This window comes from Castanea sativa, chromosome 3, assembly GCF_040712315.1.
Source record: "Castanea sativa cultivar Marrone di Chiusa Pesio chromosome 3, ASM4071231v1".
Classification (NCBI taxonomy): Eukaryota; Viridiplantae; Streptophyta; class Magnoliopsida; order Fagales; family Fagaceae; genus Castanea; species Castanea sativa.
The window spans coordinates 30507486-30579574 of record NC_134015.1 but is presented as its reverse complement, the minus strand read 5'-3'; the positions used below and the strand labels follow the sequence as shown (position 1 = coordinate 30579574).

The following is a 72089-nucleotide window of genomic DNA, read 5'->3' as shown; positions in this document are numbered from 1 at the left end:
CTGTTCTTACTCCACAGGTATCCATAGGAGTGATTTGGAGCCTACAACTCATTGACGATTTCAGCACATCATCAATTTCTATATTACGTCATTGGATGACAATATCATGATGCAATCACAAAACTCACACAATTTTTTATTTTTTATTTTTTTTATAAATAAAACCTCACACACAGTTGACACAACCATTTTATATGATTTTCATCTATATTCTACTTCAAGACACTAGCTAGTCATAACATTTATAATAATTAGTAACTAAGGAAAATGATTTTCTGCATTTAAAATAGAAAGCATTCTATTCTAGTATGTACTATGTACTAAATGCGTCTCAAATTAGAGTTCTAATTTTGCGTTATGTGTCCTCAATTATTTATTCTTAAAGAGTTTTATTTCTTAATTTTAGAATCAAATGTAGGACCACATCATAAATATTCATCTAAATGAGTTATTAAGTACAAAAACCAAAGAGTCTAGAATAATTGAATCATAAAAAAAAAAGTGCTTTACAATAATAAATAAATAAACCAACATGGACAATTTACATTTTTATTTTTAATAATGTCCTTACAAATTTTTTTAAAGAGTTAACAAAATATAAAAATGACTATCAATAGTATGAAAATTATATATATATATATATATATATATATATATATAGGAATTAATTATGCATCTTATTGTATATTTTTAAGTGTATCCATGCATATGCATTGGGCTACAAGCTAGTTTTTATAATAAAAAAGTATAATAGTAATTTTTATAAACTAATTGAATCAATATCATTCTGGAAGAACCAAAACATTGTTGGAAATATAGTATGGAGTGAATGAGAAATTGATGTTTCTATGTTCACTTGAAAATGCTATTAAGAGTGGTAAAAAATCCTGAGTCCCACATAGGATAGGAAAGAGATAATATATGAGTTTATATGCTCATGAGTTGGACATTGGGTTGGGCTTTTGGTATATGTGGACTAGGCCTACTTGTCCAAATAATAATATTTTATTATTTTAATTTTTGAGTCAGTTAGTCTGTGCACAACAGTTATTACTGAAACAGAGTGCCTGTTCAGTAACGTATAATTTTTATATAGTCCCTCATTCATAAAAACCTACTTTTTAAGAAAAAACTCTTGAGTGAGAAAATTTTTGTGCATTCATTCTGTGTCAAAGAGAAAGTAAGAGACATTGAGTAGTTCGCAGTGCTTCGTTTTCGTGCTGTAGATCATTTTATCCTGGGAGGTAGACGTCCGTGAGTCTCAAAGCACCACAATGATTGTGTGGAAGGCGAAATCTGCTTTAAGGAGATTGTGTCAAACACAAGACTTGATCTGATTTGTTCATCCTTCTCGCATTTGGTCTGTGAGTTTTTAATTATTTACAGATTTCTCTTGATATATATTTAGTATTTGTTTATTACTGTTGTCTTGTACATCTATTTGTGTTATTGCTTTTTCTTAGATCTGTGTGATGGGGGATAAACTCCAATAATCGTCCATGGAGGTCGTCCAGGACAAGACCAAGCAATCGAAGGCTGTAAGAACCTCGTCCATGAAGCTCATCCATGCAGGAAGATGTTTGGATGAGGCTTTGCGTGGTCAAGCTTCATAAGAACCCCACCATGTCATCCAGGGTCATCATGAACCTCGTCCATGGAAAGGGTCGTCCATAAAGGAGGGACCTCCCTTAGATGCGAGGTACGCTCGGTTGGAAGTCCTCAGGACGAGGACCCCTGGATGAACCTTAGACACTTAGGAAAATTCCTGAGCGTGTAGTACAACTCCTTATTACATGCATAACTTCCAATAACAGTTCGGTGAGCAATATGTAACTCCCAAGCAGTTGTGGAAGTTATCTCTGAACACTCACACCTCCTGAAATCCAGGGGAGGTTACAAGTTTGATAACTGTTCTTAGGACACTATATAAACATTCATTTAGACAAAAACAAGGGTACATTTTACATTTTCCAAAAAAGTTGGAACTCCAAAATTATAGAGAGAAAACTAACTTTGCCATCGGAGGATTCTTGGCCTGCAACCCCAGTCACCTTTGATTGTTCTTTCTTTTTCAGATCATCAAGACAGCAAGTAGTCCTTTCAAGTCCGAAGCGTTCAGCCTACTGATTTTCTTCACATCATCAATTGGCGCCGTCTATGGAAGAAGTTTTCTTTTCGTTCGATTATCTGTTCTGTTTTCAACGATTAGCCTCTCCCAGACAAAAGGCTGAATGGTTCGAACAAGATCAAGGGCTACTAGCCCAGGCCACTAGAAGAGTAGGGATGCTTCTAGTAATCCCTTCTGCGATCGTCAATCAGCGTCTGTCATGCAACTGCCTTCTGTTCAACATATATAGTCCATGGTTGCTGCTATGGCAGAATTAACTCGTCAGAATCAGGAGTTGAATAAGGAGATCAATCTAAGGAGGCAGCGCCATGATGGGCACACGAAAGGACGAGCCCAGAGTCAGGAAGGTGGAGGAGAAAATGTTGAGTTCGAAAATCAGACCAGGGGTACCGCTTTAAGAAGGGTGCCACACTTGGAGAGGGAGATGGACCAGATGAGAAAAGGCATGGATGAGATGAAGGAGAACATGAGGCGGGCGAACCCCGTGGATGATTTAGTTCACCGAACGAACTCCCCTTTCACGGCTTCCATCAACAGTCACCCCCTACCTACAAAACTCAAAATGCCTTCCTTGGATTCGTATGATGGAAATCATAACCCGTGTGATCACATTGCTACTTTCAAGATGACCATGCACGTTCAAGTGGTCCCGGACGAGATTATGTGCAGAGCTTTCCCTACCACACTTAAGGGACCAGCACGGGTGTGGTTCAGTAAAATACCCCCAAACTCTGTGGGCTCATTCGAGGAGTTGAGTAAGTTGTTCGTCAATAATTTTATTGGAGGGCAACGCCACAAGCGTTCCTCTTCTAGTTTGCTGACTATAGAGTAAGGGGAAAATGAAAGTTTGCGGTCTTTCATTACCCGATTCAATAGAGAAGCCTTGATAGTGGATGAAATGGACTACAAGTTGTTATTGACAGCCTTTCACAATGGGGTCAAGTCTGACTTATTCATCCATAAGCTCTACGAGCAGGAACCACAAACTATGGCCGAACTCGTCCATTCGGCCTAGAATTTCATGAATGCTGAGGACGCTATCATAGCCAAGAAGAGAAAGAGAGCAGAGTGCTCGGAAGCAGGTCACCAGCGTTACTCAGATCAAGGTCCTCGTCCAAAGAAGACTAGGGTAGATGAGAAAAAAGACAAGGATGCTAAGAAGGCAAGTTCCTTAGCAAGAAATCAGCAATACACACCCCTGAATATGCCACTAGAGTAGGTGCTTATGCAGATCAAGGATGATCCGTCCTTGAAGTGGCCAGATAAAATGAAAGGAGATCCTAACAAGCGCAATAGGAACAAGTATTGCCACTTTCACAAAGACCACGAGCATGACACAAATTAGTTCTTTGACTTGAAATAGCAGATAGACAATCTTATTAGACAAGAAAAGTTGAGGAATTTCCTTGGATGAGATCAGAGAGACAAGAAACTGAAGGCTAAGGTGGAGGAATCATCACGACCCCCACTTGGAGAAATAAGAGTAATTATCAGAGGAACCTCAACAGCACAGTCGTCTAAGTTAAGGAAAACATACCTGAAGGTGGTGCAAAACGTCCAGCTGTCTGGACGACCTACCAGGACGAGGGAAACAGATGAGTAAGCCATTACGTTCACAGACAAGGACGCTGGACGAGTTCACCACCCACAAGATGACACGATAGTCATCACCCTACTCATTGTTGATTACATGACTATGAGGGTGTTAGTAGACAATGGCAGTTCGATGGACATTTTGTATTACCCTACCTTCTAGCAAAAAAGGCTAGGACGAAGTCAATTTCGACCAGTGAATTCTCCATTGGTGGGATTTGGAGGAATGAAGGTGCAGCCTGTGGACACCATTGCATTGCTTGTGGTGGTTGGAGCGTATCCCCAGCAGATAACCAAAGAGGTAAACTTCCTTGTTGTTGATTGTGCATCATCATATAATGCTATTATTGGAAGGTCAACTTTGAATAGTTGGAAGGCGATAACCTCTATCATTTGTCTGTTAAATTCCCGACCGAGCACGGGGTGGGCCAAGTACAAAGAGACCAGCTAGCTGCCAAAGAATGCTACCTAGTCATGCTGGCGATGAACGAGCATGTACAGACAATGAGCATAGACGAGAGAAGGATTGCAGTGGAACCTACTGAGGCGTTAGAAGATGTCCCCTTGGACGAGAGCAAACTCGAGAAGTTCACTAGAATTGGGGCGAGCATGGAAGAAGAGGCAAAGCATACTCTAGTCCAGTTTTTGAAGAAAAGCCTTGATGTCTTTGCATGGAGTCATGAGGACATGCCGGGTATTAATCCAAGTGTCATTACTCATCGATTGAATGTATGCCCATACTCCAAACCAATGCGTCAGAAGAAAATAGTTTTTTCTCTTGAGCGAGACAATGCCATCAAAGAAGAAGTCCAGAAGTTGATTACCGCGGAGTTCATCTGAGAAGTTTATTATCCGGACTGGTTGGCGAATGTAGTCATGGTAAAGAAGGCCAACGGCAAGTGGTGAATGTGCGTGGATTTTACTGACTTAAACAAGGCTTGCCCCAAGGACAGTTATCCATTGCCATGCATTAACCAGCTGGTAGACTCGACGGCAAGTCACAGGTTGTTGAACTTCATGGACGCTTTCTCAGGCTACAACCAGATACAGATGGATGAGGCAGATCAAGAAAAGACCTCATTCATTACTAGCCAAGGGTTATTTTGCTACAAGGTAATGCCCTTCGGTCTGAAGAACACAGGGGCGACTTACCAAAGACTGGTTAATCACATGTTCCATCCCCAAATCGGGCGAAATGTTGAGGTTTATGTGGATGATATGCTGGTAAAGAGCCTAGACGAGGGAAAGCATCTAGACGACCATCAAGAGACCTTCGATACACTTCGGCGGTATAATATGAAATTAAATCCAAGCAAGTGTGCTTTCAGAGTTTCGTTGGGGAAATTCTTAGGATTCATGGTTTCGCACAGGGGAATTGAGGCAAATCTGGACAAAATCCAGGCGACACTGAATATGGAGCCACCGAAGAACATCAAAGAAGTTCAGTCTCTTACCGGACGAGTTGCCGCCCTTAATAGGTTTGTTTCAAAAGCTACTGACAAGTGTTTGCCATTCTTTAAAGTCCTCAGGAAGGCATTTGAGTGGACGGACGAGTGTTAGAGGGCCTTCCAAAACCTAAAGACTTACATCATGACAGCACCATTGCAAAGTCCATCTGTACTTGGAGAGGAACTATATTTGTATTTGGCGGTGTCCCCACACGCAGTAAGCTCAGCGTTGGTTAGAGAAGAAGAGAGAATCCAGAAACCAGTTTATTACACAAGCCGCGCGTTGAAAGGAGCGGAAGGACGATACCCGATGATGGAGAAGCTAGCTTTTGCCTTGATTACGGCCTCCAGGAAGCTGAGGCATTATTTCCAAGCTCATATTATCAACGTCCTAACGGATCACCCCGTAAAGAAGGCAATGAACAAGTTGGAAGTTGCTGGACGATTAATACAGTGGGCTGTGAAACTTAGCGAGTTTGACTTCAGATACCTTCCAAGGAGCGCGATAAAGGCGCATGCATTAACAGATTTCATTGCAGAGTTCACCCCTAGCCAGGACGAGCTGGACAACGACGAGGGTGTTGAAAGGTGGGTTATCAATGTAGACAGATCGTCCACACTATATGCAGGAGGGATTGGAGTCAAACTCAAGTCCCCAGAGGGTGATAAGCTGGAGTACGCGGCCCGTCTATAGTACCAAACCACCAACAACGACGCTGAGTACGAAGCTCTACTCAAAGGACTAGAATTGGCTAAGTCCCTAGGGGCGGAGTTGATAATAGTTAAAGGAGATTCTCAGCTAGTCATCAACCAAGTAAATGGAATGTGTGATGCTAAGGAAGATCGGATGAAGAAATACCTCAGCAAAGTGAAACGGCTTGCACGAAAGTTTTCAGAAGTAAGTTTTGTTTAACTCCCTAGGGAGGAAAGCATGGAAGCAGATGCCTTGGTGAAAGCAACTTCGGCAGGAGGAATAACGGACGAGTATGACAAAGTCCAATATATGCCAAGCATAGACCTTCCAGGCATACAGCGAATAGGAGAGAGAGAAAGTTGGATGAGTCCAATAGTAATCTATCTTATAGATGGAAGGCTTCCAGAAGACAAGGACGAAGCTAGGAAGTTGACGATCAGGGCAGCCTAGTACGTCCTCATAAACGAAGTGCTGTACAAGCGAGGCTTTTCCCAACCTTACCTAAGGTGCTTGGCTTCGGACGAGTCAAACTATGTTTTGAGGGAAGTTCATTCAGGAGCATGTGGGAATCATTCAGGAGCAAGATCGCTTGTCCATAAGGTCGTCCGTGCAGGCTACTACTGGCCTACAATTCAGGCAGATGCTAAGGCCTATGTCAGGGTGTGTGACCAGTGTCAGCGCTATAGCAACCTCCCTAGACAACCATCGGAGTACTAGACCCTGATGATGGCCCCATGACCCTTTGCGCAATGGGGACTGGATATCCTGGGTCCTTTCCCCATAGGAACCAAACAAATGAAGTTTTTGGTAGTAGGGATTGATTACTTTACCAAGTGGGTAGAGGCCAAACCTCTTGCAAAAATCACTCAGCAAAACGTCAAGAATTTTGTTTGGAAGAATATTCTATGTAGGTTCGGAGTGCCCAGGGTACTAGTATCAGATAACGGACGTCAGTTTGACAACGCACCTTTCAGGAACTTTTGCAAACAGTTTGGAATTAAGAATCACTATTCCTCACCCTCCCACCCACAGGCGAATGGATAAGCAGAAGTAGCGAACCGATCTCTGCTGAAAATCATCAAGACTCGGCTCTAGGGGGCAAAGGGGATATGACCAGATGAGTTACCAGGTGTTCTTTGGGCCTACAGGACGACTGTGAGAACCCCGACAGGAGAAACCCCCTTCAAGCTAGCCTATAGAAGTGAAGTCGTCATACCGGCAAAAGTTCATATGGCTAACCATCGAGTGATGAAGTTTCAGGAGAGAGAAAATGAGGAACAACTTCGTCTTGACCTCGATCTCATTGATGAGGTAAGGATGGATGCGGAGCAAAGGACAACAAGATACAAGAATCTTATGGCTAGACAGCATGATGCCATGGTAAAACCCAAGCGTTTCAACGTCGGGGACCTCGTTCTTAAAAGGGTTTCCTTGGCAACCAGGAACCTAGCTCATGAAAAATTGGGACCCAATTGGGAAGGACCCTATAGGGTAATCAACTGCAAAAGGCAGGGGTCTTACTACCTGGAAGCTCTGGACGGACGGAAGTTAGAGCATCCTTGGAACGTGGAGCACCTGAGGAGGTCCTATTAGTAATGAGCGGAGACGAGGGAAAGTAAAGACGAGGTTACGGCTATGGATGAAGTTACAGCTATGATCTACGTGTTTACTTATATTTACTGTTGTGTTTTTATTACTACTATGGTGTGTATTAAGAATAAAAAGTGCACTAGTTCTTAAACTTTTGCACCGTTTACAGACCAGTTTATGAAAGACGAGATTATGTATTTTCTTAAGTATTTTAATAAGGCGCTAGCTTATAAGTATGTGTCATATTTGTAGACAATGTTCATATAATAATATGGTTTGGATTTCTAATGTATTTAATGCAAAATCTAATTTCCATAATAATACCCACAAGGGGGGCAAAAGCCTAAGATGAATGAAAATCTCTAGACGCAGGGATGTAACGTTCATAAGCTTTCCTCGAGACGAGGATAAAGCAAAGGAAAATAAGCTAAGGCATGCTCGTCTGAAAGTCAACGGACGAGAAAAGGGCATACAGTGAAACTTGTCCATGGACGAGCATATGGCCAAGACGCCCAAGTGCTCTAGGATGGGGTGAACACCACAAACGTCTGGACGAAAAACGAATGCCAAATGTCTAGCCATGGACGAGGAAAAGGACGCATGATCATCGTTGCCATTTCTGAGACGAGTCATACTTCGAAAAATTAAAATGACTAACAAAGACGTCCATGCATAGGTAGGTCGTCCATAAGAAAAATTCATGGACGACCATACAACACTTAGAATGCTCATTTTTTAAAAGCAAATAACATCTAATGGTGAAAACAGAGAATAAACTCATCCAAATAATAAAATTCAATACCGGATAAAAGTATGCATTCATCAAAGTTTAAAACAAGGGTAGACGACCGTCGTCCAAAAACCCCTACAAAGTAAGCCATAAAAGGCAATTGTTAATAAACTCGTCCAGAAAACTCTGGACGAGAGAATTGTATTCAAATACATCTTAAAAAAGGTCCTAAAAACAGTGGACCAAAATAAAGAAACAAAATAAACACTTTAAATAATTAATCAAAAATCTCGTCTTCAAGTAGGAGGAGCATCAGCATTGGGGTCGTCCTGAGCTGGCTTTGTAGAGGCATCGTCCTCAATATTCACATCCTCTGAACTCGTCTGGAGGAGGGAACTTGAAGCAGCTCCACCAAGGTTAAGCTTAACAAGGCTGAAGTCAATTTCAGGGAACTTCTCCATGGCTTCCATCCTGAAATCTTCGAACCCAGCTACATAGTTGGTGTCCAGTTGATTGGTGAATTCTTTGGACGACTTAAACTCTGCAACCGCGTCTCCCCTAACCTTTTCAAGAAGGGCGCTTAGCTCGTCATTCTTTTTCTGGAGGAGTTCAAGACGAGCGTCCTTTTCTTTAACGTCTATCTTCAACTCCTCGACATTGCTTTTTAGCTTCTTTGCGTCCTCCTTAGCCTTGGCAGCTACTTCAGCCCACCTTGTAGACTCGTCCTTTCCCTTTTTGATCGCCCTCTCCAGTAGAATCCTCGTCTTATCCAATTCAGTTGCCTGCCTAGATGCGGCGATAAACTTAGACATTGCCTGCATAAATTAAAATTTTCATTATAATGGGCATATATACGAAACTGGCAAGATGAGGCATACATGTATATATAAAAAAAAAAAAAGAGGAAAGGGGCATACCTTAAAAAGGTCATGAACGCCAGAACGTTCAAAATCCTTTAAAGACATGTCGTAGCACACCATCACATCCTCGTCCGTCACAACCTTCTCAAACCTTTCCCAAGCCAAGCCTTCGCTGGAAAGAAGGTTCTGAGGTGCTTGTTCAGAAGGCTGAGACCAGGAAGGAGGGGCAGCTTTGGACGAGATTTGCACGGACGGGGAATCCTTCGGTTCAGAATCAACATCCAGAATTTGGATGGGACCCTGGGGGATGAGGAAAGGGTTGGGTCGATCGTCTTGGGCTTGAGTGTTTTTAGCCTTGGACGACCTATGCTTGACCCTCTTTTCCTTACGTCTGCTAGGGAGATTCCCCAAATCAACTCCAAGGGACAAACTCTTTCTTTTATCCCCAAAGGAAGGACGAGGCTGTTGAGACTCCTCAAGGACAGGACGAGGCTGAGGTTGAACCTCTGACCCCATAGCCTCGTCCATTATCTCCTTCCCTTTGTTCTCCTTCATGGTAGCCATTCCTGCAGAGAAATTCATTAGAATCACTTCTAGAAATGACAAGAGATCACTCGAAGTAAAAACTTATGTCTACGGACTGTACGCTCGGGGGCTGTGGCTTCAGGAGAAGGCTCAGGACCAAGTCCCCAAGTAGCGAGGCGTTGGAAGGTGACCAAGGACCAAGGAGTGGAAGTCCCTTTCAGGGTGTAGACGAGCTTTCTGAACTCGTCCAAGGTGAAACTTTCTCAAACGAGGTCGTCTAGTACCTACAAAAAAGAGGAGGGTGATTAGACGACTACAATACGAGGTGTAACAAGAGGTGAAGGGACAGTCAGACATACCTTCAGGACGAAGGTTCCCTAATTCTCCTGTGTAGGGAGGGAATGAATCCTTGTCAACCTCAATAGGGTGCCCAGCCCAAAAGCCAGAGACGAAGAAGAACTCTGTCTTCAATTTCCTATCTGAAGTGACCAAGGATTTTATCAGCCTTTAATCTCTCCCTTTGGCTGTAAACTGGTAAAAGCCAAGGGATTGTTTAATCTCGGAGGGCTTATAACAGAAGAGGAACTCGTCCACAGTAAGAGGATGATCCCCCTCAAACACCTCCCTCCATAAAACTTGTATATCGACTATTAGCCTCCATGCATTAGGGTTGAACTGGAAAATACCTAAGCCTAACCTAGAAAGCAACTTCCTAGCAAAGGCATTGAGGGGCAACCTCAAACCCCCTAAGAGGTAAGCCTCATAAATGCCAACGCCAAAACGGGGCTGACAACACCACTCATCACGCACAGGTACTCTAGGATTTAAACTTTCAGGGATTTGGTACCAAGACTTAAGGAGGCCTAACTTTCTCTCGTCTGTCTTGGACGCAACCCCAACAGCACAACTATAGACCACTTCTTCCTTGTCTTGAGCAGAAGATGAGGGGGCACTTGTGCCAGCCCTAGACCAAGACTCAGTCCTCGTCCTAAGGCTTTCTTGAAATTCCTCTAAGGGAATCCCAGGAACACCTGACATATACTCGTTCGTGGTGTTTCCCTCACTATTGCTATTGCTATCATCACTACTACTATCACTAGACCCACTAAAACTACTAGGGTCATGATACTCGTCTATAGCTTTGTCAACACTATTGCTAGACGAAGAAAGCTCTACAGACATTTTGAGAAAGTTTAAAACCCGAGGACGAGGATGTAGAAAATACTTGAGTCTAGACGAAGGGGAACTACGGACGCAAGAAACTTCTAGACGAGGCGCTAAGACGAGGATGTCAAATAAGAAAATTTGAAAAAGTGCAGAGGGTATGAGAGGAAATCCACTATTTATAGGCGTTGAAAAATGGTGTCTCGAATTACGTGACCAATCAAGACACGCTACCTGGCGTTTCCCTCGAGAAATTAAATCGACATGACAAATTGCCAATGAAGCTACGGCACGTGGCACGCATACAGCTAACATAAAAACACGCGTCCAAAAAATGACATCGTTTTATATGCTTCCTAGACGACCCATAGACAAGGGGGCAACTGATGGGGGATAAACTCCAATAATCGTCCATGGAGGTCGTCCAGGACAAGACCAAGCAATCGAAGGCTGTAAGAACCTCGTCCATGCAGGAAGATGTTTGGATGAGGCTTTGCGTGGTTAAGCTTCATAAGAACCCCGCCATGTCGTCCAGGGTCATCATGAACCTCGTCCATGGAAAGGGTCGTCCATAAAGGAGGGACCTCCCTTAGATGCGACGTACGCTCGGCTGGAAGTCCTCAGGACGAGGACCCTTGGACGAACCCTAGACACTTAGGAAAATTTCTAAGCGTGTAGTACAACTCCTTATTACACGCATAACTTCCAATAACAGTTCGGTGAGAAATATGTAACTCCCAAGCAGTTGTGGAAGTTATCTCTGAACCCTCACACCTCTTGAAATCTAGGGGAGGTTACAAGTTTGATAACTGTTCTTAGGACATTATATAAACATTTATTCAGACAAAAACAAGGGTACGTTTTACACATTCCAAAAAAGTTGGAACTCCAAATTATAGAGAGAAAACTAACTTTGCTATCGGAGGATTCTTGGCCGGCAACCCCAGTCACCTTTGATTGTTTTTTCTTTTTCAGATCATCAAGACAACAAGTAGTCCTTTCAAGTCCGAGGCGTTCAGCCTATTGATTTTCTTCGCATCATCACTGTGTATTGTTCCTTTTGCTTTATAACAAAAATAAATTGTTGAAATATACCCAACAAACATCTTTTAGTATGATTTTTATTTTTGAGAAAAAAAAAATTTCATATCTAAAGACGTTTTGGTTTTGTTAGGAGAACGATATATTTTAGTATCGGTTAATATCTGTATACCATTTTAAGCTCTATATATATATATATATGAAATTATATTAATAATAGTTTTTTTTGCCATATTAAACTAATAATTTTAATAATATATATTATAATTTTTTAAAAATTTTACAAGCCTAAAAGTCTTCCCTTCTAGTAATAATGGATCAATTAATATAATTGCTTCTATCTTTTTTGTGCACACTGTACCTAATATATTAGTCAAGTCAATTCTTTTCCTATTTCTTTTTCTTCTTCCCCACCCTTCTCACATTTTTTTTTAATTTTATGATTGTACTATTTATTATCGGAACAAGATACTAATCGATATTTTGGTGTGAGCAAAATTATACCCCAAATCTCGCACTTTTCTAGAGCTTATAGCTTATAATAATGTGGCGTTTTCTTAATGCTAACGCAATACAAAAGAAAACAAAGTAGATATCCCAAAGCTGGCACTTCTTTTTTTCATAAAAAAAAAATGTTGCACTTTTTTAAAAGTTTATAGCATATAATGCAGTGACGTTTTTTAAACGCTAATATGGTACAAAAGAAAACAAAGGACATTGCTTTTGTGCCCAAGTAGCCTTAAAATAATTTTGTAACCTCTCTCTTTACTTTTCCTTTCCCCCAAGGTATCTGAATCCTGGTACTCGTTCGATGCTTTAATCCATTCTCTTTTAAGGTTAAAAAGCAAAGCCAAAGACGTGGTGCCTTTCTTTTGATAAAAAAAATAATGCCCGTACTGTTTATCAAAAAAAGAAGAAGGTAATGTCCGCACTAAAGATTCCCAGGAAACCTTTTTCTCTTACTTGTTTCCTTCCTAGATAAGAAAGCTCCTTCCTTTACTCTGTGTCTATAAAAGAGTCACAGAGAAATGGCCAAATGGGTTTTTGATGACATAATATATTAATGCATGCAGAGAGATGATATAAGAAGAAATGATGATGAAGGGAGAGAGTTCAAAGAAGATGAGAGCAGTTCCTAATGATCATGGCTTCACTGACATTGTGCTCTCTTGGTCCCTTGATCAAATTGAAGATAAAGACCTTTTCAAGGACCAGGTTTGCCTTCTTCTTTTCTTTCGGTTTACTTCATTATTACTGTACAATATATCAGTCTCTGATGGTTTTATTTTTATAGCAGCTTTTTAAATAATATATTGCTTTTATTTTTAATTCTCCATGAGGAAGCATTAAATGAAGAAATTGACGCTTACAAAAGAAGATATATGTGTTATTTTTGTTATTTCATTACTTTATTATTTTTGTCTTGGTGGGCTTTATTATTTTAGGCCCAAGCCGATTTCACCAGTTTCCTCTTACGACTACAAAAGGCTTCTTTTGGCATTTCTTTTCTTTTTTGGAAAAACCTACCAGAATTTTGAATTATATTATTTTCTTTACTAATGTTTTTTTTAGAAGAATTTTCTTTACTAATGTAGTTTGTCTTTGTAAACCTTTTTTTTTTTTTTTTTTTTTTTTTTTAACTAGTTCAATAATTACAACAATGAGAGATGAGTGATTTGAACTTGATTCTCTTTCATAGAGGATTAAAAGAGTACATTCTCTTTCATAAAGGACTAGAGGAGTACATTTGACTCTTGGGTAAACTTCTTTTGTTTTTAAACTTCTCCATGTGTTAGTAGTGATATTTTTGTTTGTCAATGGTTAAAGTTTTCATTTGTTGGCCCACATTAAATTTTCCCCACCTTTTTTTAGTTATTAAAAATGAAGAACAAAAAAAGTTCATTTTCCAAAATGAGATGGAAATTTTTTGGAAAACTATCTTATTTTTTAGTGTTTTTGGTGAAAATGTTTTGTGATGAGATAGGGATGTATTTTGAGAAATTTTGGAAAAATTATCTTTTAAAAATAAGTCATATTTTTAATAGGGTTGTCCATTAACTATAGATAGTTATTCTTTAACTGATTTTTCCCAATGCTACCAACCATAGGAAAACACAAAAAATTATCTAACATTTGAGAAATGCTTTTACCCCTAGATCGAGGGTGTAAAATGGAGTCATCACTTATTTTATTAAAAAAAAAAAAAAGAAAAACATAAATGAATTGAACATCTAGATTTGCATTGAGAGTAAAATTACATTTTGATAAAAATATTACAAAGCTTTGATCCTAGTTACAATCTGAAGAAAAAATATATTGCTTTATTTTCTAGTTACAATCTACCAAAATGAAAAATTACATTGGACAAAATACTGATCTAGAACCCAAAATCTAGGCTAGAGGATTAAGTTACAAAGTGGTAAGGTATTAAACGCCCACCTTATTCAGGAAAAACCGAACTTTATATCCACAAGGCATAAATTGTAAAAAACACACGGTCATGTTGACTTTGAATTTAAATATTGCATGCATTTAAAATTCATGTAATTCAGTTGCTAGGCTTTTTAGATCTAAGATTAATCTTTTAACTGAAAAGTATTCCATAGATCTATTTTGAAAATAGCTTAATTTACAAAAAGGATTTTGAGATTTGAAAACATGCAGAAAATTAATTGAAGAAAATGGATCTGAATTGTAGAAAATCAAATCTAGAATTTTTATTGAAAGAAAATCTATTTGAATGAAGAAAAATCATATCTGTATTTTAATGTCGAAAACTTATTAGAATTGTAGAAAAATTAGATCTGGAATTTAATGATTGAAAATACAATTTTAATATAGAAAAAATCAGATCTGAAATTTAAACGTAAAGAAAACATGTTTTGTGATGTAAAACACTGGATCTGGAATTTAATGCAAAGAAAATTATATTTGAATGTAGGGAAAATCAAATCTGAAATTTTATGCAAAGGAAAACATATTTGAATGTAGCGAAAATCAAATCTGGAATTTAATGATTGAAAAACATATTTGAATGTACGGAAAGTCAAATCTGGAATTTTATTGCAAAGTAACAATTTTTATGATGTAAAATGGTAGATCTATGAATTAATTTAGAGAAAAGATAATCCTAGATCTAGAAATTACATTGAGCTATTTTAGATCTAAATATATAGACAATATAAACAAAACGGGTTATGAACAAGAAAGAAAATATGCTTGCATAAAATTAAGGATGAATTGCAAATTACACCCCTAAAGTTTGGAGTTGTTTTAAATTTTACACCCCGAAATTTTAGAGTTTGAAATTTATCCCCTGACGTTCAGAGTGTTTAGATTTTACACTTATCATTTTAAAATTTGGATTTTATCCCTAAAAGTTTGGAGGTGTTTGGTTTTTACACCCCTAAATTCTGAAACTTTAGGGTGTAAAATTTTAACATTCTCAAACTTTAGGGAGTAAAATACTCCTAAAATTTAGAGTGTAAAATTCAAACACCCCAAATTTTAGGGGGTAAAATTCAGATTCTGAAATTTCAAGATGTAAAATCCAAACATCCCTAAACTTTAGGGATGTAATTTGCAATTTACCCTAAAATTAAGATGCAAATGGGGATTTCTCTTAGAAAAGCAAGAAAGTTTGGAAAATAAAATCAATCACTAAACTAGCGAGAGATTGTAATCTCACGAATGCTTAAGAGAGAAACCTAAACTAGTGAAGATCAATATTTTTGTAGATCTTCTAGAAAATAAGGAGAAGTGATGTCGTGGAAGCCTTAAAAAAGCACACGTGATGCTCTCTTTGATGAAATAGAAACTAAACTATTAATTTCTAGTAGTGAATCTCAAATCCATGAGGGGTTTTCTTGAATCTACAAGGAGATAAACTAGAATCCACCATAGAAGAAAACTTGACAAAAGTCTGTGTTTATTGATAATATTCTAATTTTCCTTTGACGACTACAAAACATATAAGTACGGAGGAAAACGTCTGAAACCCTAATTCACACTAATTACGCGATTAGGTGACAAAATACCAAAATTTACCAAAAATAACAAAATTGAGTTGAATGCAAAATTATAAACTACTAACCTTAAGGGTTGTCCCAAAACAAGTAGGACCTTATTCTGACTTTTGAGCAAAAAGTTATTAAGGAAACAAAATTACTATAAATAGCAAAATTGTAGTTTTCGGGGCCTTTTCAGAGGATATCTAATGGCAAGGCAATGGCTATTGCTTAGAAGGCCGTTTCACTTCAACTTGCCAAATTTCATGCGATTTCGATTCCGAGACTTATGATTTCTACTAGTGCCTTTTTAGGTGTGTGGGAGAGTCTAGAAAGGCCATGGCAATTTGTTCTACATCAAGAAGGGGTGCTTTGAGAGTTTTCACATCAGTTTGTGTATAATAGAAAACTCTGTAAAATTTACATAGTTTTGCTAAAAAATGACCCACATCATTCTGTATATTATTGTGTAAATTTACAAGTTTGCTACAGTATCTGTGTAAATTTGCATCGACACTATTAATTTTGCATTTAGTTGTTTATTCTTTCTTTATGTATCTTGAGGATGAAGGAAGAGAGTGAATGGTAGTTGTTGTGTATAAAGAAAGAGAAACAATTAATAAAGTCAAGAAAAATTGATATTTTAATAAAATGTAGTGTAAAATAGATAATTTAATGTGGAATGTTTGAAAAGTGAGTATGAAAAATAGAAAAAGTAGGTTCTTATACTAAAATATATCATAATTTTTACATGAATTGATGCGAATACTCTGACTGAACGAGCTCCCCTCTATTTATAAAGGAGTGAGTAGCATTAGTTTTAAGCTGAGTGCTTAGAAAGTCAGCACCCACGAAGTGGGTGAGAGACTTATCTCGAAAATAACGAGATTTGGTTAAGGATATGGAGCCAAAAATGTACAATTATATTTTAACATACTTTTAGCAAAAAACTAAATAAGTTGTTCCTAAACGCACGTAATCAGGGCAAATTTGCTGAAGTGCAAATCAGCACATTTTCTTTTTTTATAAGAACCAAAACTATATAGGGAAAATCAGCACTTCTAAAGTGCCACTTGGCACATCAATGATGGTTTCCTAGTTTAACTGTTTCACTTGCTTTGCATGTTTTATAGTGTTTTTTTGAGTTGAAAAATGCATTTGGACGAATTTTTGAGATATTTCATGATAAGGAATCTTTCAAAATGATAATTATGATTTTTAAAACAATTTTCATTGGGATAATTACTCAAAAATCACATTATTTGATAGTGGTTTGTTTTTATTAGCATATAAATTTTATTCATTGCACTAAGCCACATATTATAATATGAACTCAGCTAATCACAAATTTCCATCTAATTAATTTTAATTAGTCGTTTTTAGTATCCAATCAAAATTAATGATCATTAATCCTATATAATTAGTCTCATGCAAAATATATTGACCGTTAAAACTTGATCTTGTGATATCTTCCAATCTAATTATTTGATTGAGGCATTGGTTGCGTGGTTGTGATCGTTGAAACCTAAAGATCATCCCCATGAAGTGTGATTGATTAATTAGTGGTTAAATTACCTTTGTACCTTGGATATGTGAAATGACCATCTTGCCCTTTCCAAAATTGTATTATGAGTGCGAAATGGGGTGTCTACAACATAAGGTTTTCCAACAAAACATACGGAGTCATAGTTTGTATATAATGGGACAAAATATACTATATGATATATAATGTATATAACATGGAATATTTAAGTGTTTCATTTGTGTTAATGTTTTAAAAGTTTAGCATAAAAACTTAAAAGGAAAAAAATAAAGGTTAAATTGAATTACATACAAGTATATTATAGATTTGAATGAATAATTGATGGCTTTATATTATATTATTTCTTTTACTATATTCCAAATGAATAGCATAGTTGTTATTTTAAAATAAATTTGTAAAATATTATTGAAGAACATTTAATCTAGGACACTATCAGGTAATGTCATTGTATCCAATTTATAGGCTTTGTATTTCTTTGTGAGAGTGGGGATCGGAATTTTCATCGAATCCCACTTAGGACCCATGGATTTGTTTTCAAAAACAAAGAGGGATGTTTCACTTTTCCTTTTATTTTTTTTCCCAAACTATAGTCAAGTATATATTCAATTGAGAATCTAATACAAAGTTTCCTCTAAGAGATTCTATCCTCCAAACTTGGTGGTCTCTTTTAACCTAATAAAGTGTAGAATTTTACATGCCTATTTGTTGCACACTCTGCTGGTAGAGTAAAAGCCTAAGCTGTTACTTGATTCTTCTATCAGACGATGTTTTCTAAATTAAAAGAAATTACAGAGTAGGAAGACAAAGCTATATACTTGTTCTTATCATTTTCCTGGGGGAAGAAGTATTGTATGTACTACAAGAAAGTCAGTATCTTGTAAAATTGCTATTAATAGTAAACTGTCCTTTATTTTGAATGCTTATTATAAATTGAATCTAGCATTCTCATTAGATATCTTATTGAGAATATAAGTGAGCTTAGCATCTTATATATTTAAGCGTATAAACCTCCATTGAATTTCTTTGGTACTCTATTTTGAATTAACATCTTGTTTCATTCTTTATAGGTAAAAAAGATTCCGCGGTCCTTCGAATCAGTTCGCCAGTATTTTGGTTCATATGTTTACCCATTATTGGAAGAAACTCATGCACAAGTCTATTCAAGTATGGAGATTATATCAACAGCACCTTTTGCTCAAGTAATTAAATTTGATGAATTTGAGCCACACGGAGAAAATTTGTATGGTGTTCAGGTTGATTATTGGAGTAAACGATGCAGTGATCGTAGCAAGGAGCCTTACAAAACGTTGCTTGGAGATATTTTAATTTTAGCAGATGCTAGACCCGAGAAGATTTCTGATTTACAAAGAATAGGAAGGTCTTGGGCTTTTGTAATGGTCACCAAAATCCCAGAGGATGATATTGATGATAATGATGATATTCAAGAGGATAATGATACATCTACTAGCTTTAAAGTCAAGGCATTGAAAGATATTGATGTTGATGTTGGGAAGAAATCATCGTTTGTGGTTTTCTTGACAAATACAACCCCTAGCAAGAGAATGTGGAATGCATTGCACATGCATGGAAATCTGAATATCTTTAGAAAAATCTTGTGCACTAGTTCTTTGGTAAGCAATTTGGGTATGAATGTTGAAAATTTAATACTACTAAGCATTAGATTCAATTGCAAAATGGAATTGTCCCATTTGGATTGACATACTATTCATGCAGATACAACAAAATAGATAGCATGGATTATAGTATACTGATATTGTTTTAATTATTATTTGACAAAACATTTTACTTGAGAAGAATTAAGAGGAAGATAAATTTTTTGTGCAGTACTCTAAAGATGTTTTCTTAGTTGATCCTAAAGCAGCAGTGCTTATTTACTTGTCATACCAATGGAAGTTCCAACTTTTCTCTTTTAGAAGCTGGTATTAGTATTCCTCCCCCATTTACAACAGTCGTGCCTTTAAACTGTTGTGATTATGATAATATGGTTTGAGTTTATTAGCCTTCTCTGTCCCTCCCGCTCCAAATTTTGCTAATGAAATATCATGCACATGCATTTCGTTAATTTATCTGTAAGTCAATTGCAATAAGGGAAACTTGTTTTGGTTTTTCTAAATTTATACTTGTTTTACCATCATTTGTTGCTAAGACTTTCTTTAATTATTTTCATTTTCTAATGTTGAACAACAGAATGAGGAAGACTGTGAGCTCTGTTCTGCACAGAGTGATGGCAGTTGGGATGAGAAATTGGCAATGAGTATTACTTCAAAACTGAATGAATCCCAAAACAACGCTGTTCTTGCTTGTCTACGTAAGATGCATTGCAACCACAAGTTGTCTGTGGAACTTATATGGGGTCCGCCTGGTACTGGCAAAACAAAAACCACTGGCACCCTGATTTTCACCCTTCTAAGAATGGGATATAGGACTCTTACTTGTGCCCCAACAAATGTTGCAATTAAAGAAGTGGCCTCTCATGTCCTAAAGTTGGTGAAAGAATCCGTCAAAACCAACATTGGAACGGATGCTTTGTTTTGCTTACCTGGAGATATTCTCTTATTTGGGAATAAGAAGCGTCTCAAGGTTGATTCGGACATGGAAATTATACAATTGGATTATCGGGTCAAAAAGCTTACACAGTGCTTGGGGCCTCTGACTGGTTGGAGGCATTGTTTTACTTCAATGATTGATCTTCTTGAAGATTGTGTTTCTCAATTTCACGTCTTCTTGGACAATGAACTGATCAAAGAGAGAGAACAAAACAGTGAAGAAGAAATTAAAGAGATAGAAAGTGAGGATGAAACTGATGGTGGCGAGGAGAAGTGCGAGTCATTTCTTGATTTTCTGAGAGAAAGATTTGTTGCTACTTCATCACCACTTAAAAATTGTCTTCTAGTCTTTCGTACTCATTTACCCAAGAAATACATTCTCGAGCACAATTTCCAAAACATTTTTTCTCTTATTGACCAACTTAAGTCTTTTGAAACCTTGTTGTTTAAAGATGATGTGGAATCTGAAGCACTGGAGGAGCTTTTTTCACATTCAGAAGTAGGTCAAGATATACCATCCCCGCTGTATTTAAGGAGAAAAGAATGCCTTTCTCTTTTAAAAGAACTTCAGGGTTCATTTAATGAACTTGATCTTCCGAGCTCTATGAACAAATGGTCAATAATGGATTTTTGTTTCAAATCAGCTTCCTTAATTTTTTGCACTACTTCAAGTTCTTATATGCTGCACTCGGTGGAAATGAACCCACTGAACATTTTGATTATTGATGAAGCTGCACAATTAAAGGAGTGTGAGTCGACCATTCCCCTGCAACTTCCGGGATTAAGGCATGCTATTCTTGTTGGTGATGAGCGCCAATTACCAGCAATGATTACAAGCAATGTATGTAAATGCTATTTGGTTTTTTTGACACATTCATACCTTTGTTTACATGTGAATTGGTTTTCTTTGGTTTTTTTTTAAAATGTTCTTTCAGAATCTTTTAATTTTCTTTGGTAGATTTCTGAGGAAGTTGGTTTTGGGAGAAGTTTATTTGAGAGGTTGAGCTCATTGGGTTGCACAAAGCATCTTCTCAGTATACAGTACCGAATGCATCCATCTATAAGTTTTTTCCCAAATGCAAATTTTTATGACTACCAGATTTTAGATGCTCCAAATGTGAAAGGAAAAAGCTATGAAAAACAGTATCTTCCAGGGCCGATGTTTGGTCCCTATTCTTTCATTAGTGTAATAGATGGTAGGGAAGAGAAGGATGATTCTGAGCGTAGTTGGAGAAACATGGTTGAGGTTTCTATTGTGATGAAAATACTGCAGAATTTATACAAAGGTAACTCCTCTTTAAGTCTCATATTCTATGCCAACCTTGAGATTGTCTTTAATTTGAAGAATAAGTTCAATCAGACTTTATGTTGCTAATGGGTTTATTTTCACAATCGCTGTTGTCATTGCTGATGGGCTATTTGTTCAATTGCACTTCATTCTTTCTACTCTATGATCTTATTCTTGACTTTTTGCCACATTTAAGCCATTCGTTTGATGCCAGTATAAACTGATTTGATTGATCTCTAATTCCCTAGAAAATACAAACAGGAGGAAGTTGATGAGTTTTTTCAAATGGACTTTGTTATTCTGTAAGAAATGATACAATTGCAAAGGTAGGAAACTCTATTAAGACTTATAATATATGTGTCTTATTGCTTGTCAAGCAAGATAAATTTTGATCCTTGTAGACCATGTACATTTTTACCCAAGAATAAGTTAATTCAGCATATGTTAGGACTGGAACATAATGGAGTCTCAAGGATTTCGAAAGTCAGCATATTAAATCTTTTAAAATACTGTAAAGTACACATTTTTTTTCATTTAGAATAGTCATATGTCTGTATCCGTTACTTGTATGTCTTTACCTCAAGCTGTCATGATGGAATCACCTCTGTTAGAGAAACAAGTTCTTAAACTTTGTTATATTTATTTTTATATTGATTTATTCTTTCCCTCTTTTGGCTTTTGCTTTTAATTCAGCATGGATTGGCAATGGTTCCAAACAGAATTACCACATTGGTATAATATCTCCTTATGCTGCTCAAGTAGTAGCAATTCAAGAAAGACTTGGACGGAAGTTTGACGCTCTTGATGGATTTACAGTAAAGGTCAAGGCAGTAGATGGGTTCCAGGGTGGGGAAGAGGACCTAATTATAATATCGACAGTAAGGTCTAATACTCATGCATCGATTGGGTTCACATCGAATCTGCAGAGAACTAATGTTGCTCTTACAAGGGCTAGGTAATATTTTATGTAAGTTCTTTCGAGAAGTTTGTCTTTGCTTCCATTTTAACAAGTATTGTAAATAACAATCGGCCTTGTAATGCCTTTCAGGCACTGTCTGTGGATATTGGGAAATGATAGAACACTAGTGAATAGTGGATCTGTTTGGGAAACCTTGGTCCTTGATGCTAAGAATCGTCAATGTTTCTTTTACGCTGATCAAGACAAGGATTTGGCTAAAGCAATTTTAGACGTGAAGAAAGAATTTGAACAGTTTGATAATTTGCTTAATCGTGATAGCATACTTTTTAAAAGTGCTAAGTGGAAGGTATTTAGCACCCTCATATCAATACTTTTGATTATATAGTCTTAATACTCTTTCTTAATATGCTTATGTTCTTATTATAGTTTCCTTTATTTCCTTCTTGCATTCTCCACAGGTTCTTTTTAGTGATAACTTTCTAAAATCATTTCAAAAACTGAAGTCTGTTCGGAGAAAGAAGTCAATTATAAACCTTCTACTTAAAATTTCCAGTGGCTGGAGACCCAAAAGGTTGAGCATAGTTTGTGAAAGTTCTTCACAGATCTTAAAGCAATTTAAGGTTGAAGGTCTTTATATTGTTTGTGCAAATGACATAGTAAAGGAATGGAGTGACATTGAAACGGAATTGCAGTACTCTCAAGTTTTGAAGATCTGGGATATAGTACCTATAAAGGATATTCCAAAATTAGTGAAACGTCTTGATAGTATGTTCGGAAAATATACAGATGACTTTATTAATTGCTGCCAAGAGAAATGTCTTAAGGGGTATGTGTATTTTCTTGCATTCTTGTTGATCCATAATAATGTTTCCAATTTTGAAACTTGGATGATGCCTTATATTGATATTTTAAATTTACTGGGATTTCTTTTTTATATTTTGAAACTTTTTCCCTTTGCATGGTGTCTAGGGGTTTGGAAATTCCAAAGAGTTGGTCAATCCCTTTTGATATTGTCCGGATTAAGAAACTTGATAACCATGAAAATGGGATTGATCTAAGTGGTTGTGCTGCTGATGGCAGAGGTTATGTTGAGAATGCTAGAGTGAATGAGAGTCTTATGCTGATGAAATTCTACTCCTTATCATCAGGCGTAGTGACCCACTTGCTTTCTAACCATGATGGTGGTGAATTGGATCTACCATTTGAAGTATCTGACCAAGAGCTAGAGATAATCCTTTTTCCTAGAAGTTCATTTGTACTGGGGCGGTCAGGTACTGGGAAAACTACTGTTTTGACTATGAAGTTATTTCAGAAAGAAAAACTGCACCATATGGCAAGGGAGTTATTGTATGAGGAAAAGGAGGTTGAGAAGACCATTGCTGGGATGAAGGAAAATGTATTGCACCAACTTTTTGTGACAGTTAGTCCTAAACTGTGTTATGCTGTAAAACAACAAGTTTCTCATTTCAAAAGGTGTGTAGATTATCTAATAAAATGATTTTCGTGAATTTACTTTGCGTCTTTATGAATTAGTTTGCTTGATTTTGGACTAGAAACATGAACTCAATATATACTTTAATTTCTTCAGGTTTTTGAGAAATTGGAAACATAACATATGTTTGATATTTCTTTTTTTCCTTGACGTGGATTGATTGTTTCATTTCGTAAATGTGATATGCACTTTTCTTTCTAGGCAATAATGTTGGTTAATATAAAACGAAAAGCCTATTGTAACAATTTTTTTTTCCACATGCAGCTTTTCCTGTGGTGGTAATTCTTCAAAAGGAAGTAGTTTAATTGATATGGATGATTTTGATGATGCCTTTCAATTCAAGGATATTCCAGATTCGTTTGTCAATGTTCCTTCCCTGTCATATCCTCTTGTCATAACATTTCACAAACTTCTGATAATGCTTGATGGAACTGTAGGTAATTCATACTTTGAAAGATTTCATGAGGCAAGGAAACTTTCTAAGGGTCCAATAAGTGGTAGTTCAGTTTCCTTACAGAGCTTTATAAGGATGAAAGAAGTTAATTATGAAAGGTTTAGTACAGCATACTGGCCCCGTTTCAATACCCAGCTAACTAAGAAGCTCGACCCTTCTAGAGTTTTCACAGAGATTATTTCCCATATAAAAGGTGGCTTGCAAGCTGTGGAGGCAGGTGATGGTAAACTCAGTCGTGAGAACTATGTTCTACTCTCAAAGGGCCGGGTTTCCAATCTATGTAGACAGAAGAGAGAGAGAATATATGAGATCTTTCAAAATTATGAAAAAATGAAGAAAGAAAATGGTGAGTTTGATTTTTCTGATCTTGTAATTGATCTTCATCGTCGATTAAGAGTTGAAAGATACAAGGGCGATGAAATGCATTTTGTATATGTGGATGAGGTGCAGGATCTTACATTAAGCCAAATGGCTTTATTCAAATATATTTGTAAAAATGTTGAAGAGGGTTTTGTTTTCTCTGGTGATACTGCCCAAACGATTACGAAGGGAATTGACTTTAGATTCCAAGATATAAGATCTCTGTTCTACAATAAGTTTGTGCTGGAATCAAAAAGCAGTGCACAAGATGGAAGAAAAGAGAAAGGAATAATCTCAGAGATCTTCCATTTGAGCCAGAACTTTCGTACTCATGATGGAGTTCTTAAGCTATCACAGAGTGTGATTGAACTTATTCATCATTTCTTTCCTCTATCTACTGATTTTTTGCCACCTGAGACTAGTCTTATATATGGTGAAGCTCCTATTCTGCTTGAATCAGGGAACAAAGAAAATGCTATCATAACTATTTTTGGCAAAAGTGGAAATGGTAGAGGAAGTATTGTTGGCTTTGGTGCAGAGCAAGTAATATTGGTACGAGATGATTTTGCTCGGAAGGAAATTACCAATCACGTTGGGAACCAAGCTCTTGTTCTAACAATTGTGGAGTGCAAGGGCCTTGAATTTCAGGTGCATAAAATGCATGTTTAGTCATTTGTTTTATTACTTTACAATTTATTTATATGTTTTAATATTATCACTTCTTTTATCCAAATCGAAATTCATTAACATTATCAGTAATTTATTGGGTCATATTTTTCAGCCCATTTATGACTCATAATTTCCTTGTGTAGGATGTATTGCTGTACAACTTTTTTGGCTCATCATCTCTGAAAAATGAATGGAGGGTGATATATAAATATATGGAAGAGCAAGATTTGCTCGACCCAACTTTACCCATCTCCTTCCCAAGTTTCAATGAGGCTAAACACAATGTGTTGTGCTCCGAACTGAAGCAACTTTATGTGGCTATCACTCGTACCAGGCAGAGGTTGTGGATTTCTGAGAATTCAGAGGACCTCTGCAAACCAATGTTTGACTATTGGAAGAAAAAGTGTCTTGTCCAAGTCAGACAACTGGATGATTCACTTGCTCAAGAAATGCAGGTTTCTAGCAGTGCAGAGGAGTGGAACTCCCGGGGCATTAAGGTTACTATTGATTGTGACCCTATCTGAAGGATCTAGTGTTGTCTTATCTCTCTCTCTCTCTCTCTCTCTCTCTCTCTCTCTCTCTTCTTTGGCAAAACCATTACTATAGATGTCCAACTCTTGTATTTGTTTTTTTGCAGTTGTATTTAGAGCATAAGTTTGAATTTGCAATCACGTGCTTTGAAAGAGCTGGTGATATTTATTGGCAAAGAAGGTCCAAGGCTGAGGGTCTTAGAGAAAATGCTGACCATATGCGCAGTTCAAATCTTGAAAAGGCAAATGTTATGCTTAGGCAAGCTGCTGAAATATTTGAAACTATAGGCAAAGTTGATTCTGCTGCACAATGTTTTTCTGATTTGGGGGAGTATGAAAGAGCAGGTATGCATTGGATTCTCTGACTTTGGTCTAATATAACCTAGCATTTTTTATGTACATTTTGTTATTGTTCTAGTGTCGCAACTACATCATTTTTTTTGGCAAATAACATCATCTAGAAATTTAATGTTTGAAAATTAAAAGTTAAAATTTTGAGTTTTAATGTAATAAAAGTTGGAGAAGATAATTCTACATTAGAGAATGGTGTTTTCCATGGTTTTTTAATTATTTTTATTTTTTATTGTTTAGAGGGAGAGGGTTTATTTTCTAGTGCAATGTCTAAGTCTCATCTTGCAAAGTGCAAGTGCAAGTGCAAGTGCATAGTCAAGGTTTGAGAGCAGACACATTATACAAATATTTATAGGTAGGACACTGTTGAAATTATCCTTATCTAAACCTCACTTAAATTGGACCAACATTGGAGTGACCCCTTCTTGAATAAGTTGAGGAAAATATTTAAGAGGGGGAAGGTACTCCACATTGACGTAATCAGGGAGAAGTTTTTGTAAGAGAATACTTAAAGACCAAAACTATTTGAAGCTTTTTTTGAAACCAAAACTGTTGAGTCCACATGATGAGGTAGGCAAAACATGATCAAATGTAATCAATTTTTAAGAGTCTTAATGAGTATTTTGTGTGTTTGAAGTCCATTTCAAATCCGAGACAAGACCAAGATTGTAGAAGTTCACAAGTTTATGGAATCTTGATATATGCTCGATCAAGAATCACTAATCTCAATCTATTGAGATTCGTGTGGAATAGATTCCAAGTATGTTTCAATCAGCCCTCATGAAGCTAGGGCATGGTTTTCAATCCAAGGTAAAAAATAATAATAATAATAATAATAAAAGAAATTCAAGGGCTCGCTTTTCAAGAATTTTGGAGAGCCATGTGGTGTAAACAAACTATAGGAGATTTCCAAGTTTCCTCAAAGCATCAACTAAGGATCATTGTTCATGTTTACAAGGATTTGGTGATTAAGGTGAAGTTGCTAAATCTGGTTAATATAGAGTAATTGGAGTGAATCTTCAAGTGGGTACTTAAAGTTATGAGCGGGTGTTCACATTTAATAGAGTTTGCTTGTATTAGATTCTGTGGATTTGAAGCTGTGTATAGTCACGTTAGTAAGTACAGTGGAGATAGCAACATGGAATAGGGTAGGGGTGTCCACCCACCCACTAGACCCGACCCATCTGCCAAAACCGACTAGAACCGACCCACCTACGATCGACCCAAGAGCTCCAGTGGTCGGCAGTAGGTTCCAAACCCCAAAAACCGACTCTAACGGTTCTCTCCTCTAAAACCCGCATCAACCAACCCGACCATGAAACTTATCAAAATTCGACAATCCAAGCTTTTTCTGGCAAGTTTTTGGCCAAAACTTCAGATCCTACTAGATTTATGCCAAATTTGGGGAGATCTCAGGCAGACTTGTGGTAATCTCACCAGATCTAGTGAGATCTCACCAGATCCAACGAGATCTTCGTCGAATTTGGCTAGATTTTGCCTGAATTGCACTGTTTTGGCCTGCTTTCTCCACTGTTGACAGTTTCAACCGAATGGACTGCTATCCAACGTGAATCTAACTGCTCCGATCTAACTCCCTCGCCGATTGACGGTGGGTCTAAACTTCCTCCACTCGATTTGGTTGGGTCGGGTTGGTCGTGGGTTGGGCACAAACCCAACCTAGATCGATTCGTGGACATTCCTAAAATAGGGTTATTCTATTTGTAAAAACTTCAATTCTACACAATGGATCTATTTTGCAACTAGCTTTGGAGGTTTAAGCCCTTACAATGGTTTTTACTTTGGGCCAGTGTACAACTACTCCTATCCTGCATCAAATTCAAATCCTAATCTTTGTTGGAAAAAGATTATTAGTAGTCTATATATATACTTTTACATAATTTGTTAAAGTTAGCATAGGCATTGGGTTTAATTAAATCTTTCTAGCTTTGTTAAAGTATTTGGTTGTAATTGTCTGTTCCTTCGAAGTTGTGATTGCTTAGGAAATCTTAGTGTGGTTTCCTAGGGTTTCCCTTTTTCTCCTTCAATACATTAATTTAAAACTAGACAATCACCTCAGGGACTACCACTTAACACAAAGGGTGATGTGTGTTGTCAACCTATTTGGCCGAATTTCAAGAAGTTTATTAGAAAGTTTTCTTTCTTTATGTTATTTTTAGTTTTTCTAGAAAAAGACATAACTATCGAACTCATTTGACCTCCTGATTAGACCTTTTGTACTAAATCTTTCCAATTTTCTCGTTCTCTCAATGGTGTGGTCTCTAAAACATTGTTAGCTTAAATAGTCCTATGTATATATATTTATCAATAATTTATAATAAATACTATATGACCGAAAGATTTGACTTTTTCTTGACCTTCTTGCATTATGCCACTTAAGCTTTGAAAGCCTCACGATTTTACATATCATCTAATTTTTGTTATTTTTTTTAATGCTTAATTTCTTATTGTTTTTTTTTCCTTTTACTGAATAATTCTTATTTTCAACTAATATTCCCGATACTTTTTCTTCCTCTCTTATTCGACTCTCAAATCTCATTGTCTTTGTTCAAAGCCAAAAGTCCTCCTCGTATGTCACTTTCTATCCAACTTCTCTTATATAATCTCTCCTCTTTTTCTCAACCCTGATCTATTGGAAGAAGTATGGGCTGTCTCTCCTATCTCGGTCTCTTCTCTTCTTTTTCTTTGTGTTTTCTCTGCTTTGCATTGCTTCTTTTTCTTCATTTTCTCTGTGTGCTCCTCCGTCTTCTATTTCTTCGTTTCTTCTCTAGCTTTGACTTGTTTCTCTCTTTGTGACTGCTTCTCTCTATTTCTTTGTTTTTTCAATTTTGGTTGCACTGGCTCTACAACATTAGACATTGTGATACAGAGTCCCAGAAATTTGAGGGATATGGAGATTGAGGAATTTCTTATACATCCGATTGTGCATGAATGGGCTCCAACAAAAATTCCTCAGATAGCTAAATAAAAAATGATATTTGTTTATATTATTTATTATGATATTGCCATTTACCAATCACAATTATTATCATATCAATTTACAAAATGTTATGTTATAAAAATTGTAGAATTTTTAGCATTTTACAAAAAAATTAGTTTAGTGTATATATATAATGGTAATTCCGAAATGGTACATCACTATTAATTAGTACTAAAATATATTGTTCCCTTAGCCAAACTGAAATGGACTCTTTGCCCCCATGTACACCATGTATTTGACAAAATGTCTCACTTATGCATTAGTTTAATTCAACTTCATGGTTTGTGCCTCTTGTTTAGTTTCCACTGTTTATCTTCTTCTTCTTCTTCTTCTTTTGTTTGTTTTTTTTTGTTTTTTGGTTCCATGTGCATTGAGGCATACTAGACCATCAATAATTAATTGGTATTTTTAGTACATTAGAACTGTCATCATAACAACCCAAATTGCAACATTAGAATAGTAGTCTCTCTACAATGGAATGTTTTATGAATTATGCTTTTGTATTAATATACATTTTCAAAGATAAATGGAGAAAATTATAAATTTGATAACATTTAAACATTAAGGGATAAAACCATTACTAAGTGAGAGATAGAGGGGAAAATTTCTTTGGAAAATATTAGTACTATTTTTTAAAAATATCTTTGAGTAGTTTTTCCATGTTATGCATGGGTTAGCAACTAGTAATATATAGTAGCAGAAGACATTTGGCTATTGGTCAACCTTTTAATATTTTGCCTCATAAGCTTTAATAGTCCCACAATTTTACACCATTTTTTATTAATTTATTTATTATGTCAAAATGAGAGTTTTAAACCGACCACTACTTAACAAATTGAAGAGTTTTAAACCAACTGCTATTTAGCAACATGGAGAGTTTTAAACCAAACTGTTATTATATCAAAAAGAGAGTTTTAAACCAAACTGAAGACGTTTGACTATTAGTTGACCTTCTAACATTTTTCCACATAAGTTTTGGTAGTCCTACAATTTTACGCATCATTTTTTTATTAATTTATTTATTATGTCAAAAGAAGAGTTTTAAACCAACTGCTAATTAATAAATTGAAGAGTTTTAAACCAACTACTACTTAACAACACGGAAAAATTTAAACCAAACCGACCTATTACTATATATATATATACAATACCACTCCAAAACCCTCTATTCAATTTACCCTCTCTCTGCCATTTTTGCTCTTTTGATTTTTTACAAACTCTTTGTCCTCGAGCCTCAAGGTATCTTTAAATATTCTGTATCTGTGTATCTTTTTTCATATTTTTACTTCTATTTCCCGTGTATTTTTGTAATATTTTATTAAGAACCAAACTTCTAGACACCATGTTTGATTCTAGAGTTTTTATAGATGGAGTAAATGCTAAAAGAAAGCTAGAGGTAATGGATGCCACCAAAATATCTTGATTTTTTTATTCTCATGTTTAACATCTTAGTTTTGTTGGATGAATACTTTGTGCCATAGAATGTTATCTTTGTATCACTCTATTTGCTTTTTCCCCCCCTAAAAGAGCCTCAGTGGAACTTGAACAAAATTTCTCTCCAAAATAGTTTGGACTTTGGAGAGAAACCTTCAAACTTCTCATATATCTTTGTATTGAGTGTAAATTTTGAAAATCTAGCCGTTGGATTGAATGTTCTTATTATATCCTTTAAGCTTGTAAATTTTCAAGAAGATCAAATAACAATTGCTATGTTATCAAACAAATGTTAAAATTTCACGTTTTTGTAATCTAAAATTGCGTATAAAAAATAAGTTTATTGATCGAATAGTAAATAACATCTAATTTGAACGAAATTTGATATGTGTGTTAAATAAATAAGGAACATGAAATTCAACAATTAGATTTTCAAAATTCACACCCAAAATTTTCAACCATTGGAGAGAAATTTTGTTTGTAGAACTTAGAAAATTTTCTTTTGTCATCAAGTTATTGTATTTGTTGTTCCATGTTTTATACAAGTTTAAATATAGTAGAAACATAAGTAGTGTGTCTTTATTTCATCATATAAAAAAGACACCGTATGGTTATTTTTTCAATATATATATATATATATATATATATCTTTGTTTCAGTATTATAAATATTGAATAGTGAAGATATTTAACAATCGTTAACTATCTGGTACATTGCACGGGTTAGCAACTAGTTTTTTTTAAAGTTTGATCCAAATTTCAGTTTTGTACCACAAATGTAAATAGTTGCAATGTCATCCCTGAAAATTTATTAGGTACAAAGTATGTCCCATATATTAACCGTTAATTTTAACTTCTTCTTATTGTAGGAAGGCTTTATTTAGAAAAGTGCGGGGAGTCTGAACTTCGAAGAGCAGGGGAATGCTTTTGTCTAGCAGGATGCTATGAACTGGCAGCTGATGTGTATGCTAAAGGCAACTTTTTCTCAGAATGTTTGAAAGTTTGCACCAAGGGAAAATTATTCAAAATGGGTTTCAAGTACATTCAGTATTGGAAAAATAATGCAACTAAGGATTTTGGTGTGGCTAGAAGAGGAAAAGAAATAGACAAGATTGAACATGAGTTTCTAGAGAGTGCTGCTCGTCATCATCATAAGCTTAAAGATAGCAGATCCATGATGCAGTTTGTCAAAGCTTTTCAATCCATAGATTTGATGCGCACATTTTTGAAATCTTTGGATTGCCTTGGTGAGCTTCTATTGTTGGAAGAAGAATCAGGAAACTTCTTAGAGGCTGCCAGCATTGCAAAGCTGAGAGGGGAGATTCTACATGAAGCTGATCTTCTAGGGAAGGCAGGGAATGTCAAAGAAGCGTCCATGCTATTGCTCTTCTATGTGCTGTACAATTCACTTTGGAAACCTGGAAGCAAGGGCTGGCCACTAAAGCAGTTTACACAGAAGCTGGAGCTTTTGGCAAAAGCCAAGTCATTTGCTAAGAATGACTCAAACTTTTATTCTTTTGTTTGTACAGAGGCTGACATTTTATCAAATGAGCAGAGTAACTTGTCCATAACAAAAAAGTATTTGAATGCTTCTCAGAGACATAATAGTGTTGGTGGTGAAATAATTTCTGCTCGAAAAATTCTAGATGCTCATCTTCAGTCAAACTGTGCAAAGTATGTGTGGCATGATTATTTTGTTTTTGATCTGACAAAGCATTCGGAACAGGTGATATCTAGAAATCAGATTTCTGTAGAAACACTGTTTTACTTTTGGAATTTTTGGAAAGATAAGATTCTGAGCATTTTCAAGTATCTCAGATGTCTTGACACTCAAGATGTTAATGAATATAGAAGTTATGGAGATTTCTGTTTGAATTACTTGGGGGTGCGGAGGCAGTTTCATAATCTTAATGCAATCTATGTATTGCTCAACTCTGATGCGGATTGGGTCAGAGAGGACAGTAGATTCATTCATCGAAATGGAAATTTGGTTTATATTGATGTGAGACATTTTGTTGCAACTGCTCAAAGTTACTGGTGTTCAGAATTACTTTGTGCTGGTATGAAGGTTTTGGCCAATCTTGAAGCCCTTTACAATTTCTCAATGAAGAATTCCCTCTCCCTGTTCTGCCAAAGCAGATCTCTTACGTATATCTATGAGGTTGCAAAGTTTCTTTTGGAATCTGAATATCGAAACCATAGTTACTGCAACAATAAGACATTGCAGAGATTTGTTGAACTTTCTACCAAGTCTTTTTTTGGCTATATATTCCCCCTAGATTGGCGGAAATCATTGGCAGAGAACATGTTTTCTCAGAGAGAATCTGAGTTTTCAAGGAATTTACTAGAACAGGTCATAATTGAAAACATCAGCTTGAAGGGTAAGTTGACATACGGGCAAATTGGAAGAGTTGTAGTGATAACTCTTGGATTGGGTAAGATAAACAATGGTTTATATAAGGAGATTTTGAAAAGGTTTGATGGGACTTATGGAAATCCACCATGGAAGAAATTCATTCAGGTTCTCCGTGGGAATATGGGACCAGAATTTCCTCAAGGTACTTTAACTGACAATAACTGTGAATCTCCAAGAGAATTGTGCGTTTTGCTGAAGCTACAAGAAGCTTTGATGGATACTTACAATGCAAATTGGAGAGAAGTCGACTATATCTCACCTGGTTGTTTCTTGTATCTTATTGAGCGCCTCCTAATCTTGGCATCTTGCTTCCAGGGATACTTTATCACTTCGAAGTCTTCTTTTGCTGAATGGTTTATCTATCAAGATGCAGATACCAACCCAAATTCCACTTTAGTGGCTCAAATGAGACCATTCCATGTTATCTTTGAGTTTATTGTCAATGTTGTTCAGCAGCTTCTTTATGATAAGAATAATACAATGGCTTGGATTAGAAGGTCTAATATAAATGTGAAGGACTACTATCCACTGCTGGTACTGAGATTGGTTTCTATAATATGTTTAGTTCATCTGAATTCTGGGGAATTTTTGGAATTTCTTTTGGAATTGCTTGGTAGGAGCTATATTACTGAGCAACTTCCGTGGGAATTTTATGATTTCATTCGGAGAAAACGGAAACATATAAATGTGAATGTGCTAGCTGAAGCATTTAAAAAGATTCACAATCCTCTTGTAATTGTGAGTTTGGCAGGAAATTGTTCAAGGTTTCTATGTCCAGATGCCATTTTTGTGGACATGACGGTAAAACAGTGCAGGGAGGACATGTTAAAAGTCTTGTTTCCGGAGACAGTGAAACCATCACAAGGTCAAACTGAGACATTTGAAGTGGAAGCAACTAACTCTGGCAATGAAGTGCTTTCTTCAGGCACTTATGATCAAGACAGTCGTAATTGTAAGTCTGCACCTTCAAACTTTGCTTTGGTGCCAGATCAGGGGGACTTGAACAACATAAATGGAAGCAAGCTTAAGAAACAGTGCAGGGAGGACATGTTAAAAGTCTTGTTTCCAGAGACAGTGAAACCATCGCAAGGTCAAATTGAGACATTTGAAGTGGAAGCAACTAACGCTGGCAATGAAGTGCTTTCTTCAGGCACTTATGATCAAGACAGTCGTAATTGTAAGTCTGCACCTTCAAACTTTGCTTTGGTGGCAGATCAGGGGGACTTGAACAACATAAATGGAAGCAAGCTTAAGAAACAGTGCAGGGAGGACATGTTAAAAGTCTTGTTTCCAGAGACAGTGAAACCATCGCAAGGTCAAACTGAGACATTTGAAGTGGAAGCAACAAACTCTGGCAATGAAGTGCTTTCTTCAGGCACTTATGATCAAGAAAGTCGTAATTGTAAGTCCGCACCTTCAAACTTTGCTTTGGTGGCAGATCAGGGGGACTTGAACAACATAAATGGAAGCAGGCTGCGAGTGAATTACTTTTGGGAAATATTTGAAGCTTTGAAGTCGTTGGAGCATGGTAAAGATCCAAGGAGCTTTTTTTTAAATGTCCAAATGATGAAGGTAATGCAAAATTTTCATAAAATATTTTACTTCAGCAAAAAGCATTCGCAAATGAGCAACATACTGTATTTAAAAAAAATAAAAATCTTTTTCTATGTAAGCTAATGCCAAATTTTCATATAATATTTGACTTCAGTGAAAAGCATTCACAAATGAGCATCATACTAAATTTTTATTCTATTCCTATGTACATAGCAGGTGAATGTGGAGAAATGTATTCACCTTGTTAGTACTGTTATGCACGAATGCCTTCAGAATGCTATCAACGAGGAAGTAGACAGCATGGTTGATGAACTGAAGCAACTTTCTGCTGCACTGGATGTGAGGTCAGTATGTACATTGACTATGATATGCCTAGCCTTCTTTTGCTTTGTCCAAAAGGGGTCCTTGATCAAACTTACACATTATTGATGGATTATATGGACCAATTTTTACTTTTTTTTATAACTCGTGTACGTGGTAGCGATGGAATATCAAAACCTTCCCTTTTTTTACTGATCTTTTTCTTCCCTCTCTCTTTTGCGTCATGTTCTTAGTGAACTGGAACTTGGAAACAATATGTCAACAATTCAAGAACTTTGCAAGAGATTACTGTCAAGAAGGCCAAATCTGGAACCTATCTTAAGTAAGCAATTCTTGCAACTGGGCACAAACCTTGTGGTTGAGACTTCTGGCAGTATATCAAATGAGCAGCAGTGTGATGTAAAGGACAGTGATAGCAAAGCTAAGGAAAATAGCAGTGCTGATGTTGCATCGGTCTCTAACAGTGAAAACACCTGCGCTTTCAGCAATACAGGTGCTTTATTGGCTTTGTTTGTCTCCACCATTGCAATCGTAGGGGGAGCAAGAAAATGGTTGTGAAGAAGCTATTAGTCACAGATTCCACTCAATCTTGACAGCTGCATAAATGACTAGAATTTGTTTTTCAGTTGGAAGTGGTGCATATTGTGGTTGTTTCACTACTTCTGTAAGCCTTGCACCTCTATTGAGTAATGCCTGAGTCGCAGCATCAAGGTCTGACCCAAATTGAGCAAAGGCAGCGACTTCTCGATTTTGTGCCAATTCCAGTTTTGAACTACCGCAAACTTCTTTCATAGCTTTCAACTGAGCGGCAGACCTGACGCGACTGACAGATAAGCCGACGTTAATAGCAGGTCTAATTCTGCGATAAAGGAGTTCTGTTTCCAAACAGATTTGTCCATCAGTAATGGAGATCACATTGGTGGGAATAAGGTGAAGGGTAACAAGTCCAGGAAAAATAAGAGGGGGTAAAAAAGGAGGCAGTAAGAGATAAATAGATGTACATGAGTTGAAAGTTATTGTGTATTGTACATTTCAGAAATTGTCTTCTCTATGCACTTGAAAGAGATGAACGGTCTAGCATTTCAGAAAAGATCTTTGGATCTCAATATTTAGCACTTATTGTTGTATAACGCAGTGCTATAGAAGTTACAATTCAAGGGAAATGTGATTATCAAAGGAGGTTGTCTTGTCCCATCTTTTTGAGCAGTATGGGGTTACAGGAAAAAACAGATAAACTTTGGCACCTAAGGTTGTTTGAAGTTCACACCCAGTGGAAAAAAAAGAAAATAAAGTTTAGGAATCAATAATTAGGATTGCATGTTGTTGTCAATATTTAGGGTTCTTTGAAGTCAATACCAAGCCATTGGAAGAGAATTCCTAAAATAATAATAGTATTAAAGAAAAATGTATCAATATTGAATTTTGGAGCTTTAAATACGATTCTCAAGTTATATGAGAAAAAAAGGAACTACCTAGTAAACAAATTTTAAATACCCCTTTTATCAAAATTCATTCTTTTAGCTTCAGAAGTGAAATTATCTCAATAGGTTGGTCTCATGGGAAATCCCATGAAGTTTGGTTTGAGTCTTGGAATTAACATATGCACGGTTCTTGTGGACGGGATGGGTACACACTACACGCAGTGGCCTTGCCTTGAAGAAGTTCTATATGTAAGGTTGAAATTTATCAACCATTGTGTTGGCTTTATTCCGTGCCAATTTGCGTGTAATTCAGCACTTAGAAACCCTGTATTTAGGTGGGATTCATGTAAGGATAGTGTGTGAGAGAGTGTGAAGAAATGCTCAAGAATGTGCAGTGAAGCAGAGACTCGCGGTTGGATTTCGCGAGTGGCTCGTGGCTTGCAAGTCACTAGATGATGCACACGAGTGAAGCGTGCCGAGAAGCTGAATAGTCACGCCAGCTGGAGCACTACAGGACAAAAAGTCCAGTCTGGCCATTCTGTTTGCTTGCGGCTTGAACTCGCAAGTCAGTCAAGTCTCGAGGCCAAGCCGCCAGCGAGCCCTGTTTGGAAAAATCTGACTCTTCGCATTCCTTTCTCACCCCAGTGTAAATACCCTTTATACCCACGAAATGTAGAGAGCTTCCAGAGAGAATTTTGAGAGAGAAACTCTAGAGAAAAACAAGATTGACTCATTCACAATCTTCACATAGAGACTCTTCAAATTCCTCTACTCTCTTCCTCTCCATTGTTACATCCTTGAGAGGTTCATTACCAAAACCTTTTCTCACCATACCCATATCTGTGAGAAGGCTGTTTGGTGCTTTGGGAAGCAGTTAAGATGGGACCAATTTCATATTGGTTGATGCTATGAGCTATAGCGGAATCCGGTAAGCTAAAAAAGAAATAGGTTCGGCGCAATCTCGTTGGAGTAGGAGCTTGGAGGGCTTAGGTACACTAGGTAGATTAGGCTTGGAGGGTCTTCTATTGTTCATGTATCCCAACTACATTCTTTAGTGGGTTATTGACCGCTTGGAGGGCGGCGGAGAGGTTTTATGCCGAGGGCTTCGGTTTACTCTTCGGTAACACATCGTTGTATTGTCCTTGTGTTTGCATCTCTCTTCCCTTAATCTTTACCATTTAATTTCTGCTGTGGATGTGGTTTTATTTGGTTTAGATTACTTTATCAATTCTGTGTTAGCTTATTTACATTTTCCGCACGTACATTGTTTGTCTATAAGTTTGAATTGGTAATTTGTTATTTGGGGGTCTAAATGTTCAAAGGTGTTTTACACGCTTTTTGAACTTTCGCTCTATATTTTTTATTTTTATTTAAAAAAAAAAGGCTTTAGAAGTGATATATAGTTCTCCCTAGCAAGCATATACATATCCATATTTTCCTTCTTTCTTTCTATCTTTTTAAAATTACTGGTACGAATGTTCAGAGAGTGCCAATTTAACCATATAATGAGAGGTTAGAAAATTTAAAGTGTTCTGTCGAAAAAAGAAAAATAAAATTTGAAGTGTCTCGTAGATGTAATTACTGACACCCTTGTATGAGCAAGTATTGTCTTAGATAATGAAGAATAAGAGCAGAAAAAAAGAAGAAGAAAACCCTTGCTAGAATTAAGAAACACTGTTGAAAATGCATCATGTAATGTGAGTGTCACAATTCTCATTAATTTGTACTCGATGCACGTGTATGTGTGATGTGTGTATAACATAACAACTTCCTAAAGATATTAGGGGAGCATATCAAAATTTGAAACTTTAGAGGATAAAATCAAAAGACCCTCAAACTTTAAGGGTGTGTTTTGCACTTTAACTTATAGAAGATGTTAGGTTTTGAGATTTTAGATTGGCAAACCATGAACATAACTGCCTTAGTGTAGTGCGTTTAAAATTTCAAAGTGCTATTAAGTTCACTACCCAGGTGCTAGAAGTCACTATGCAAAACTATGTTGTTTGTTGTGAAATTTTAAAATACTTGCAAGTGTACGAACCGTACTGAAGTATAGTTTGACAAGAACGAGGTCGGACCCACAGGGACTTGAATGAACGTAGGAAAATTAATTAAATCTTAATCAAATTAATCCTAATCTAGTTTAATAAAAATTGGTTGTTTTAAAATTAAATAAACTAAGCAAATAATCAAATTAAGAAAATAGTTAAACTAAGCAAATATATAAAGCAATAAAAAGATGTAAACAATCAAGGGAAAAGAATTAAGGTTTTGGAATCCGCCTTGTAAGTCATATAAGCATATATTTATGATCATTAATTTTTCCCAACTACTACATGATAATCTAGAAATCAATCTTGCTATCATGGAGAATATTCTCATTAAAATCTTTATTTTAAAAATCAAAAGCATGTTCTTCTTCGCTTCTTAAGTATAAAATCAAATCATCAATTGTATCTATAGCCAAACAAATCACAAGATATATCCAATTCTAAAAATCAAATCATAAATTGTATCCATTGATAGATAAATCACAAGCGATATCCAATTTTATAATCAAGAATTAATAAACCAAGCATTCAATTAATTAAGACAAATCCTAAATCATGAGAAAAACATGATTGAACTCATATCTAGAATCTCATCTTAGTCAATTGATATGAAGCAAGAACAATTTAAATAATTAAAGAACAACAATTGTGGGAAAAATCAAATCACATAAATATTACTAATAATCCTTAACAAGGTTTCATCCTCAACCCTAATTATAAATTAAGCTACTCATAATAATTAAAATAAAACACAAGAATAAAATACTAAACATTAAACTAGACAAATAAAATAAAACTAACTGTCATGGAAGAAAACCAAAGAAGTAGCCACACTCTCTATGTTCAGCCCTCAGCCCTAGCACTCGCCCCCCTGAATTTTGCCCTAAAGAGCCTTTAAATAGGTCAAAGAATTCTATTACAAGTTGAATTCCCGTTTGGGAAAAATTCCAGATTTTTAGACTTCACTTCACCGACAATTTTAGCCTATTTAACGTCAGAATTAGGACTTTTGGTAAACTACAAAGTTGTAGCCCTTTAAGTTAAATTTCTAGCCCAACTTGAATCATCTCGATTGGACATCTGACCCAAAAGTTATGCCAAAAATACTAACTGATGTGCAGGCTGGAATCCTAATCCGAATTGAACTTGGATTTGATGCAAATTTCCTTTGATTCCCTGCTCCAATTGGGCTTAAATTTAATTGGGTTGGTCTTCTTTAACTTCATCATGGTCCTTGTAAAAGCAAAGTCCATTAGCTTTCTTCATTGCACAAATCCACTTATTTAATTCCATTCTCCTACAAAAGATAAATTCACGCAATAAGATTCAATTAAGCACAAAATTGATTATTCACCATTATTCCAAAACCAAATATAAAATGCATGAATTACCTCAAAATAAGTATAATAATGCTTCTAACAATGATATAAATATGCAAAATTAAGCTATTATCAATGCACATCATTGTTCAACCGATCAAGAAGCCCTGATTTCAACAAATCAAGCTACATCTCAACAAATCAAATCTCAAGATTATTGAAATATAAAATTCAACCCAAAAGTTCACTAAGTGATTAGGGTTTTGTGTGATCAAGCCAAAGGTATATAAACAAACCCAAGTGTTTTTAAGTTTGTTGCCTAGGTGCTAGAAGTCACTGTGCAAAACTGTGCTACTCAACCGATCAAGAAGCCCTAATTTTGACAGATCAAGCTGCATCTTGATAGATTGAATATCAAGATTATTGAAACGTAAAATTCAACCCATTAGCCTATTAATTATTAGGGTTTCTTCAAATCAAGAAAAAGGTATTTATACATACCCTAACTCACATCCAAGAGAATTTTGGAACTACTTTGTTATAGATTTAAAGATTCTATGCCTCTTGCTCACAAAAGTCGCTACCAAAGATCATTCTACACACAATATGAACCGGTGGTTATTGAAGTTGCTGCATACTAGTCATCTCATGTACTAGATCTAAACCTTCAAGTGGAATCTTGAAGTCATGTACTAGAGGTTCGTGTTGGAACAACTATATATTAAAGAAGTTTGTGGATCAAAGACCTGAGTTGATAGATTTAGCTACATTTACGAAGAATATGGTTATCTAGTTTGTAAACTTCTATTTGATAGTAGATTTGTTTACCTCAGGATTGATTAGGTCAAGTCCCTCTAGGGTTTTTAATTTAGAATTTATATTCCATTGGCTCTCCCTTAGTCATTGTATATGTGTCTTCTATTTATTTTTTGTTGTGTTTGATATTGGTAATTGTTGCATTAATCAAAGACAATTCATAATTAATCTAATTAACAACTTGACCTTAAAACAATTAATTATTGTTCTTACAAGGGTCTAAAAACCAACATAAAGAATTTGAATTTTTTGTCAAGTGTCCTTTCAATTGTGTCCGAATTTTGTATCAAGTGTCCTTATAATTTTACTATAATTTGATATCAATTGTTTTCAAACTTTAAATGCGCCATAATTTAATGCCAAGTGACCTTCTAATTATATTTACACTCAAACTTAGGCATCTAAATTTTAATTAAAAATATAAAATGATTTCATTCGAATTTATTATAATTCTATATATATAATACTATGGATGTTATATATATATATATATATATATATATATATATATATATATAGAGAGAGAGAGAGAGAGAGAGAGAGAGAGAGAGAGAGAGAGAGAGGAGTGTTCATCAAACCACACAATCGCACCCAAATCAACCAAAAGCGCCCGTAAAATGGAGTAATCGCACCATACTGCAAGTGGTAGTGAACCGCACTACACCGCGCATGTGCGCACACACACATTTATTTTTTATATTAAATATATATTAATAATTTAATGTTATATAAAGTAAGTGATCAGCCTAGTATTAGTGCATTCCAATTTCACTTTTAAAACGGCTTTGTTTTGATTAAATACAAAATCTAAAGTTCAAAACCTGATTCACTTCTCCATCTCATACTGTCACTCTTCTCTCTTGATACCCTCTCTCTCTTAGTCGGCATAACTAGCAGTGTATATGGGGTACACTGTTATGGACCTCATGGTTGTTGCTTATTAAGTATTTTTGTGTTACATGTTATATTTTTTTAACAAGTATAATTGTGTATGATTTATTTTCATTGATTATTTTTTTGATTTGTATATATTTGTGGTATTTTTAGTTTATTGTTAATCTATCATGAATTTCTTTTGGTCTTGTATATATTTATGTTACTTTTTTTTTGAAACTTACAGTCATATTTTCATGGTTATTTATTGTAAACTAGTAATTAACAATGACATCTTGAAAAATATTCCAGCCCAAATCCGACCAAACCGCACCTTGTGCACCGCACCACACCACATATGTGATCGCAAAATTGAGGTGTGGTGTTGTGTGGTGATGATTTTGGCCAAATCACACTGCAAACACCCCTATATATGTGTGTATTTGATTACTATTATTCTTTATTGCACCCATGCATATGCATGAATTATAAGCTAATGTCAACTTAGAGAGGAAAAAAAGGTTAGCTTTTAATCTAATTTTAAATGCACACTTAAAAAGCAATAATAAAAAATAATGAAAAATTACACTTTTCTACTCTAAACTTTACCCCATTTTGCACTTATCTCCGTAAACTACAAAAATGCATGATCAACCCCCCTATATTAAAACTCGTGTAACACTTATCATGGATCATATGCATCATCATAATAAATTTGTAACTCATTCCATTTGAAATATGACAAATTTTACAATTACAATATTTTATAATTTCTCAAATGCACTTCACAAAACACACGTTCTAAAAGCAATATCAAGCTGTCAAGGTGCTGTTTCTTTTTATTTTTTTCTAAGAAAACAAGAGTAGTATGTGTTCAAATATGAAAGTCTACTATTTCGCTTTTAATTTTTTTTTTTTTAATCTATTGTGTAACTTGTGTTGCTTAAATTAGTGATTTTTTTTTTTTTATGTCCTTAATCTTTACTGCTTTATCTCTCTCTCACACTTTTATATGTATATGTGATGGGTTTAAGTTATATTTGGAACAAGTTTGGATAGACGTTGTTACAGAGGAAAACACGCATTAAGGATCTGAACACAAAAAAGGTAAACGTTTGGTAGAGCAATTTTAACCGGATTGCGTTTACAAATCTTACCAAATCAGTGGTTTTAAAAGGCAAAATTTCAGAGCTTTTTCAATTCGTGTGATTCAATATCGATTATCGACCACGCTTTTTTTCAACCAAAAATCTGTTTTGCCCCCCAAATACTGGTATATATTCCGGCTCTATGTTCTTTCTCAACAATCCTTCTTCACCAATTTCCCACGTATCATATGGTGCTCTGCTCCTCTGCTTCAATTTTTGTCGTTCTTTGTTACTAGGTTTGCCTCCAAATCTCAAGTAAACTTATTCTTCATTGTTTTCCTTGACTCTTTCCTATAGATTTGGTTTCTGCATGTTGGTTTAACAAGTTTTTTCAACATAAACTTTGTTTAGTTAATACTAGAGATCTGGGTTTGGTTTTTAGGTCTTGGTTTAGTAAATAAAATTTAGTTTTGGGATTTGCTTTGAGAGTTGGCGGCAATGGGTTTTATTTCCTGGAAAAAAATAGAATAAGTTGGAAAAAATGTTATTGTTTAAAGGTTAGTGCTATAAATTCAATTTTTTTCTTAGATTAAAGTAACTCTCAATACTTTTGAGAAGGGTTGGGAGAATATTATAACAACTCTTGAAAAGAAAACAGGAAAAGAATATCCTAGGGTGAAGTATAAGCATAAGTGGGATGCACTGAAGAAAGATTGGGTACTATGGAATAAGTTGAAGGAAAGTGAAACTGGATTGAGATGGTACACAACCAAAGGGAGAATAGCTGCAACTGATGAGTGGTAGGAGAGGAAGCTAATGGTACGTTTCATATAATCCATTGTACATATGTTGTATTAGTAGATAAACTATGCTAATGTGAGTTATTAACAAAAGTATTCAAACTTGTAGCCTTGTAGGAGGTACCTGAGGTTGCGAAATTTCAAGAGAAGGGTTTAGAGAATGTTGAATTATTAGATATTATGTTTAAGGTCATTGTAGCTACTGGAGATTTAGTGTAACACCACAACCTTTATAAAAAAAAAAAAAAAAAGGGTTTTGGCAATATAATTTTAAGTGAGGGTAGTTTTGTAAATCCATTCCTAAGATATTTGTATTGAGTGGTCCAAAACCCCCACCCCTTAGAGCATCCACATCAGTGGATACAAAATCGTGTATAATAGAAAAAGACACCACTTTTACACATTTTGCCTCAAAAATGCTCCACATTAGTGCTTCTAAAAGTGTGTAAAAATGTGTATATTTATACACTTGCTACAGTAACCGTGTATATTTACACGGTTACTGTCACGCCCCAAACCCCAAAGGGTCCAAAGCATGAGAAAGACGTCTCAAGTACCTCTAAATTTTTCCTTTTTTTGACTATTCAATCCACGTAAATCCTATCAAGTACCAACATCAAGAATTACCATAATAATTCCATTGAATATACTCTCAAAGTAAGTTAGAGCTCTAAGCATTAATTACAAGGATCATTGGCCACAAAAGAATAGAGGTCTGAATAAACAATTACATATCAACAGTTTGTCCCATCAGTGGGAATAAAGTCACAACCACTATAATATACAAAAGAAGGAGTCAAGCCTATTCTAAGATGTACATCATCTAGTGTCTCCATTACAAAATTCAGCCTCCATCAGTAGTTAGTCTAACTACTGTTAGCCACCAAAAAAGCTGTTTCAAAATATTGTTGTCTACTCTGAAAAATTTATAAAAATAATGGAATGAGACAAAGTCCAGTAAGTAGCATAATTAATGGGGGTGGGGAAAATGCAAGTTTCATCTTCAATAATAATAATATGACAAGAATGATTAAGTAATGAAACACAAAGTTTCTCAAAGTAAATACCTTGAAACTATATACCATAATCTGTGAGCACTAATAATATAATTTTCAAAGCCATAAAATCTAACATACGGTAAATTATCACAAATATACCACACTACCATATAGACTGGTCAGGGAATCCACCCATTCACAACTGGCGTGATATTGTCCTCTCTGGTATGCAGACTCTTGGCCCCATGAACAGCAGCCTCACCCATACCCTTAAGGTTTTTCTCTCCTCATGGGCAGCAGAGAGAGCGCGTCAAATAGGACCTCTCTTGCATGTGGTCTCTTGGCCCCCATGGACAGCAGCCTCACCCACACACAATCAAGGAACCTCTTCCCCCATAGGCAGCAGGGAAGAACGCATTATCCAAAGTGAAAGGGCACTGACCTGGATTTGATTCCGTTGTCACAAAGACTACGAAAACCAAATAGGGTGATCACCGGGAAATCACACATGGCATGGTGTTAAAACCACATAAAACTCACAGGTTACATTACTTCCAAATACATAGTTTATGTCTAGGTAATTTCAGGAAAACCTTATATAATCTAACTTCCACAAGGTTTGTAAGGTTTTCAACTTCATTCTTGTCAAAAAGATTTTATTTCAGTTTCCAAATAACAAGACAAGATAAGCATCTTTAGATTTTCTAATAAACCATAAAATTCATAATTTCCCTATCAAAGATTAAATAAAAGATGCTCATATTTTCCATGTCAACATTTCATGCATGTCCCCAAATGCAATACCAAATATGATGCATTTTCATATATATAATCATATATATATATATATATATATATATATATATATATATATATATATATATATATATATATATATTAAGGTTACGACACAATAACTTTTAGGAAAACATAGTTTCTATAGGTTGTTTCCAAAAGTGTGTCTAACCCAAAAATAACATTTATGCAATATGATTATTTTCCAAAAATCCCATTAAAAAGCTACTTACTTCGCAACTACAAAAGCCTAACTCTCCAAGCTCCAAGGAGATTAGCTAGAACCTAAACAATATCAAGTAAACCTATCACAATAAGCATAGATCTTGAAATTGTATCTAGCTACAATTTAGGATTTGCCAAATAAGCACTTAAGTAGATAAGCCTAGTATTAACCTCATCAATAATAATATATACCACTTCCAAAGTTTCTCAACAAATTGATTCACAAGGTATCAACTCCAATTTATAAAGTTAACCTATTTAATATTATCTCCAACATTATGACTAGCTTCCATAAAATTTACACTACATTATTAAGAGACCCATGAAAGCAAAATCAAAATATCCTCCAAGACAAGAAATTTAAGACTTCAACTAACTCCCAATAAACCCAATGGCAATGGAAAAATTAAATTTACCAATCATCACGTGTTATAACTTAAAACCCCTAAATTTTCCACCATACATAAACCTTAAGTAGCCATTTTTAGCACAAATTATATACCCACTCATCAAATAATTCCACCAATACAAAACCCATACATAAATATCACTTCCAATGCTCATAAATCACATGGGTATCATTATTAAAGCTTAGATAAAAATAACCTCAAACAAAAGTGTAAAACCCACCAAAAAGATTAGAAATTTTTACCTCAAATAAAAGATGTGAAGGTGCTTATGGGTTCACAGGAATTTTCCGGTGATCTTACTGAAAAAATGATGGTGGAAATAGTGATATGGAGGTATCGGCGGGAGAGTTTGAGGGAGTGAAGAGGAGTGTTCTACCGAAAATGAAAAAGAAGAAAAGAAAGAAAAGAGAAGTAAGGAGAAGTGAGGAGCCGGTCAAAGAGAGTAAGAGATAAATGAAAATAAGTGGTGGGGAGTGGGGTTAGGTGGGGGCACGTGTGGTCCATCAAAAAATCTAACTTTACATTTTTTTTTTGGGACTGACAGGGACATTACAGCTACTGTAGCTCGTCCATATATTATTTTATTAATTTCACGTTCGCACCTTTTTTCTCTCTCTTCTCTGTGCATAATGAACTCAGTAACTTCTCCTCTCCTCATCTTCTTTCTCCTCAGATGCTCACAAACACACCCACACACAAACACATCCACACAAACAAATCAACACAGAGATACACAAACACACCTACACACAAACAAACCCACAAGGACAAACCAACAAAGAGACAGATCGGTGCTTGATCGGTGCTTGTGGAACGATTAGTGCTTGACTAGAACGATCGAAGCTCGTGGGTCTTGCTTGATTGGAGCTAGGGAGATCTAACCGAGCTTGATCAGAGAGTCGATCTGTGTTCAAGAGTTTGATCGGTGCTTGACCGGTTTGATCTATGTTAGAGGGTTTCGCTAGGAATAAAGCATGGCTAGATCAGTGCTTGGCCAAGTTTGATTGGAGAGTTTGATCGGTGCTTGACCGAGCTAGGGAGAGTTGATCTGTGTTCAAAAATAGGTATAGAGATGGGTAGAGAGATAGAGAAACAAATCAGAAAAAAATGGGTAGAGAGAGAGAGAGAGCGCACATATGTAAAGGGGGTAGTTGAGAGAAATAATAAAAAAATTGATTATTTAAATAAAAGAGTTGATAGAATAAATAAACTGATATGGGTGTTTTGTAAAAATGGATGTGTAAAATAGAAAAAGTAGGTTTTTAGTGTAAAAATGGATGTGTAAAATACTCTAACTGATGTGGATGCTCTTATATCCACATGTTATCTCCTTCTCACCCTCCCAGCCCCTTTTCTCTCTCACTTTTCTGCTGGTAAGCTGAACCATCTCCTCTCTCTATCTCTTTGATTTTCACACTTCACTTCATTACCAAATTGGACACTTAGCTTCACACAATGAAATAAGGGGTCTTTCATCTTTCATTACTTTCACAAACCTGTGCCCCTTTCATTAGTCTTTTTGTGGTGGAAGCTTTTGAGTTAAAGATTTTGGTAAGAAACCTTTTCACATTTCTACTCCTACTCCTAAGATTAATTCTTGCTATTAGTTCATTTGTTTTTGGCTATGCTAAGTTACCTTGGTAGCTCTTAATTTATTTATATAACAATCCTTTTGATTGCATGTTTAATGATTGTTCTCATTTTCCTTAGTACACATTTTGCACTTTAGTAACCTTTTGATCGTTGGATGCCACATATGGACTTTGCTATTCTGTTGATTATAAATCAAGATTCTTATGACCATATGTGAAAGGGCGATACCCCATGTACGAAATGATTGGAGGGTTATATGGAGTTCATGGATTGGCTTGTGAATTTATGTGCTTTCTTCAACATGTGTTTTACTTAGTTAATTTTAATAATGGTTTGGTTTAATCATTTAGTGCTCAAAAGGGAAACTCATCAGATATGCTACCCCTATTTTGAATTGATGTGTTTTATGTTATGTTTATATGTGCACATTGCTTGCAGTAGAGAATTAAAATGCTTTGGTTTTGTGTTATGGCACTATGAGTTTGTATGCTTGTTTCATTCCTGCTGTTTGGGAATGGATACTTGTCTTAGGTTAGGCAAGCTAGGTTTTAATTCCTTTGATTTGATTTAGGGGATCCTTTTCAATTTTGGAGACAAATGCGATGGTAAACTTTGCGATAGGCCTTGTTATTAATAGGTTTGATCCTTATGTTTCTAGGTTTCGAGATTCTTGGTGATGGACCTAGTGATTGGATTGGTTGATTTTGTGATGCCTGGTTGAGGTAAAATCGGTTGGCTTTCTAAGGTAAGTAGCTTTTTAATGGAATTTTTGGAAAATAATCATGTTTCATAAACTTTGTTTTCGGGTCAAACACATTTTGAAAAATTATTTGTGGAATTATGTTTTCTTAAAAGGTATTGTGTTGTGACCTTATTATATATGATTATATATAAAAGTGCATCATATTTGGTAATGCATATGGGGAAATGCATGAATTGATGACTTGGAAAATATGAGTATCTTTAATTTAATCTTTGATAATGAATTTATGGATTTTATGGTATAATGGAAAATTTAAAAGTGCTTATTTTGTCTTTTATTATTTGGGAGTTGATAGAAATTTTGTTGACAAAGAATGAATTTGGAAACCTTACAAACTTTATGGAAGTTTTGGTTGTTTAAGGTTTTTATGAAACTACCTGGATATAAACTATGTATTTGAAAGGAAATGTAACCTTTGAGCTTTATGTTGCTTTAACTTTATGCCATGTGTTATTTCCCAATGATCACTCGATTTGGTTTCTGCAATCTTTGTGACAACAAAGTCAGATCTAGGCCAATGCCTTTTCACTTTAGATGACGCGTTCTTCCCTGCTGCCCATAGGGGGAAGAGCTTCCTTGATTGTGTGTGGGTGAGTCTACTGCCCATGGGGCCAAAAGACCACATGCAAAAGAAGTCCTACTTGACACGTTCTCCCTGCTGCCCTTAGGGGGGAGACAAAATCTTGAGGGCATGGGTGAGGCTACTGCTCATGGGGCCAAGAGACTGCATACCAAAGAGGACAATATCATGCAAATTGTGAATGGGTGAATCCCCTTACCGGTCTATGTGGTAGTGTGTTATCTTTGTGATAAATTACCTTATGTTAAATTTTATGGCTTTGGAATTACATTGTTAGTGCTCATAGATTATAGTATATAGTTTCATGATATTATTTTGAGGACTTTGAGAATATTGTGGATATTTGGTTACTGAAATATTTTATGAAACTACTTGGAAGTGAACTATGTGTTTCAAATACATTAACTTGTGAGCTTCTAATGTGGTTTTCCCATTGTGCCATGATATTGGTGATTACCCTGTCTGTGTGATGACTCGTCTGTGTGACGACCTGTCTATGTGACGACTCCATCTGTGTGAAGACCTTCATGTGACCTTGGGTGATGTTTCTAATTTTGAAATGGTATTGGATATTTTTTGGCTCATAGTGGATAAAATATAGTTTCATAGTTATTTTGAGAAGCTTGGTGCTATGTTATTTCTATCATTCTTGTCATGTTGTTAACGAAATTGATTTTGCATAAATTAAATGGAAATTCCCAAATTATAGCATGTTTTGTAGTATGCTCATTATCATGAAACCTGCATTTCTCCCACCCCCATTAATTATGCTACTTACTAGGCTTTATCTCATTCCACTCCCCAACAGTTTTACAGATAAATTAGTTATACGTCGGGCAAGAAGCTTAGTTTATTAGTGGTGATTGGACTACTATGTTAAGTGGGAGATTTGTGCTATAAATTGTTGGTGACTCAACTTACTAAATTTATTAAGGCTATAGCTAATTCTACTGGAGATTGGGCCCTTAAGGTTTGTTAGCCTTAGGCGTGGTAGGCCTAGATTTTCTGTTGAGGTTACATATCTTAGAGAGGAGTGTGACTTAGTGTTTATTTTATTTGGAATTTTGGATTGTTATGTATATTTGGAGACACATGATTTGTAGTTTGTATTGTTTGTAAATGTGTCATAGAGCTCTGACTTATATTGTGGAGAGATCAACATATTTATATACTTTATCAAACGGAAAGAAAAAAAAATCCCATACAGTCTCTCTTGAAGGCTCGGTTTTTCATGCTTTGGACCCTTTTGGGTTTGGAGCATGACATTTAGCGTGGGCCTTCTCTTCAGGTGTGTTACCTGATGATGTTGAGAAACTTAAGGAGGAGTTAAGTGACACTTCTGTTAACTCATCTTCTCCAAAGAAAAATGATGATGATGATGATGATGAAGATGAGAATCCTAATCTTTCTACACAAGACAAAGGAAAAAGGAGAACTTTGCTATCATCCACACAAGGCAAAGGGAAGAAAGGAGGAATAGCATTAAAGTTGACACAACAACTTAGTCGTATTTGTGATATTGCGGAGTTAAGGAACTCAGCTTGTTCTGTGGAGCCAAGTAGTACTATTCGTAATGTCATGGAACATGTTTACATCTTGGATGGCATTGAGAAGGGTTCTGAACTCTACCATATGGCAGCTCGTATTTTTTAGAAATAAGAGAAGAGAGAAATGTTTGTCGTGATGGGTGAACCACATTTGCAACTTCAGTTTCTGCAAGAGGAAGTAAGACTGTCAGGGGGACACTACTTTGGCACTAATTAATTAGGTTGCACGGGATATCTCAATAGGTTGGTCTCATGGAAAATCCCATGAGGTTTGGTTTGAGTCTAGGAATTAAAATACGCACGGTTCTTGTGGACAGGATGGGTACACGCAGTGGCCTCACCCTGAAGAAGTTCCTCTTAAAAAAAAGGCTTTAAAAGTGATATATAATTTGCTGCTTGTGAGGCAGCAAAGGAAGCTGCTTGGCTCAAGAAATTCCTTTCTGATCTTGGTGTTGTGAGAATGGAGCAAGTTCCCTTCACATTGTTTTGCGACAATAGTGGAATAGTTGCACAATCCAAAGATCCAAGGAATCATAAGAAAGAAAAGCACATTGAGAGAAAGTACCACATCATTCGAGACATTGTTGGTCGTGGAGATGTAGTAGTAGTAAAGATTGAAAGTGCAAAGAATCTAGCGGATCCCTTTACCAAAGCCTTGCGCCAAAGGATTTTCAAGTCACATTTGGAGGAGATGGGAGTTAGATTAGTGCACAATAGTCTTTAGGGCAAGTGGGAGATTGTTAGGATTGGTGCCCTTAAATCATATTGTATAATGCTATGTATGATATTATATATGACATTATGTATAATATGATGTATGACTTAATATTGTGATTTATAAAGTTGTTTTATTTTTATCTAAAATAATAGTAACATGAATATTTGGACATTATCATATAGTTCATGAGATGCATAGTATGTGATTTATGTGAAGAGTCACAGAAGATATAAATCACAAGTTCTTTGTAAACTCAGAATTATAGTTCGTAGTCGGTAATGAAATTGGGCATTTCATCTGCGAAGACTATAACATATCAACTAAGATGATTTGTCTTAATCATGGAAGTGGAGACTTCTAGTTGGTATGTTGATATGTTTTAAGAGTTAAGACATTGAACTGGACTGTTGTGAGATTTATTATTCTCCTAACGACTATCAAATGAATAATAAATCTCACGACTTCTATTTACATGAACTCTTAATCCTGAGAGGATAATGGACCTGATCATGAAATGTAGGTTGCTTTGATATATCAGGAGTGAGATCTAAAGTAACGGTCAAAACCTCAGTATGTTGGGCAGCCACATTTAGTGTTGATGGAATGTATATTCTCAAGATGGAATTCATAGTCTCTTAATCGAGATATAAAATACGCCATTGAGATAAATTTAATGGGTTCAGTTATTCAGAGAGTTAGGCCTAACCACTTTGGTAAGAAGTTACTAAAGTATATATTTATGAAATTGGATTTCATAAATATATGATGAATGACTTTAAAGGATTAAACTGGGTACTCAAGGACTAAGATGTAGTAATTTACAAAGTGGCAATCTACATTTATGACTTTGTATTACTACGAATATTTTATGAAGGGGTTGCATGTATAATAAAGTCTGGGATATAATTTATAAATAAGGCATAAAGTGCAACTATATGTATATAGTGGTATTAAATATAGTTAATGGTAACTTTGGACTTATCAAGAGTTGATAGAAAAGCCCAGGGCATTGGAGCTAGTGTCTTATTGGTCCCTTTTGGTCCCACTCCAAGCCACATACTAAAACCCAATTGGAAAGGCTCAAAAGGCTAGCCCAATTAGATAATCAGTTATAGGGAGAGAAACATATAGAATTTGCAAATGTATGGAAAAGAGAGACATCATTGTGAAATGGTGTGTATGAAAGAGCGAGACACTCTATCATTCTCCCTTGGAAACTGATTGAGAGACCACACTTCTTGGGCGTAAATTGGAATTAGAGTGAAGATTAAAAGTGTTCTCAAGTACTTCTAATTTTGGTTTTGATTTTTACTACACCAAGGTACGCTCTCTTGTTCTTGAATTTTGAAATTTGCATAGTACATGTTAACAATTGCGAATGAAGTAGATCTGTTAATTTTTCGCTGCGTATGTTTTGTATGTGATACAAACATGTATTTTTCCATCAATAACATGGCGGAATATGAAGCTTGTATCATCATAATAGAGGCTTTTTGAGAGTTAGGGGTAAAGGAAGTAGAGGTCTTTGGAGATTCAACTTTAGTTATAGCCCAAGCATAGAAATTATGGAAGGTAAAGGTGATGAAAAAGAACATGTTTGTATTGCATACAAAACATACGCAGCGGAAATAATGAATCTACTTCATACTTAAATGTTAACATGCACTGTGTAAGTTTCAGGATTTGAGAACAAAAGAGTGTACCTTGGAGTGGTGAATTTCAAAACCGAAGATCAGAAGCACTTGGGAACACTTTCAATCTTCACTCCAATTTCACTAACGCCCAAGATGTGTGGTCTCTCAATTAGTTCCAAAGGGAGAATGTTAAAGTGTCTAACACTTTTTACACCACTTCACAATAGTGTTCTTACAAAATCCTCTTACAAAAAATTCTGTATGTTTCTCCCTTTGTATCTAACCGATTATCTAATTGGGCTGGCCTTTTGGGCCTTTCCAATTGGGCTTAAGTGTGTGGCTTGGAGTGGGACCAAAAGGGACCAATAAGACACTAGCTCCAATGGGCCTTGGGCTTTTCTGTCAACTCTTAACAAGTCCAAATTAAGTTACCATTAACTATATTTAATACCACTATATAAATATAGTTGCACTCTAGGCCTTATTTATAAGTTATATTCCAAGACTTTATTGTGCATGCAACCCGTTCATAAAATATTCGTAATAACACAAAGTCATGAATGCAGACCGCCACTTTGTAAATTACTACATCTTATCCTTGAGTACTTGGTTTAATCCTTTAAGTTATTCATCATATATTTATGAAATCCAATTTTATAAATATATACTTTAGTAACTTCTTATCAAAGTGGTTAGGCCTACCTCTTTGAATAAGAAATCTATTAAACTTATCTCAAGGGAATATTTTGTATCTCTATTAAGAGACCATGAATTCCTCTTGAGAATATATGTTCTATCAACACTAAATGTGGTTGCCCAACATACTGAAATTTTGACCGTTACTCTAGATCTCACTCTTGATATATCAAAGCAACCTACACCTCATGATCAAGTCCATTATTCTCTCAAGATTAAGAGTTCATGCAAATATAAGTTGTGAGTTTGTTTATCATTTGATAGTCGTTAGGAGAATAACAAATCTCACACTGGTCTAGTTCAATATGTCTTAACTCTTAAAACATATCAACATACCAACTAGAAATCTCCATTTTCACGATTAAGACAAATCATCTTAGTTGTTATGTTATAGTCTTTGCAGATGAAATGCCCAATTTCAGCACCGACTACAAACTAAAATTCTGAGTTTACAAAGAACTTGTGATTTATATCTTCTGTGACTAAATCACATAAATCACATACTATACATCTTATGGACTATATGATAATGTCTCAATATTCAAGTTATCATTATTTTAGATAATAATAAAACAACTTTATTAAACACAACATTAAGTCATACATAATGTCATACATAATAACATACATAGCATCATACAATAGGATTTAAGGGCACTAATTCTAACAATCTCTCACTTGCCTTAAAGACTATTGTGCACTAAGCTAACTCCCATCTCCCCCACATGTGACTCGAAAGTCCTTTGGGGCAAGGCTTTGGTAAAAGGATCCGCTAGATTCTTTGCACCATCAGTCTTTGCTACTATCACATCTCCACGAGCAACTATGTCTCGACTGATGTGATACTGTCTCGAATGATGTGATACTTTCTCTCTATGTGCTTTCCTTTCTTGTGATTCCTTGGATCCTTGGATTATGCAACTGCTCCACTATTGTCGCAGAATACTATAATAGGAACTTGCTCAATTCTCATAACACCAAGATCAAAAAGGAATTTCTTGAGCCAAACAGCCTCTTTTGCTGCCTTATAAGCAACAACATATTTGGCTTCCATGGTGGAGTCAGCAATACAAGATTGCTTAATACTCCTCCAACTTATGGCTCCACCTCCCAAGGTGAATACACAACCCGACGTGGATTTTCTGAAATCTAGATCCGACTGAAAATTTGAATCTGTATAGCCAATGGGAATCAAATCTTCACAATGGTAAACAAGCATATAATCTCTCGTTCTCCTAAGATACTTGAGAATATGCTTTACAGCTTGCCAATGTTTAGGTCTTAGATTTGATTGATATCGGCTGACCATGCCAACTGAATAACAAATATCTAGTCTAGTACAAAGCATGGCATACATAAGACTTCCCACAACAGAAGCATAGGGAACTTGTCTCATCATATTTTCTTCCTCTTGAGTCTTAGGTCTTTGGTCATCAGACAGAGGAACTCCATGTCTAAAAGGAAGTAATCCTTTCTTGGAGTTTTGCATGTTAAACCGTTCTAGAACTTTATCTATATATCTAGCTTGTGACAAGCCTAACATCTTATTCTTTCAATCTCGCCAAAGCTTGATCCCTAAAATATAGTTAGCTTCACCCAAGTCCTTCATATCAAATTGGCTTGACATCCAAACTTTAACTGATGACATTACTCCTACATCATTTCCAATTAGAAGAATGTCATCAACATAAAGCACTAGGAACATTACTACTTTGTCTTGATGTCTCTTGTACACACATGGTTCATCAAGATTTTGTTCAAAACCAAATGACTTGATTGCTTGATCAAATCTGATGTTCCATGACCTAGATGCTTGCTTAAGTCCATAAATGGACCTTTTCAACTTGCATACCATATGCTCTTAGTTCTTTGCTATGAAACCTTCTGGTTGCATCATATAGATTTCCTTTTCAAGATTGCTATTGAGAAATGCAGTCTTGACATTCATTTGCCAAATCTCATAATCATAATGAGTAGCAATGTATAAGAGAATTTTGATAGATTTAAGCATGGCTACTAGCGAAAAAGTGTCATCATAGTCAATGCCTTCTTTTTGTGTATACCCTTTCGCCACTAGTCTTGCTTTAAAGGTTTCAACCTTTCCATCTATCCCTCTCTTCCTCTTGTAAACCCATTTGCAACCAACAGGTTTAATGCCGCTAGGCGCCTCTACAAGATTCCAAACTTGATTGGAATACATTGAATCTAATTCAGATTTCATAGCATTGAGCCAATGATGTGCATCTATATCATTTATTGCCTCTTCATAAGTGTAAGGATCTGATTCAGCCTCTTCAGAGATAGCTTCATAAGTTTCTTCCAAACCTATAAATCTCATAGGAGGCCGAACAATTCTCCCACTACGACGAGGCACCTGTGTACTAGACATCTCATAAGTAGTATCTTGTGGTGTATCTAATACAACCATATCATCTCTAGTTTCATCCATTGGTTGTTCAACTACAGGTTCATCTATTTTAGCCAAAACAACTTTACTCCTAGGATTAAAGCTATTCACATAATCATCCTCTAAGAATTTGGCATGAGTGCTAACAAACACTTTGTTATCCTTATGATTATAGAATAAATAACCGTTGGTTTCCTTTGAATACCCTAAAAACATGCATACTTCCGTTTTAGCTTCCAACTTATCAGACTTCCCTTTCAACACATGTGCTGGACATCCCCAAATGTCGAGATATTTCATACTAGGCTTGCGCCCGCTTCACAATTCCTTAGGTGTGTTGGGAACAGATTTTGATGGAACTAAATTCAAAATATGCATAGCAGATTATAGTGTGTATCCCTAAAAGGAAATTGGTAAAGTTGAATAACTCATTATGGACCTAACCATTTCCAAAAGAGTCTTATTTCTTCTCTCCGCTACACCATTTTGTTAAGGAGTACCAGGAGCAGTTAATTGGGATACAATCCCATTCTGAATTAGATAATCCTTGAAATCCCCAAGAAGGTATTCCCCACCTGGATCAGATCGAATGGCGTTTATGCGTTAACCCAATTGATTCTCAACTTCAGCCCTAAACTCTTTGAACTTTTCAAAGGCTTCATACTTTTGTCTCATTAGGTACACATAACCAAATCTAGAGTAATCATCCGTGAAAGTGATGAAGTACTCATAACCTCCTTTAGCTTGGGTTGACATAGGACCACATACATCTGTAGCTTGGGCTCTTCTACCTTTTGCATTAAAAGGTCGTTTAGTCATTTATTTTCCAAACAAGATTCACAAACTGGAAATTCATCAAAGTCTATGGGTTGTAAAAGTCCATCTTTGATTAGTCTTTGAATCCTATTTGAATTAATATGACCAAAATTGCAAGTGCCAAAGATATGCATCATTAGAAGGAAACTTTCTCTTTAATGATATTACATGAGAGTTACTATTTAATTTAGAATTGTATAATTCATGCTTATCTAGACTTAAAATATAAAGACCATCCACAATATTGCCAGAACAGATAAACATTTTATCCTTCTTTATTACAACATTGTCCTTCGGGATAATACAATACCCATGTTTACCTAAGTAAGTTGTAGAAATTAAATTCCTACGAACATTAGATACATACAGACAGTCTTCCAACATTAAAACTCTAGAACTAAAACATAAATTAAATACTCCAATAGATACAACTGGAACTCTACTCCCATCCGCTAAGGTAAGAAACAATTCTCCTTTATTCAGCTTTCTGGTCTCCTGGAACTCGTGCAAAGAATTGCAGATATGATTAGTACAACCTGAATCCACACACCAAGAATCTGTGGGATTCTGTACCAAACATATTTCAAGAAGAAAAGAACTTTTCATACCCTTATTTTTGGCAGCTTTAAACCTTGGACAATTCCTCTTCCAATGTCCTTTCTCACCACAATGGAAACACTTTCCTTTGTCGGCAACCCCTAAGGTAATTTGCTTACCCTCTTGCTTAGTGAAGTCCTTCTTCTTCATCTTCTTATCCTTGCCTTTTGACTTAGGTTGAGAAGTAGAAGCTTCACCCACATTGGCTTCAACACTAGAGGTACCGAGGATGCCTTCTGCCGCTACCAATTTATGCATCAATTCAGACAAAGAATAAACCTTTTTGTTCATATTATAATTCAATCTGAATTCCTTGAATGATTCCGGTAGTGACTGGAGTATCATATCCACTTGGGATTCTCCATCGATATCGGCACCTAAAATCTCCAATGTATTCAAATTAGAGATCATTGTAAGACAATGCTCTCTCGCTGAACTTCCTTTAGCCATTTTGGTATTATAAATCTGCCTCATGGTTTCTTGCCTTGTTGAACGGCCTTGCTCACCAAACATCTCCTTCAGACTATGCATTATGTCCGAAGCTAGTTCTACATCTTGCATTTGATGTTGTAGAACATTTGAGATAGATGCTAGGATATAGCACTTGGCCATCTCAGTAGATTTCTGCCAATGATTATATCGTTGTTTTTCCTCAAGAGGAGCATCTAATGAAGGAAAGCTAGGACATGGTTGAGTAAGCACATATTTGTGCTCTCCAGCTGTTAAAATTATGTCCAAATTCCTTTTCCAGTCAACATAGTTGAATCCAGTTAGTTTGTTTTGATTAAAAATAGAAACAAGTGGGCTAAATGATGCCATGTTCAAATATGAAAATAATAAACATGAATATAAGAAGTAAATTAGACATTATCAACTTAGCATATAAACATATAATATGGAACCTTAATAAAACCATAATATAATATATGCAACAACAACCCAATCCCATGTTTATAATTCCTTGGTAGCAAGTTTATTATAAACACTATGATTGATTGAGAACTATTCTCATTATTAGTGATATCATGATAACTCTTATCAAACACTAATAATATGCCGTATTACCTTTGACCTCTAAGTAATAATGACATAGCTCCTTTGGGAGGTTAACATTACACTTAGTCTAGTGTACACCATTATCTAGAATCATATGTAGCCACATTTCATCTCCCTTTATAGTGTTTAAACTTGTAGTACCATGAAACAAAACACCCTCCTTCAGGATCGCGAGGCATATACGCCAAGACGACGTGCTTGTCCACACTACTTTAAACGGGTAAGTTAAATCTCGTAGTACTATGAAATAAACACCTTCCTTTGGGATCGTGAGGCATATACGCCAAGACGAGGTGCTTATCCCACATTACTATGAACTGATAATGGAGGCCATGAGATCCAACCCTTGTATCTCTCTCCCACTAGATGTTTTAAAATGAAGGTTTTTAATTTAAAACATGCGTAAATAAATTACACATAGCCTTGCTCTTTATATATATATATATATATATATATATATATATATATATATATATATATATATGTAAAAACACTTTAAGAAAATTCTGGATCCACAGTCCTCGATCGATCCTCGACAGATGCTTGATCGATCGAGAAAAGTTCTGGATGCTCGATCGATCCTCGATAGATGCTCGATCGATCGAGAAACAATTACACGAAGCTCGATCGATGCTCGACAGATCCTCGATCGATTAAGAAAAGTTCTGCCAGCTCGATCGATGCTCGATAGATGCTTGATCGATCGAGCGTCGTGAATTTCGAATTTCCAGAATTTTTTAAAGACAGTTTTTAAACGTTTTCATGAACAAAACAACCATCATACGATCATAATGAACATAAATTGATATCAAAACTGAATTTCATTGATGCTATAGCCTTAAAGTTCAGTTTAACATACTTAAACTAAAAATTAAACAACATCATAACATCAATATCAGTTTTCATCAAAAACAATAATTTCAACAACCATGTAGAAAACTAATTTCTAACAACATGAAACTATTGTCACTAATGGATACGAAATGAAGACCGCCCTGATACCATTTGATGGAAAAGAACATGTTTGTATCGTATACAAAACATACACAGTGGAAAAATAATGGATCTACTTCATTCTTAAATGTTAACACGCACTATGTAAGTTTCAGAATTTGAGAACAAGAGAGTGTACCTTAGAGCGATGAATTTCAAAATCGAAGATCAAAAGCACTTGGGAACACTTTCAATCTTCACTCCAATTCTACTAACGCCCAAGATGTGTGGTCTCTCAATCAGTTCCAAAGGGAGAATGTTAAAGTGTCTAACACTTCTTGCACCACTCCACAATAGTGTTCTTACAAAATCCTCTTACAGAAAATTCTGTATGTTTCTCCCTTTGTATCTAATCGATTATCTAATTGGGCTGCCCTTTTGGGCCTTTCCAATTGGGCTTAAGTGTGTGGCTTGGAGTGGGACCAAAAGGGACCAATAAGACACTAGCTCCAATGAGCCTTGGGCTTTTCTGTCAACTCTTGACAAGTCCAAAGTTATCATTAACTATATTTAATACTACAATATAAATATAGTTGCACTCTAGGCCTTATTTATAAATTATATCCCAAGACTTTATTGTGCATGCAACCCTTTCATAAAATATTCGTAGTAACACAAAATCATGAATGTAGACTGCCCCTTTGTAAATTACTACATCTTATCCTTGAGTACCCGGTTTAATCCTTTAAATTATTCATCATATATTAATGAAATCCAATTTCATAAATATATACTTTAGTAACTTCTTACCAAAGTGGTTAGGCCTAACTCTCTGAATAAGAAATCCATTAAACTTATCTCAAGGGAATATTTTGTATCTCCATTAAGAGACTATGAATTCCATCTTGAGAATATATGTTCCATCAACACTAAATGTGGTTGCCCAACATACTTAGATTTTGACCGTTACTCTAGATCTCACTCTTGATTTATCAAAGCAATCTACACCTCATGATGAAGTCCATTATTCTCTCAGGATTAAGAGTTCATGCAAATATAAGTCGTGAGTTTATTATTCATTTAACAGTCGTTAGGAGAATAAAAAATCTCACATTGGTCCAGTTCAATATGTTTTAACTTTTAAAACATATCAACATACCAACTAGAAATCTCCATTTCCATGATCAAGACAAATCATCTTAGTTTATATGTTATAGTCTTAGCAAATGAAATGCCCAATTTCATGATCGACTACGAACTAAAATTCTGAGTTTACAAAGAACTTGTGATTTATATCTTCTGTGACTAAATCACATACTATGCATCTCATGGACTATATGATAATGTCCCAATATTCATGTTACCATTATTTTAGATAATAATAAAACAACTTTATTAAACACAACATTAAGTCATACATAATGTTATATATAATAGCATACAAAGCATCATACAATAGGATTTAAGGACACTAATCCTAACAAAAGGAAGAACATTTGAAGCCTTTTCAGCAATATTTAGAGGATTTTACCAAAACCTTTAATATGATTGAATACATTGTCATCCCTAAGGCTCAGAATCAGTTCGCAGATGCCTTGGCTACGTTAGCATTTGTGGTTGAAATACCCGAATGAGTATGGACAAGACCCTTAGAAATTGAGCAAAGTATATGAGCTAGTGCACAAAGGGAAAACCGAGTCTTCAATCTTTGCTATAGGAGAAGAAGGGGTTCCTTGGTATTATGACATCATGAAATTCTTGGAAATGGGAGTATATCCTGACGATGCCAATAAGAGAGAACGTCATTTGATTTGAATGATGGCAATGCAATATATCCTATGTAGATTATAGGAGATCCTATGATGGTATACACCTCTATCCCTTAAAGAAGGAGGAAGCCAAAAGAGTCATGGAAGAAGTGTTAGGATTTGTGCCCTTAAATCCTATTGTATGATGCTATGTGTATGACATTATGTATGACTTAATGTTGTGTTTAATAAAGTTGTTTTATTATTATCTAAAAATAATGGTAACATGAATATTGGGACATTATCATATAGTCCATGAGATGCATTGTATGTGATTTACTCACAGAAGATGTAAATTACAAGTTCCTTGTAAACTCAAAATGTAGTTCGTAGTCGGCGATGAAATTGGGCATTTCATCTACGAAGACTATAACATATCAACTAAGATGATTTGTCTTGATCATGGAAATGGAGATTTCTAGTTGGTATGTTGATATGTTTTAAGAGTTAAAACATATTGAGCTGGACCGCTGTGAGATTTATTATTCTCCTAACGACTGTCAATTGAATAATAAACTCACGACTCATATTTACATGAACTCTTAATCCTGAGAGGATAATGGACCTGATAATGAAGTGTAGGTTGCTTTGATATATCAGGAGTGAGATCTAAAGTTACGGTCAAAACCTCAGTATGTTGGGCAACCACATTTAGTGTTGATGGAACATATATTCTCAAGATGGAATTCATAGTCTCTTAACGGAGATACAAAATATTCCCTTGAGATAAGTTTAATGGGTTTGTTATTCAGAAAGTTAGGCTTAACCACTTTAGTAAGGAGTTACTAAAGTATATATTTATGGAATTGGATTTCATAAATATATATAATGAATAACTTTAAAGGATTAAATCAAGTACTCAAGGATAAGATGTAGTAATTTACAAAGTGGCAGTCTACATTCATAATTTTGTGTTACTACGAATATTTTATGAAGGGGTTGCATGTATAATAAAGTCTTGGGATATAATTTATAAATAAGGCCTAGAGTGCAATTATATTTATAGTGGTATTAAATATAATTAATGGTAACTTTGGACTTACCAAGAGTTGACAGAAAAGCCCAAGGCCCATTGGAGCTAGTGTCTTATTGGTCCATTTTGGTCCCACTCCAAGCCACACACTTAAGCCCAATTGGAAAGGCCCAAAAGGGCAGCCCAATTAGATAATCGATTAGATACAAAGGGAGAAACATACAGAATTTTCTATAAGAGGATTTTGTAAGAACACTATTGTGAAGTGGTGCAAGAAGTGTTAGACACTTTAACATTCTCCCTTTGGAACTGATTGAGAGACCACACATCTTAGGCATTAGTGGAATTGGAGTGAAGATTGAAAGTGTTCCCAAGTGCTTCTGGTCTTCAATTTTGAAATTCACCGCTCTAAGGTACACTCTCTTGTTCTCAAATTCTGAAACTTACATAGTGCGTGTTAACATTTAAGAATGAAGTAGATCCGTTATTTTTCCGCTGCGTACATGCATATTTCCATCAAGAAGTTCATCAAGGGATTTGTGGTCCTCACATGAATAGGAGAATTTTAGCCGAAAAGATCTAAGGATGGGGTACAAATGGAATACGATGGAGGTTGATTGTGTAGACTTTGTGAAGAGTTGCCATGATTGCCAAACATATTCGAATTTGAACCACATACCACCTAGTGAGCTATACAGTATGACCACTCCTTGGCCTTTCTTAGTTTAGGGCATAGATATGATTGGAAGGATAGCCCCTTAAGGCTTCGAATGGACACGAGTACGTCCTAGTGGCGATTGACTACTCACTAAGTGGATAGAAACGACCTATTACTCCGTATTAAAAGCCAAACATGTGGCCCGATTTATAGAGAATAACATCATTTGCTAATATGGGGTACCACAAGAGACCATCTAAGATAATGGCTCCCACTTTAAAGGAGAAGTTCTAAGGATCGTGGAATTGTACAAAATTAAGCATCACATGTCTTCACCATACTGACCACAGGCTAATGGGGTCGTAGAAGCAGCCGATAAGAAAATCAAGAATATCCTGGCTATGATGGTAGTGACATACAAGGTTTGGGCTGAAAAACTCCCATTCGCCCTATGGGGATACATAACTTCTATTCGGGCATCCACTGGGGCAACCCCTTACTCTTTGGCCTATGAAAGTGAGGTGATCCTTCCCATCGAGGTAGAGATACAATCTTTAAGAGTGCAAGTGGAAACCAAGGTCCTAAAGGAAGATTGGATGAAAGAAAGATATGAGCAATTGGCTTTGATAGACAAGAAGAGAGCTAGCGCTAAAACACTACGCACAAGGGTACCAAAAGAGGATTGCTAGAGCATTCAACAAAAAAGTGAAACCTAGAAACCTTAAAGAAGGGGACTTGGTCCTAAAAGTGCTTGGAGATGAAACTTTTGATCCAAGAGGGAAGATGAAGCCAAGGTGGTCGAGACCCTTTATTATCAAGAAAATCATGTCAAAAGGTGCTACAAGAATTACAAACTTGGATGGAGAAGAGATGCTTTGCCCAATCAACATGGATAAACTCCAAAGATATAACATTTAAAAAAAAAAAAAAAAAAGCCTGCTAGGTTGAAAACCCAAAAAGGCAGCCTAGACAAAAATTAAGGTAAAAGAACCCCACTAGATTGAAAACCTAAAAGGGCGGTGTGGATACAACGGAGGAGTCGCCACCTAGTTATATGGTTTAGGAACCATGAATATAGTGTCCTTACGAGGAAAGACCTTTGATGTTACTACCAGAGTTTGGGTTTGGAGTTTAAGTACACTCTTGGGAAGGTGTTAGGCACCCAAGATTGCCCAACCTTAAGGTTGGCCTCCCATCATTGTGTCCTATATCTTAGCCCTATAAAAACTATCTAAATACTTGTATTATAGACTTACACACACACTAACATGCATCTAACAAACAACATGGCATCTTTAACCCTAAACAAACATACTTATCAATTTATCCCAACAAAAGAAACCCTAATCATACATCTAACATATGAAAAACCCTATCTAACACAAAACATGGCAGCAAGCATATCATCAAACAAAACAAATCAAACAGAAAACGTTAAAATGTTGGAAACCCTAATCAAATATCTAAGAAAATCTAACATAAATGTGTGAACATCTCTAATGCATGACTTACCCTTTACTTACCTCTCAGTAGACCTGTTCTAGCGTGCGTGATGTCGTTACCCAGAAACCCTAATCAACACAGAAACAGAGCAACAACCAAAAACGTAAAATATAGCAACCTAGCATGTTTAAGGACATAAAGAGAACCTAAAACTAACCTAGACAAACATAAATAAACATAAACTAAACAAGAGAAGTAGATTAAAACAAGGGTTAAGGCAGAAAGGAAAAAAGAAAGGTTTTAAAGAATACCTTAAAACAAAAGCTCCTAGGCTTGATTTTTGATCATTCCCCTCAGCCAAATCTATCACAATTCAATCAAAGGGTGATTAGTAATCTTAAACTCAAAAGATTGGGGCTAGAAAAGGTCTCAATCAAATAAAAATGACTTGAGGATGTTTTGTGAAAAACTCCCTTTTGATTCACTATTTTCTAGTGAATCTTAAGTTTTCCCCATGGATTTTTATGTGTTTTGATAATATACCACGTAAGGCTTTTTATAGTTGAAAAAATAGGGTTTGGAATGGCTCCTAGACGATGTGGGATTCATTCCAAACCTTATTCATTATTGCAGAAAACTTGTCTTCCTTATGCTTTTGAAACCCTAGCTGCATGCGCAGGATTGTGCCTGTGTATGCATGTAGTGGCTCGCGTACGCAGGCCGAGGGCTACTTTAGTCAAATTATTTTCAAAAATAGATTTTTGCTTATTAAAAAAGTTATATTTTCCATTTTCACACCCCTCAAATCAATTTAATATCTGATTGGGCTCTAAAATGGCCTGGGGCCTTAGAGTTCGAGCACCATTGGAGAACGAGGTCGTAAGGGGTATAAAATGCGGTGTCTACAGGCGGTCTAGGCAAAAATTGGGAAAAAGACCATGGGCATGGCGAAAATTCCTACAACGACATTGGCAAAACTTATGAGGCATGGAAAAAAGAAAAGAAAAAGAAAAAAATAATGGCAATAAGCATAGATAATAAATGGATGATTCTCTTATTGCTCATATTAAAAGATAATAAATTGTTTCCATAGGGGATTTGGAACATTTTCAATCCTTTATTAAATTTATAAAAAGACATGAGAATCATAAAGTACAGAAGTGTAAATTTGGAGCATATCAAAGTAGTCAGTTAACCCTTTTGTCTTTTGTTGGACCTCTTGTAAGCCTTCTCATCTATGTCAACACACTTCATGTCAGCCTCTAGCCATTTCTTGTTCCCCGAGATTGGATGAAGGAATTGAGGAAAATGGATGCCTTTGGTTACCATCCTTCGTGACCAAATCTCATGATTCTGCCCAAGATCCTATCAGTAAAAGCCAAGGTATGGAAGGAACCATCATCACTGGAAGCCCCTTAACGGTCATCAAATTGCCTTGCAATACGACATGTAGAGTAGTAAGAGTAATAGCAAAGCCCAGCCAAAGGAACACAATTATCCTTGAAGCTGTGGTTGACCATGCCTGAAATACGCCACCATTCCACTACCCATTGAATATCCAAGACCTTAATGCTCTTCATGAACTCATCAAGGCTCATCTCAGCACGTTTGGACCTATAATCATAATAGTGCTTGGGGAGATATTGAATAGGAAGAATAGTGGGGGGATGAAGCAACTGAAGCCTTTCATATAGCCATATCTAAAAAAAGAAGAAGAAAAGAAGAAGAAAAAAAAGAAAGCATGAATGGAAAAAGGAGAGATAAAATGGAAAAAATGAGAAAGACGGTATAAGAAGCCTCAATAGGTTGAAAATTGAAAAGCAATCCATGCAAAAATTAAAGGAATCTCGCTAGGTTGAGAATCTAGGCAAAAATTAGGGATTATACCTGAAGAATGAGAGGGCTCCTCGCAAAGAAGTTTGCTTCCTTCCTATGAACCACATCCAAGCCATTGAGGGTTTCAGCCAAGATCATGCCAACAGGACTTCCCACTCTCACATCACTAACCACCAAGCACATTCTTCAATCTATGAAAACTATCTCCTGCACCAAGAAGTATCTTGCAAGAATGCATAAACAAAAAACATTGAGATAATAAGAATGTGACCTACCAACCGCAGGAACAGTCAACTGAGAAAAGTATGCAAAAATCTAGTGGATATTCAACTTCTCAAACATGAACCAATGTTGCGTAGTGACAAGAGAAACCCCTAGAAGAGCTTGGACTGAGGCAAGAAGATCCCCACCAATAATAGGAAGAATGAGAGTATTAATCTCCGATTCACTTATGATTGCATTGAACTCTTCGATAGTAGGGCATATCTCTACACCATTAAAGTGGAAAACATGCCGACTAGGAATCCAAAAGTTGGTAGCAACACGAAGAAGAGGTTCATCTACCTTGATTTGATGATATGGGAAGATGTAAGAGAGACTGAAAGGAATGGAGGCCTCTTTGAAACTAGGGCCAAGCTTCTTGATCTGTGCCGAATGGAAAACATGACGAGTAGGAATCCAAAATTTGGCAGCAACATGAAGAAGAGGTTCATCTACCTTGATTTGATGAGATAGGAAGATGTAAGAGAGACTGAAAGGAATGAAGGCCTCTTTGAAACTAGGGCCAAGCTTCTTGATCCATGCCGAGACTTCTAAAGGAGAGAATTTTGCCGTTGGAAAGACCTAAGAAGTGTTTTTTTAGCTTAATTGGAGACCCCCAACAGCTATTTTATACTTAAACAGGGCAGCTAGGGTTTTTTTAACCCACAGTATGCGTACTCAGGGTTAAGGCTACATACGCATGGTCAAGACTTGCATACACAGGCACGCAAACGCGTACGCAGTAAGGTAGGCAGAGATGAATTCCTTCTCCTATTTAGAGTGTGATTCCTCCACCAAAACCTCTCCCATGATTCCTACAACGTAAGGGACTACTTAGGACATAATTGAGTTCAAATTTTCAAGCATCAAAGACTAAGAAAAGCAAAGTTGCATGGAATTGTGTAATTATTCCCACAAGTTGTAAATTAACTACATGTCCTAAATAAAAGCATAAATGTAAAAGTTGTTCTTAAATACAATCCAATGTCTCACATAAAATCTAAATGCAGAAATATATGCTAATAAAGGCAAAAAAAAAAAGTAAAAAGAAATATGATGTGTGTCTATGCCTGTGTCTGTCTGTATGTAGGATCATCGAAAGCACCTCTTCCTTGGCGGGTAGCTAGGAGTAGTCTCTGAATCGCCGCTACCGTCACCATCACCATCATCATCATCATCGGAGGACTATAGATCTGCCTAGAATACTCGGTCATCTCCAGCTTGAGGTTCCTCGCCAGCCAAACTAACTCCTTATACTCCTGAAATAATGGGCTGGATTTTTGAAAGAAAAGAAGTGTTAGAACAAGTGTTAAGAATGCAAGAATAGATAAGAAGAGAAAGGACAAGAATGAAGAAGAACTCACCACTTGTGTACCCTCAGGAAAAGGGTAGCCCATGACATTTGTGTTGCAGCCCACCGAATGCTCATGAGCAAAACCATCAGGACCACAAACATAGACCAACCAAGGTAAGCAAGGAGGGTCGATGGGAGCACCAGTAGCAGGGGCTGAGTAATCCTTGAGATGATGAAAGTATATGCCTCTAAGTCTGGGGCCGCAACAAGAGGAAGGCCAGCCTATGGGCTCCAATTGACCTGTGACAACATATAGTGTTAAAGGAGAAAAACCCTAAGAGACAAGCAAGAAATGTAATGAGAGGCATGGAATTCCTAATTCACCTCATTAGAAGATAGCCCATCAAAATAAGCCCAAACCTAAGGGAGCTCTTTAAATCCACCTTTACGTCACGAGCAATGAGACTATATTAAACGGCCTAACGCTGAAAAGGAAAAAGTAGAATGACAGTTCGCAAGATGACATTTTGCAAGAAACAGATATGGAAAGTTTGTAAGATAACAGTTTGCAAGATGGAAACATGGATACAGTTTACAAGAGCATGATGCACAGTTTAGCCTAAATGACATACAAATGGATATGATTGCAAGAAGCTTCCAAGGCCCCACAAGCTAGTGCAAGGTCCTTCGACTAAGCATATCCAAGGAAGAGTACAAATAGGCAAGACACGCCTGCCCCTAGTTGGCCTCTCAAGCCTCCCCAAAGTCGCAAAAGAGGGCTAGCCACCTTAGAGATACCGTCTACCTTATATTGGCAAAGAGATACGCCCCTAGAATGTACAGCAAGAAGGCCCTAGCCATCCAAGAAAAATCATCGAAAGTCGCCTGTGGGAGAGATTTGTAATCAGTCTCGAGGTCAAAGTAGCAAATTGTCTCAATGGTGTACCTCCTCTCAAGAAATTCAATGCCTAACCTATTGCCTAACTCACCCTTCAAGTTTATGAGAGCCCCATCACACCTAAGACTGGTCATGTGGTGGAAGTCATAGAGAGCCACGATCATCTCCCTATCAGCAATGTGGAAGGTATGGGTAGTGTCCCACCACCTCTCAACTATAGTCTGCATCAGAATGGCACTGGCGGATCACTCTGGTAGTAAGCAGATGATCGTCTCAAAACCCGCTACACGAATGATGGCCTTTGTTTCCTTGGTAAGGACCCTGTACCATACCGCCACACTGTTAGTGCTATCCCTGCCTGAAAATGGGGTAGAAACTTGCAAAAAGATGAAAACAAGGTGTTAGATTGGCATTTGGATAAGAAAAAAATGAAACAAGAGTGAAATTAGGATTTCTGTCTAGTGACACAATTACACAGGTTAGAAACCGTGTGCATATGAACTCAAGAATAGATATGCGTTTGCATGAATAGGCCTGCCTACGCATGAAGTCTAGCCACGCACGCATGAACACAAGGTGCATATGTAGGCTCGAATCCACGTACACATGAACATAGATAGAGGGCCATTCTTCAACCTTTTCAAGCATATTTCCACCAAAACTCATCCTAAAACATGTTCCTACCCCTCCTAAGGTGTCAGGTTTTCATCTAAACCCATCCTACAATAAAACCCAAGCATTTACACGTTCAAAAATAGATTAAAATAGAAAATCAAAGGAAAATGAGAAAAGGAAGAAAAACTTACCAATCCAACTCTTGCACCCTCTGAAAGATGGTCTTATGGCTTGTATGTCAATGGAGGGGACTTATTCAGCCTCACCGCTCCACTCCAATGCGTGAGATTGAAGGCATCACTAGAGAGCACATAAGAGGTTTTCTTGGACTTGGGTATAGAGAAAATGAGAGGGTTTGGGGGGAGGAAAAGAGTTTTGGGAAAGAAGAGATCAGATGGTGAGGAAATGAAAGAGAGTTAGGGAGTTTTTGTAGAGAGAAAAGATGGAAGTTGGAGAGTTATAGAGAATATGAAGAGATGAGGGAGATGAAGAGAATGGGAAGAAGAGAAAAAAAGGAAATGGTTGGTAACCATTGGAAAAATTTGAAGAGACAAGAATTCACTGGTGGCTAAACTACATGTAGTTTAGGCCCCCTACTTAAACTACGTGTAGTTTAGTAAAAAAAAATTAAATGATGGAAGTACCCTCAATCAAGTGAAAGACACAAAGACTCTCAAAGCATCCCCTAGTGGATGGAAAGCATCAAAACATCCCTCAGTGGATCATAAGTCACCAAGAAAACTCCCCCGTGAGTTCAGACCATCCACTAAATCCCTAGTAAAGTACAATATCATGGAAGGGCTCCCACATAGGTCCAAGACACAAAGACAACCCCCTCATGAGTTGTGAAGAAGATATTCCCCTAGGAGTTGATTAAACTCCCTCATAGGTAGAATCAACACAAGTTCCCCAGTGAGCTGTGAAAGAGAAGAAGAAATTTCCCCAATGGGTCATACAGTACTAAAGGCTTCCTCGTGGGTCACAATTGCCACCGAACTTCTTAGCAAGTTATCATCCCCAGTGAACTACATACCAAGAAGACTCCTTCGTGAGCCCCCAACACACTTCTCAGTAGATCATACTCCCTAGTAAGTCTTTCATCTCCCCAATGGATTTTTCACCCAAGACTCCCTCGTGAGTCAAGAACAACAAGGCCGCTCATTCACATATCCTACAGGAATTGAATATGCAAGCACGAGCCATACACCAGTCAAGCAAGTCAGAATATAGAATTTATGCACATATCCTGAAGGAATTGAACATGCAGGCACTCATACAAAACTTGTGCACATATCCCAAGGGAATTGAATATGCAGGCGAGGTAGAGATAGAGATGAAGACCAAGGTCACCCCGAGGCAAGATCCTTACCAAAACAGGTAGAGATAGAGATGGAGAAGACAAAAGACACAAGCCACTCTAAGAAGTTTGAGGAAAGAGCCCCAAATGGACACCATATATATATATATGTGTGTGTGTGTGTGTGTGTATATATATCCTTTAGCTCGTAAGAGCACCTTGTAAATAAATTTTTTTCTCTTATTCTTTTGATTTCGTTAGCGAAGCTCACTAATTAAAAGAAGGGCATCTGTAGATATCGCATTTTATACCCCTTATAACTTAGGCCTCCGTTCCCCAATGATGCTGAAATTCTAAGGCCCAAGGTTGGTTTAAGACCCGATCAAATTACAAATTGATTTGGGAAATGTTAAATTGAAAATATGACTTTTTATAAGCAAATAAATCTATTTTTTAAAAATAAAGGCCAAGGAAACCCTCGGCCTACGTATGTAAGCAAGAATCTGCGTACGCAGGTCTGATGCATGCGTACGCAGGCACGGACCTGCGCACGCAACTAGGGTTCTAGAAACTGTGAAAGGCAAGGTTTCTGCATTAATGTTAAGGTTTGGAACGAATCTCACATCGTCTAAGAGCCGTTCCAAACCCCAATTTTCTCACTATATAAAGCCATACATGGTACCTTTTGTGTTTCTAAGTTTCTAGGTTAATGGTTCATCAGGCGTGTCTCTGTACGCATGATTCTATATGCATACGCAAACTCGTAGTATGTATTTGCATTCAACTAGCTTGTATACGTAGGCTTATGTATACGCACACATACTCATGCCCAAAAACCCTAATCTAAGTTTTCTGCTTCTGTTTTCTTGTTTCTGTTACAACATATGCCTTTGTTTGGTTCCTTTTTATGCTTTTTAAGTCTATACTCCTCTGTTTAATTACTTGTTTACCTTTAACATGATTAGATTAGGGATTTCTCTTATGTTTTCTTTGTTTTACCATGAACATGCATATAACATGATCATGCATTGATGCCATAGGTGCTGTGATGCAGTGAGGTAAGGGAGGTAAGTCATGCATTCATGCATTTTGATGATGAATAAGCTTGTTTGATGCTTGATTTCATATCTAGATGTTTGGGATATATTTGATGATTAATACCTCGTTGCCATGCCTACGTTTTTGCCATGATTTGTTTGTTGCCTTGGATGAAATAATGTGATATGTACGATTAAAGTATGCTAGGGTTTATGATGTGATTAGATGCCATGATAGATGTATGTTAGGGTTATGGGACATTTGATGCCATGTTGATTGTTAGAGGCATGTTAGTGTGTGTGTGAGTATAGAATACAATGTTAAACATTCCTTTAATGAGATTAAGATGTAAGACGCGATGAGTGGAAGCCAACCCATGGGTCGGGTGATTTTCGATGCCTAAAACCTTCCCAAAATCATACCTAAACTCCGAACGCGTACTCTAGTAGCAAGATCAGTCCTTCCATGTAAGGGCACTATATTCATGGTTCCTATGCCATAAAACTAGGTGGTAACTCCTTTTTCCCTGCCCAGTCCATTTGGACGAGGCGTACTCCCCAAGCAGCTCGAAGTCATCTCAGGGTCATCACCATCATCATCATCCTTACCTAGGTAGGCATACCCTCCAAGCCCATAGATTTGCCTAGAATACTTGGTCACCTCCAGCTTGAGGTTCTCGGCAAGCTAGACAAGCTCCTCATGCTCCACTATGTTGGGTTAAAATGAATTGACCCCTTGCAATTAATTAATTAATTACCCAAGTTAATTAATTAGATCAAATTTCATGCAATAACGTGGCAACACAAAGAAATCACCAAATTATCTAATTGCAGCGAAAAATAAATTTGACACAGGTGATTTGTTTATGAATGGGGGAAAACCACTGAGGCAAAACCCCACAGGGTGATTTTAAGGTCACCACTCCCAAGAATCCACTATTATCAAACACAGGCAGTTACAAGTATAAGGAATCTTACCAAACCCTTTGGCCTACCCAAAATACCAACCTACAGTTGAACCCTTACCCCAATACCCAATTGGACTTGTAATGTAGTGGCAATCTTTCCCTTGATTCCCAATACGTGACTAACCAATGTGCACGAATCCTAGTACGTGACTAACTCTAGCAACTTGAAGAGGTTGTTGACATCAAAGTT

The 72089-nt window shown here is 36.3% G+C and overlaps 2 protein-coding genes across 2 annotated transcripts; both read left to right on the top strand.

Annotated features, from left to right (window-relative positions):
* Positions 1–12819: 12819 nt before the first annotated feature.
* Positions 12820–35603, top strand: LOC142629351 (uncharacterized). Its single transcript, XM_075803323.1, has 14 exons — positions 12820–12988; positions 18391–18954; positions 19532–20731; positions 20849–21176; positions 21872–22133; positions 22227–22443; positions 22556–22923; positions 23067–23570; positions 23854–25051; positions 25216–25569; positions 25710–25947; positions 31254–34372; positions 34571–34698; positions 34909–35603. The coding sequence occupies exons 1-14, from the start codon at positions 12866–12868 to the stop codon at positions 35231–35233; spliced, it is 8928 nt and encodes a 2975-aa protein (XP_075659438.1). The 5' UTR covers positions 12820–12865; the 3' UTR covers positions 35234–35603.
* LOC142628810 (uncharacterized) lies at positions 35580–50060 on the top strand. Its single transcript, XM_075802846.1, has 5 exons — positions 35580–35605; positions 35712–35799; positions 42832–43043; positions 43153–43163; positions 49696–50060. Exons 1-5 carry the CDS (start codon positions 35580–35582, stop codon positions 50058–50060), a joined length of 702 nt encoding a protein of 233 aa, XP_075658961.1.
* Positions 50061–72089: the final 22029 nt, after the last annotated feature.

Excerpts from the sequence above, each read along its gene's own strand:
- LOC142629351 (XM_075803323.1), top strand. The coding sequence starts at position 12,866 with ATGATGATGAAGGGAGAGAGTTCAAAGAAGATGAGAGCAGTTCCTAAT. Across the intron at positions 21,177-21,871 it reads ACTGCAGAATTTATACAAAG|CATGGATTGGCAATGGTTCC; the intron begins GTAACTCCTCTT and ends CTTTTAATTCAG. Across the intron at positions 34,699-34,908 it reads TCTGCTGCACTGGATGTGAG|TGAACTGGAACTTGGAAACA; the intron begins GTCAGTATGTAC and ends TCATGTTCTTAG.
- LOC142628810 (XM_075802846.1), top strand. The coding sequence starts at position 35,580 with ATGGAGATCACATTGGTGGGAATAAG. Across the intron at positions 35,606-35,711 it reads ATCACATTGGTGGGAATAAG|AAATTGTCTTCTCTATGCAC; the intron begins GTGAAGGGTAAC and ends TGTACATTTCAG. Across the intron at positions 35,800-42,831 it reads AATATTTAGCACTTATTGTT|ATTAAAGTAACTCTCAATAC; the intron begins GTATAACGCAGT and ends TTTTTTTCTTAG.